Here is a 59,556-nt window from a genome sequence, read left to right on the forward strand (position 1 = left end):
CTTTGGATGAAATATTAATAGTTTATTGAAATACATAATAATTAACAATAATCTAACTCCTATAAGCCATTTAAATAAACGGACATTTTCCATAAATTATAAAACTATAAACAGATGTAATTTTTTTCAACCAATAAAATTTATGAACTAATAAAAGAAGAAAGCTCTTGATGAAAATGAAGAGCTCCCCCGTATGCTTCAAAAATATTCTGCAGTGTAAAGTGCAAAAATCTTTTTAGAAAGTTTCTTTAATCGAATGCCACGTGTGCACAATCACTTGTTCTTGAGTGTAGAATATCATAAGGAAAAAAGTATCTTGATAATCTTACTGTTAAGGCAATATAGTAAAATGTTGAACATAAATCGAATAATTGAAATTGAAACGTTGAATTGAAATTTGTTGAAATTCAATTCATTTGCAGAATGAGTAGATTATACGAGACTATGATTCCAACTGACGTAAGAAGGAAGCTTTTGTTAAAATTGAAAGCTCCCCAAGCACTTAAAATAATTCTTGTTTTCGAATGCAAAAATCTTGAAAGTTTATCACCCTGATGGAATGTTTCAGCTTTTGATATCAAGTAGAAAGCTAAGTCATTTGCTTTTTGTCTTAAATCTCGATCATTTTCTTCCACTCTTGAAGCAAAGTAGACGATTGCAAGAAACAGAACAGAGTGTAAGGCAGACTCATAAATGTTTTCTGCTGTGTAAATTAAGTCTTTATACAAATTATAACCGATCATTTCAGCAAAAAATGAAAAAGTACGAGAAAATAGGATCCAACAATCAAGAATACGGGGAATGCCATTGTCGATTCTATATCTAAAAATATTTGATGTGCTTGTCTATATTGGTGAATAAACAAAACTGCACTTCTTGAATTGCAGTTGAAAGGGAGATTAACTGTTTTTTCACAATCCTTAATAACTTGACTTAATAAAAAGCACCATGAAGCATACAAAATATTTAGCAATAATAGTACTAAGGTAGCAGCTGCTCTTGATGACAGAAAATACCATGTAGAACCTATTGCTTTGGTTGTGTTATCGAAAGTCGTATTAAAACCAAACGTTAGGGCTAAAAACCACGAATCTCTTAAATTTTGATGAATAAAAAATAAGCTGGAATTAATGGTACATGAAATCATAAAAATTATCAGAATAATTATTGTTGCGAAATTGCTCATCAGAACACACTTTTTCACAATATCTTCATGCGATTGTTTCAATGAGGAGATACTTTGTAAGAATCGATTAATCTTTGTCTTTTTCACGTAAAGAACTATGTAGTTTACAGCAGAAATTGTTCTGTACAATATTAAGCACATTATTGCTTTTCTTGATTGAAAATCAGTGGGGTAATATTTCAATTCAGTGATATATAAGATAATTGAATAAACCAACACGTAAGGTAAAAAGAAAAAGAATATCCAATGCAGAGAAATTTCTAATCTCGTTTTAGAGTTTACATCAGCGAATTTAATTCCTAAAAGAAATAAAAGATTTAGAAGGATATTGCGTTCGTGAAAGTAAGAAACAAAGTTTGTTTTTGCGTTTAAAATCCTAGACTTCATTTTGGTTTCAGAACACACAACTTAAAAAAATCGTTTGATATGAGATACTTTCAATAATGGGATACCTGTAAGTGACGTAATCTAGGTATCTCGATCCTGATTGGCTGTTGAAACGTAGTATGTAGAACAGAAACTAATTATGCAGCGAAGTTGCAAGGTACACAAAGATGTATTACAGTGGCAATAAATCTAAGTTACCTAAAAGAAATGGAAGGAATTATGTTTTAACAAATTTGATGTGCGATACGGTGTTGTATTTAATTAACTTCACATTATTTAACAATCTAACTTATGTGGAGAAACTTAGCTTGACTTTACCATTCTGTTTTTAAAATATCAGCTGGCACTGGTCATGAATCACGAGTCTGTGTGTCAGTGATCGTATTCTTCTCGAGTTGCAATTACATTATTATACTCAATTAACTTCAATTATTAGGAAATGTTGTTCTAAAGCATTCAACTTTGGATGAAATATTAATAGTTTTTTAACAGTCGCATAGAGAAGTTTTAAAAAACAAAATGTATTATTTCGAAGAGAAATGCATAATGAAAACTTATGCTTTAAACAAAAACATATTTTTTTTAATACACATATAAGTTCCTTTTTTGTGCAGCGAATATTCTTCAAACTCAAAAAACTGACCTCCTCTTAAACTTTTCAGTATTTAAGACATGTTTAGATTTTTTGACTTAAAAAGCTGTTGCAATATATAAAGAAAGTAATAAATGAAATTATTCACTTACTCTTATTAAAAATAGTTTTATTGAAATTTGATATTGATTTTGTTCTTAAAGATAGCATTGATAATTTTCTTTATCAAACATGTAAATTATAATTTTGTTAATGTGTATACGAAGGAAAACTTCTCAAATTTATTTTAACACAAAATCGATGAATTTCTCATAAGAATAATCTCAATTAAGCTAAAGTAACCGGATCAGATAATGAGAAAATAACAAACTGATGTCAATTTTTGAGTTCTTTGAAGTATTGCTCGAGTTTCTTTGACATAGCAATGATGACAAATATATTGCAACGATCAATAAGCATTTTATGCTAAAAATCGTTTTAACCTTTATAAAGAATCCATTTTCTATACTTTTTCTAAATGTTCTTATTTGTTAGAGATGTTCGTGTTTGTTACGGATCTTACTTTTTTTATTTGTTCAAGTACAATATAACTCAATATCATAAACTTCTAATATGTATTAATATTAAATGTAATATTAAAATTATTTTTTTTGAATAGATGAAATTGATTGAGTATAATTATTATTTGAATAGCCGTGTTTTGCTTTCACTTGCTATTTAATGAACTCTTTCGTTTTCGTTTAAAACAACATGGTAGAGTAACGTTAGTTTAAAAACAAATGTTCTCATAAAGTAATAAAATGATAATGATAAAGCTTGCCCTAGTCAAGTACAACATGGAGAAGGACAGCATAGAGAAAGACAGCATACGGTTTGGGACGAGGTGGGGTTCGAACCCGCTTCTTCCGTGTTACAATGAATGTAGCTTTGTAATATCTTTTACAAATTTGAGCAATTTGTTCCTCAATTTGACAAGAGCTTATAATAAATCGTACTTTGCAATGAGCACACAAGCCTGCATGTCTATGTGTAATAATGAAGAAATGTTTTTTTAAACAATTTTTTGCAGCAGTCTCGTCCTTCAGTCAAACGCTATTGAAAATGCAAGAAGCGGGTTGGAATCAAAACGTAACTATGGCAGTTGTTGTTGTTGATGTATATGCCTGTTTAGGCGGAGTGGGTGCGATTGTTCTTGTTTTCCAGTGGCGCCATCTATGGCCATTAATTCGACTTCTGCCACACCATACGTCACACCCGTTTATAAGGCGGACCCATTCATACATCCACAGATCGTAATTTTGACCTGAATCAGAGAACGATCGATCTCCAATCCAATACCCCCAGAATTGATTTGTTATGGGAAGATGGAGGACTTTTGCAACTCGACAGATTTAACGTGCATCAGTCACTTTACTACACCGGGAGTCTTACCTTACTTCCGGCCGGCCCAACTCCCTACCAACCAGACTATCCCGGCCCAACTATGGCAGTGTAACATTAAATAAATAAATTTGGTTTTGATGCATTATATACAGGCTCGCGAGCTTAATGCAAAGAATAGCTTTTCTCTTGTCAAATTACAACTGTACAAAAATAACAAAAACAACACAAATGTAAACCTGCAACCTTTAGAGCGTTTGACAAAAGTACAACACCCTGAGGCAATGGGGACCCCCAATAATATATGGTTATTTTAATTACGCCTTGCCATGCAGTATTGCCAGTGCACTATACTGCATGGCAAGGTGTCAACTATGATCCACTATATTGCATGGCAAGGTATGCGTGCAACCGTTCTGAAGCTTAAATGTAGGGGATTCAAATTCTTTTATAACACTAAACGCATATTATTGTTTGTCTTTCGTAAAATTGTGCAATCTGTTTTTCAAACAGAAAAGAGTTTTTAAACCATTCTTTGTAATTACAAGGAAATCCACAAATGTATGTAATTAAATAAATATGTCCCACTATCCCGATAAAATATATATAAAACAGTTAACATAGTTTGATACATCTTAGTTCATATTTAAATCACTTTGATTAAATAACCGAATTCATCATGAATGCTCTTTTACTCCATGTTTTAACTGCGATATTTTGGAATACGAAATTATTAACTTCCTTAAATTAGTTAAATTAATACTTAAATATATTTAAAATAAACAATAGAAATATCTTAAGATTATTATTTGATAAGAGGTATAGACATCAAAACGTTAAAATTACCAAATTAAGTTAAAGTTCTGAAGAACATTTCGGTATTTTCATCGTGATATTTTAGAGTTTGGCCAACAAAAAAACATTTGTTTGGTTATGTTTATTTCTCAGTTTTGTTTTTGTAACTAAATTTACAAAAATAAGAACTATATTTTTAAAGCCAAGAATCTCTGGAAGATCGTTACCACAACGTACGGTAATATTACAAAACGAATAGTTTAAATATCGTATATTTTGTTGTAATTACAAGAATTATCCTTTCTTTTATCAGAAATATCATCACCATACAAGTAAGATAATTTTGCCAGAATTTGCTTGTCCTTCATGGTTTTACTTGCAAAAAATTAATTCACAAATATTTTTGGTTTTTAGAGTGTTCTAGCTCTCAAAAGCAAAACATGAAAAGTTTCCAAAAGAAAAAAATACATTACAACTATTTTAGCTATTACAGCTCTTATATTTATTAATCACCATCCAGAAACAATGACTGCAATTAATATACAATATCCCAGAATTAAATTGCATTTCAAAGACTTAAAAAGGCGTGATTTTAATAGCAAAAGTGTTGTAATCCAGGATAGAATACATAGAGCGCAAAGAGTGTAAATATTACAGTGCAAATGCCTGTTCATGTGAAAATGTCACCAGCAACCTACTAGTTTAGGCAGCATTACCAATGTGCGCTTAGTGTGAAAGTTGTATTGGAAAAACCTACTTTCTAGTAGTGATAAAATAATTGTAAAATGGGTTGCAGTTTTTTCATTTAGCAAAATTTATGACCAGTTTTTCCAATCAATCACAGAAAAAGAGATATTGATGAAATTAAAAGCTCATTCGAATACTTCAAAATATTCCGCCGTTTTAAGAGCAAAAATCTTTTCAGAAATTTTCGTTAATTGAATGCCTCTACTGCAGAATGAATTGTATTTAAGAGTAAAAAGGCCTATGTGAAAATTTAATTATAATCTTACTATTTAGACAATAAAGTAAAATGCTAAATTGAAATCGAACTGTGGAATTGAATTGACGAAAATTCAATTAAATTGCAGGATGAGTAGATTATACGAGACAATGATTCCAACTGATGTAAGAAGGAAGCTTTTGTTAAAGCTCCCCAAGCACTTAAAATAATTCTTGTTTTCGAATGCAAAAATCTTGAAAGGATATATCCCTGATTGAATGTTTCAGCTTTCGATATTAAATAGAAAGAAAAGTCATTTGCTTTTTGCCTTATCTCTTGGTCGTTTTCTTCCACGCTTGTGGCAAAATAGACGATTGAAAGAAAGAGAACAGAGTGCAAGACAGTCACGGAAATGCTTTCTGCGGTGTAAATTAAGTCTTCATACAAATCATAACCAATCATTTCAGCGAAGAAGTGAAAAAGTATTAAAAAATATGATCCAACGATCCAGAATATAGGGAACGCCATAGCCGATTCCATATCAAAAAATATTTGATGTGCTTGACAATATTGGTTAATGAATGAAACTACACGTGTTGAGTTACAGTTAAAAGGGAGATTAACTGTTTTTCCACAATCCTGAATAACTTGACATAATACAAAGGACAATGAAGCATAAAAAATATTTAGCAGCATTGGTAAAAGGGAGCAAGCTATTCTTGATGAAAGAAAATACCATGTACAACTTATTGCTTTGGATGTGTTATCGAAAGTCGTATTAAAACCAAACGTTAGATCTAAAAACCACGAATCTCTTACATTTTGATCAATAAAAAATAAGCTGGAATTAATGATACATAAAGTCATAAAAATTATCAGAATCGTTATTGTTGCAAAATTACTCATCAGGACACACTTTTTCACAAGATCTTCATGTGATTGTTTTAATGATGTGATTCTTTGCAAGAGTCGATTAATCTTTGTTCTTTTCAAGTAAAGAATAATACAGTTTACAGCAGTAAGCGCTCTATAAAGTATGAAGCACATTATTGCTTTTCTTGATTGAAAATCTGTGTGCTTATACTTCAATTCAGCGATATGTAAAATAATTGAATAAATCAGCACGCAAGGTATAAAGAAAAAGAATGTCCAATGAAGATAAATTTCTAATTTCGATTTGAAATTCATATCAGCACATTTAATTCCCAAAAGAAACAACAGATTTAAAAGGATGTTATGTTCGTGAAAGTAAGAAACAAAGTATACTTTTGCGTTCGAGATTCTAAACTTCATTTTGGTCGCAGTATGCACAACACAAAAAAAAATCATTTGATATGAGAATTTTACAATAGTTAAATTATTGTACTTAATTGAGTATTTTAAAATCGAAAAGAAGTGAAGTTATTATGTGTTTTAAATCAGATTTAAGTGGATATCTGTAAGAGGCGCCGGCGTGTGTGTCGAACTGATCGGCTTCTGAATCGACAATTGCCACTATTCGCCTTCGATGATGTCACTTGCACGCATGCAATAAACTCCAATTGTTAAAGGTAATATTGTCCTGAAGGATTCAATTTTACACAAAATATAGAAACCGAATTTTTTTTATAGTCATATAGATAGAAGGCTTTTAATTAAAAACGAATTTTGCAATCAAAAAGAACAAAATGTATCATTTTGTGGGAAATACACAATTGAAAGCTAATATCTTAAACTGGAAGATTTTTTTTAAAAAATGACATTGATTTAAGGCATATATATTTTTATTCTGCAGCAAATATACATCTAACCTATCATACTGTCATCCTTTTCGAAGTTTTAGACACATATTGGTTCTTTTTAACTTTTCAAAGTTCTCGGAATATAAGAAAATTAAATTACATAGTTCACTTTAATCATATTGATATTGATTTCGTTCTTAAAGATCGCATCGATAATTTATTTTATCGAACATCTAATTATTAATTTCACTAGTGTGTATAAGAAAGAAAATGTTTTCAATTTCTTATAACAGAATATCGAAGAACTTCTGATAAGACAAACTTGGCTAAGCTAAAGTAACCTATGCTCAAATAATGAGAAAATAATAAATTAAAGTTGTTCTTTTTTTTCTTTTCTGAAGTACCATTTCAGTTTTGTTGACGTAGCAATCATGACAAATTTAATGCAACGCCTAATCATGATTTTATACAAAAAATCATTATTATCGTAGTAAAGAATCTGTTTTCTACACTTTTTCTACTTGTTCTTATTTGTTACAAATCAGTAATAACTCAAATTTATAAATTTCTAATGTAATAAGACTTATTAATATTAAATGCAATTTTATATTTACTATTTTTAATTTTTGTTGAGTACATAAAATGTATGATTATAATAATTACTTGAATTGACATATTTCGATTTCTCTTATTATTTAGTGAATTTTGTTTGTGTTGAAAATAACGTGGTGCAGTTAAATTAGTTTAAAAGCAAATGTTCTTATAAGGTAATGAATTTTTTAAGTTCAAATTGTTAAATAAACATTTAAAAAATTCATAAAAAACTGAGTAATAGCAATAAGGACAAATAATAGTAATTTTAATGAAACAATAAATGGAAATAATAATTAGAACATAAAGGCAATTTTTTTTTCTTCAAACAAAAAATCTACTTAAAAATGCTTATTTACAAATTCAACACAGAATATTCGATTTACATTTGTAAGACAAGAATTTTAATTCCTTTCTAGTTCTGGTTTGGCACTTGTTTCTTTGGAAAATATAAATTTTTTAAATCATTCAAAATAAATCTACTTTGCATAGTATTTTTTAAAACGACAAAAGTTCTGTTTTTTGTGAATAGATGAAAGAAATTCACAGTATGTTATCTAAAGTTAAGATTAAGTGAAGTGAAGTTAGACATTACCTTTTGCAAACATAGTTTAGTTATAAATTATAACCTATAGAATTAGTAATAAATTATAGACTATAACTGATCATGAAATGAGTAATTTGTTGAGTTTAATTTGATACTTGTACGGATAGAGGAAAAACAGAAAGAACCGATCATTAATGGATATGGTTTGACAGTCTATAGAGGAGATATTAGTATAGATTGTTGATGTTGATACTAAAAATAAAAGAGTAACTTATGACACTAGTTACGGCTAATAACATACACTGAGAAAAAAACATGTATCAAAACTACCACAATATGGTAAGATTTACAATGCTTTCTGATCTATGGAAATATCAAAAATCGATCTAATTTTTAACGAACTGTTGATTTTAGTTAAATAACAATAGCTTTATAATCCATGATAAAATTTATAAATGTAGTAAAATTTTGTAATTTTATTACTATACCTTAAAGCAGTGTTTCCCAAACTTATGACTTCTGTGTACCACTAATAAAAAAATTAATGCATTTTTTACTACAAAAAAATTGAACAAAAATCAAAAATCACAACTGACTGTTGACACCACTAATTATTAACTGTTAACTCTGCAAAAAAAATAGCCTATGGAAAAATATGTCATAGTGAATTTTCATGGCTAACTTTTTTTAAATATAATTTTTTGATAATTTCGTTTGTCACAAGATATTTCGCATAAGAACGCGTACCCCCTCTTAAATGTTCCCGTACCCCTGGGGGAACGCGTACCACACTTTGGGAAACACTGCCTTAGAGCAAGGTATAAAAATCACTTATTCGGTGAAATTTACTTTTCAGTTTTGTATTTTTTCTAAACATATAGCGATAAGAACTATAATGTTAAAAATCAAAATTTCCGATACCAAATGAAGATTTAAATACCGTAAACAGTAAAACCTCTCAGGAGCGACCACTCCACAGTAATAGAGGGTCGTTAATTGAGGTTGGTCGTTCTAAGGGGATACTTCCATTGATTTCAAAATGTTATCAAAGGTACATAATTTTTTGCAGGCGCTTTTAATTTAATTTTTCTCGGTGTCATTCTTTGGTGTGGAAACGCCACTTGTATTGGCTTCATGAAAAACAGATGGATGAGAAAAATGTAGCGTCAATAAAAATGATCCCTATGCGAAAAAAGAAATTTACCTCTTTTTTTAATTATAGAACTATTTTAAATAAAGAAACAATTATGTTTTGTTTGAGTTTGCATTTAATTTCATATCATTAAAATTAGTTTACTTCAAAAAAATGAGGGATTTGTTTCAGATGCTTAGTTTTTTGCATAGTAACTTTTTTTCTTTCTAATTTAACTTCTTACTCTAAAGTTAAATCATTGATAGCATCGTCTTTAGGGCACTCTGACTGTAACATGAGATTGATAATCTCTTTCAGCAATTGTCAAAAAGAGCTCTCTAAATAAGAGCCACTCACAAATATTTTGAATACAGTTGAATATACTTATTTGTTTTGTTAATATTTTCTTTATTTCGATACTTTTTCATGTTTCCTTATTTGCCAGGTGTCTGGGAGAGGTTTAGATGACCTCTCCTAAAGATTTTCTCGATAAGCATAAATTCTACGGGAAAAACTCCGTGCTACCCAAAAGTGGTTGTAAATTGAGGAGGTCGCTACACAGCGTGGTGTTTCTGGAGGTTTCACTGTATATTGGTTTTTATTGCCAGAATTATGTTTTATTTATTTATTTATTTATTTATTTACCAGAAATGTAATTACTATGCAGTACGTTAGTTTTATTCGTGTACATTGTAACTCATGTCGTTAAATTAAAAAAAGCTAATGTGAAGGAATTAAATTATTTCTTAAAAAGTAAGAATCAGAGTATTTGTTTAATTTATTTTTTTCTTAAATTATGTTTATTTTATATGTTTGGCTATTTTTATACATTTCTCCATAATATCGGCGCATTGTAAAAGGCTGACTTTTAAAAAATATGAAGTGTAATTTCGCTATTACTTTTTTTTTGAAAAAGAGACAGGTAATGTCAAAAATTTGCAAAAAGTAATGCCTGAACTGCTCAATCATAGTTATCTGCCTGACAGTAATATTCTGATCGAAACTGTGTTTGTTAATTTGCATATTTATAAGCGTTTCTTCTTTCGAAGGCAAAAATGTTAATATATTTTGTAAAATTAATCTTATATAATGCATTTTTTCTTAATTTTTATATTTCTTTTCAAAGATTATTTGGCGAAGAATATTTTTACGCTAATAGTAGTTTTTTCGTAACTTCTTCCTGTTTTCAATTTTCACTAATTAAAAAATATTAAACATAGCTTTCATATTTATATTCCAGATTTCCGTAAAAAAATAAAAAGATACTTTTGAGCATGGAGAAAAACCCATTTATTCTGTTAAGTTTACTTTTCAGTTTTAATTTATTACGAAATGAATGGTAATAAGAATTGTAATTTTGAAAAATGAATGTCCTGTAAACCGTTACAATAACGTACAATGAAAGTACCAAGCGAATGGTTTAAATACAACATATTTTGTTTTATTACCAGAATTATATATCAGAAATGTTTTTACTATACAAGTATTGCGATTTTGCCGGAATTTGTTTTTCCCTGTTATTTCTACATGCCAAACATTTACAAACATTGTTGATTTTCTGAGTGCTCTAATTTTCAAAAACAGGATATGAAAAAGTTTGCATTTAAAAAGAAATTCTTACAGCTATTTTAGAAAAATTTATCAATTACTATCGTAAAACAATGATAGCAATTTATAATTTATATCTCGGAATAAAATTGTAATTCAAAGACTTAAAATACTTCGTCGAAAGTGTTAATAGCGAAAGTGTTGCGATCAAAGATCGAATACATATCACATTGAGTGCAAAGAGTGTTAATATTGGAGCACAAATGCCTCTTCGTAAGTAAATATCATACATACACTAGTTACATAACCAGTTTGTACTTAATGTGAAAATTCTATGGGAAAAACCTTCCTTTAATTTGTGATAAAATAATTATTAGTTACAGTAAAAAATAATTGAATTTTTTCAACCAGTGAAATTTATGAACTAATCACAGAAGAAAGTTCTTTGTGTGAATCAGGGGTTTCCAACTGGCGGCCCGAGGGCCACATCCGGCCCTCGAAGCCTTTATTTGTGGCTGCGAAAATTGTCCGGAAAAAAAAGTTGTCATTTTTTTCCGGACAATTTTCGGAAAAAATCTATATTTGTTTAAAATACTTTTATTTCGTTAAAAAAAAACCTAATCTCTTCATTTCTGCGAAATTTAACATACCAGCGACGAAAAAAAAAATTATTTCTCAGGTTTTGCATTCAAGAAAATATTTATTCAAATACAAAAATAATCGTGTATGTTGCTCTTTTTTATTTCGTTTTTTAGTATTTTGTGAATATAATTTAGCATGTGCGTATCAGAAATTTTCTCGAAGAAATTCTCCTATTTAACTTTTTGACACCACTAATTATGGACGAAATTATTTACATTTGTATATTTTAAAACGCATAAAGGAGGTAAGGAATATCATATTTATTTAAATTCTTTGATACGAATAGGGCGTGAGCGAAACAAAATTAATTTCAGATGCTCGAGAAGTTTTTTTCATTTCTGCTTTAAACCCTAATAGGTCTGGAAAAAAATGATAATTATCACAGAATTAAAGAAAAACAGAAGAAAAAAATCTTGTCACAAAGTTTCTGATTAAGAGAAGATTCAAAATGATACGTAACAAAATTATTTGTAATGCTCGTTATTTTGCTTTTTAATATTAAAAAAAATTTATATTTAAAACCAAAATATAATCCTTATTTTATTAAGTCTCCATTCTAATGTAAGTACGGCAGACAAACCTCAATTCTCTCATTGAGCATTTTGTGTGCTACAATGTAAGTTTTAATACCAACCTTTATAAAGTTTTATATCTTAACAATTTGATATCTGTTGCACATTAATTGTTTAATTCATAGATGCACATTAAAATTATTGTATCCAGAATTTTTTAATATGCAATTAAATATTTTTAAAAATCTTTTCTTAAAAAATCTTCTTATTTTAATTTGTAATTCAATGCTTTTGTTTTGAACAACTTGATAGAAGTCTGACAGTAATATTTAATGTTCCTTCTAACATAAAAGAGTCCCATATAAAATTTTAATAAAGTTGCGGCCCGCCATTTGACTGGTGTTTCTAATTGTGGCCCCCGACCTCATGTAAGTTGGAAACCCCTGGTGTAAATGAAAGCTCCCCGAATGCTTCAAAATACTCTGCAGTTTAAAGTGCGAAAATCTTTTAAAAAAATTCTTTAATCGAATGCCATGAGTGCAAAGGGAATTGTATTTGAATGTAGAATATTATAATGAAAAAAAATATCATAATAATCTTACTGTTAGGGCAATATAGTAAAATATTGAATTGAAATCGAATCTTCGAAGTAAAATTGAATAGTTGAATTGAAATGAATTCAAATTGAATAGTTGATTTGAAATTTAATTCAATTGCAGAATGAGTAGATTATACGAGACAATGATTCCAACTGATGTAAGAAGGAAGCTTTTGTTAAAATTGAAAGCTCCCCACGCACTTAGAATAATTCTTGTTTTCGAAATCAAAAATCTTGAAAGTATATCACCCTGATGGAATGTTTCAGCTTTTGATATCAAGTAGAAAGCTAAGTCATTTGCTTTTTGTCTTAAATCACGGTCATTTTCTTCCACTCTTGAAGCAAAGTAGACGAGAGCAAGAAACAGAACAGAGTGTAGGGCAGACGCAGAGATGTTTTCTGCTGAGTAAATTAAATCTTTATACAAATTATAACCAATCATTTCAGCAAAAAAATGAAAAAGTACGAAAAAATAGGATCCAACAATCAAGAATACGGGAAATGCCATTGTCGATTCTATATCTAAAAATATTTGATGTGCTTGTCTATATTGGTGAATAAACGAAACTGCACTTCTTGAATTGCAGTTGAAGGGGAGATTAACTGTTTTTTCACAATTCTTAATAACTTGACTTAGCACAAAAGCACCATGAAGCATACAAAATATTTAGCAATAATAGTACTAAGGTAGCAGCTATTCTTGATGACAGAAAATACCATGTAGAACCTATTGCTTTGGTTGTGTTATCGAAAGTCGTATTAAAACCAAACGTTAGATCTAAAAACCACGAATCTCTTACATTTTGATCAGTAAAAAATAAGCTGGAATTAATGGTACATAAAGTCATAAAAATTATCAGAATCGTTATTGTTGCAAAATTACTCATCAGAACACACTTTTTCACAAGATCTTCATGTGATTGTTTTAATGATGTGATTCTTTGCAAGAGTCGATTAATCTTTGTTCTTTTCAAGTAAAGAATGATCCAGTTTACAGCAGTAAGCGCTCTATAAAGTACGAAGCACGCTATTGCTTTTCTTGACTGAAAATCTGTGTGCTTATACTTCAATTCAGCTATATGTAAAATAATTGAATAAATCAGCACGCAAGGTATAAAGAAAAGGAATGTCCAATGCAGAGAAATTTCTAATTTCGATTTGAAGTTCATATCAGCACATTTAATTCCCAAAAGAAACAACAGATTTAAAAGGATGTTATGTTCGTGAAAGTAAGAAACAAAGTCTACTTTTGCGTTCGAGATTCTAAACTTCATTTTGGTCGCAGTATGCACAACACAAAAAAAAATCATTTGATATGAGAATTTTACAATAGTTAAATTATTGTACTTAATTGAGTATTTTAAAATCGAAAAGAAGTGAAGTTATTATGTGTTTTAAATCAGATTTAAGTGGATATCTGTAAGAGGCGCCGGCGTGTGTGTCGAACTGATCGGCTTCTGAATCGACAATTGCCACTATTCGCCTTCGATGATGTCACTTGCACGCATGCAATAAACTCCAATTGTTAAAGGTAATATTGTCCTGAAGGATTCAATTTTACACAAAATATAGAAACCGAATTTTTTTTATAGTCATATAGATAGAAGGCTTTTAATTAAAAACGAATTTTGCAATCAAAAAGAACAAAATGTATCATTTTGTGGGAAATACACAATTGAAAGCTAATATCTTAAACTGGAAGATTTTTTTTAAAAAATGACATTGATTTAAGGCATATATATTTTTATTCTGCAGCAAATATACATCTAACCTATCATACTGTCATCCTTTTCGAAGTTTTAGACACATATTGGTTCTTTTTAACTTTTCAAAGTTCTCAGAATATAAGAAAATTAAATTACATAGTTCACTTTAATCATATTGATATTGATTTCGTTCTTAAAGATCGCATCGATAATTTATTTTATCGAACATATAAATATTAATTTCACTAGTGTGTATAAGAAAGAAAATGTTTTAAATTTCTTATAACAGAAAATCGAAGAACTTCTGATAAGAAAAACTTGGCTAAGCTAAAGTAACCTATGCTCAAATAATGAGAAAATAATAAATTAAAGTTGTTCTTTTTTTTCTTTTCTGAAGTACCATTTCAGTTTTGTTGACGTAGCAATCATGACAAATTTAATGCAACGCCTAATCATGATTTTATACAAAAAATCATTATTATCGTAGTAAAGAATCTGTTTTCTACACTTTTTCTACTTGTTCTTATTTGTTACAAATCAGTAATAACTCAAATTTATAAATTTCTAATGTAATAAGACTTATTAATATTAAATGCAATTTTATATTTACTATTTTTAATTTTTGTTGAGTACATAAAATGTATGATTATAATAATTACTTGAATTGACATATTTCGATTTCTCTTATTATTTAGTGAATTTTGTTTGTGTTGAAAATAACGTGGTGCAGTTAAATTAGTTTAAAAGCAAATGTTCTTATAAGGTAATGAATTTTTTAAGTTCAAATTGTTAAATAAACATTTAAAAAATTCATAAAAAACTGAGTAATAACAATTAGGACAAATAATAGTAATTTTAATGAAATTTAATTTTAATTTTAATGAATTAGAACAAAAAGACAATTTTCTTTTCTTTCAAGCAAAAAATTTACTTAAAAATGCTTATTTACAAATTCAACTCAGAATATTCGATTTACATTTGTAAGACAAGAATTTTAATTCCTTTCTAGTTCTGTTTTGGCACTTGTTTCCTTGGAAAATATATTTTTTTAAATCATTTAAGATAAATTTAATTTACATAGTATTTTTTAAAATGACAAAAGTTATTTTTTTTTTTTTGAATAGATGAAAGAAATTCACAATATATGTTATCTAAAGTTAAGATTAGATGAAATGAAGTTAGACATTACCTTTTGCAAAAACAGTTTAGCACTTGCAGAAATTATGGATTATAACTAATCATGAAATGAGTAATTAGTTGAGTTTAATTTGACACTTGTATGGATAGAGGAAAAACAGAAAGAACCGATCATTAATGGATATGGTTTGACAGTCTATAGAGGAGATATTAGTATAGATTGTTGATGTTTATAGTAAAAATAAAAGAGTAACTTATGACACTAGTTATGGCTAATAACTTACACTGAGAAAAAAAGCATGTATCAAAACTACCACAATATGGTAAGATTTACAATGCTTTTGGATCTATGGAAATATCAAAAATCAATCTAATTTTTACCGAAGTGCTTTGGCAATTATTTTAGCTAAATAACAATAGCTTTATAATCCATGATAAAATTTATAAAAGTGGTAAAATTTGGTAATTTTATTACTATACCTTAGAGCAGTGTTTCCCAAACTTATGACTTCTGTGTACCACTAATAAAACAAATTAATGCATTTTTTAATACAAAAAAAATTGTACAAAAATTAAAAATCACAATTGACTGTTGACACCAATAATTATTAACTGTTAATGTTGCAAAAAAAAAAATAGCCAATAGAAAAATACGTCATAGTAAATTTTCATGGCTAACTTTCCTTAAATAAAATTTTTTGATAATTTCGCTTGTCACAAGATATTTCGCATAAGAACGCGTACCCCCTCTTAAATGTTCTCGTACCCCTGGGGGAACGCGTACCACCCTTTGGGAAACACTGCCTTAGAGCATGATATAAAAATCACTTATTCGGTGAAATTTACTTTTCAGTTTTGTATTTTTTCTAAATATATAGCAATAAGAACTATAATGTTAAAAATCTGGATTTCCGATTCCACATGAATGTTTAAATACCGTAAACAGTAAAACCTCTCTGGATCTACCACTCCACAGTAATAGAGGGTCGTTAATGGAGGTTGGTCGTTCTAAGGGGATACTTCCATTGATTTCAAAATGTTATCAAAGGTACATAATTTTTTGCAGGGGCTTTTAATTTAATTATTCTCGGTGTCATTCTTTGGTGCGGAAACGCCACTTGTATTGGCTTCATGAAAAACGGATTGATGAAAAAAATGTAGTGTCAATAAAAATGATCCCTACTCGAAAAAAGAAATTTACCACTTTTAAATGAACAAACAATTATGTTTTGTTTGAGTTTGCATTTAATTTCATATAAAATTAGTTTACTTTAAAAAATGAGAGATTTGTTTCAGGTGCTTAGTTTTGTGCATAATAACTTTATTCTTTCTAATTTAATTTCTTACTCTAAAGCTAAATTATTGATAGCATCGTCTTTAGGGCACTCTGACTGTAACATGAGATAATCTCTTTCAGCAATTGTCAAAAAGAGCTCTCTAAATAAGAGCCACTTACAAATATTTTGAATACAGTTGAATATACTTATTTGTTTTGTTAATATTTTTTTTTAAAATTTTGTTACTTTTTCGAGTTTCCTTATTTGTCAGGAGGCTGGGAGAGGTTTAGATGGTCTCCCCTAAATCTATTCTTCAATATAAATTCCATGGAAAAAATTTCTTGCCACCCAAAAGTGGTCTTAAATAGAGGAGGTCTCTACACAGAGTGGTCTTTCTGGAGGGTTCACTTTATTTTGGTTTTTATTGCCAGAATTATGTTTATTTATTTGTTTATTTCTTACCAGAAATGTTATTACTATGCAGTACGTTAGTTTTACCACAATCTTTTTTATCCGTGTACACTGTTACTCATGTTGTTAAATTTAAAAAAATGCCAATCTGAAGGAATTAATTTACTTTTTAAAACAGAAGAATCAGAATATTTGTTTAATTTATTACTTTAAAAAAAAAATTATGTTCAAATAATGAGTTTGGCAATTTTTTATACATTTCTCAATAATATTAGCGCATTGTAAAAGGCATACTTTAAAAAAATATTAAGTGTAATTTCGCTATTACTTTTTTTAAAATTTTTTGAAAAAAAGACAGGTAATGTCAAAAATTTGCAAAAAGTAATGCCTAAACTGCTCAATCATGGTTATCTGCCTTACAGTAGTAGTAATGACCTGGCAGTAATATTCTGTTAAAAACAGTGTATGTTAATTTGCATATTTATTAGCGTTTCATCTTTCGAAGGCAAAAATGTGAATATATTTTGTAAAAATAATCTTATAGAATGCCTAATCTCTTGAAGATTTGACATAATATAGTTACTTGATAATTTTTCTTTTACCAACTTATTAGTAAAGATACTATACCGCATTCTTGAAATCATATTATCATAAATATCGATGATTATCTTAAATATTGTAAGTGTAAAGTAACATCACTTAAATTAAACTATAGATAAAAAAAACTTAAAATAATGACACAGTAATAAAATTAAGGAAAAGGAAAATGTACAGACTAAAATTCAATACTTTAAATCACAAATATGTATAGCATATTAGCACATAGTTGTATGTTAACATTTTAATTTCGAAACTTATTAAAGTTTTAAAAAATGGAATGCATGATTTTATATCTTCCACTATTTCTCATACATAACAGGTGATGAAAAATTTATTGTCTAAATAATTCATAGAAAAAAATTCACATTTGCACTGAAAAATATTATTATTCTAACAGATCTGTTCAATGATGGTTTGTAATATTATTTGTACTTTTCGTAAGGCTATTTGAATAAATCAGCTCTTTGTTTGGAAGTAGCATCATTTCGCAATGCGCTGGGTCAATTAAAAAACTACAATATTTTCCAATCAGTCTGGCACCTTTTAGGCTTAAATCAGCAAGCCTGAATACCTTTAGGGTTATAAGAAAACATATCCTTCATAGCTCGATAACATTCTCAGTCTTATTTATTTTCAGTCAGTTTGCAATAAGCCTAGAGAAGTGAAGGCTTATTGTAAATGGCCTTTTTTAAGTTTCATTGCAATAAACCTGGGCAAATTCAGTTCAATTGATTCAGTTTAATTTTTCCCACATTTTCTAATTAGCCTTAAGGCATACAAGCAATTGTAATAAGCTTTAAAAAATATGAGATAGTAAATTAATGCCGATGACTTTTCCAATTACCCTGGCTTATAGCAAAATACTAGTAAACATTGAAGAGTGCTGGATTTTTTAAATAAACCTACAACATACTATACATATACATTTATGACAATTAGTAAAAAAATAATAATGACAATTGGTGATAGAGGCATACTCATATTAACAACAAGGATAGGCCAAACAATTAAAAATGCTGTTTGCTGGACCTTAGTTAAAATCTTCGTATTTACATATTTATTTTTTCAAACACTAATTTCTGACACTGGATGGTAAAGGTGGCATCTCTTCCTTGCTGTTTTTAATACCGTAGAAGAAGTAAAGTACCAAACCTAGAAGGAAAAAAATATTTCGAATATTGAATTTACAATATATTAGATATTAATTCGTAAATAAAACATTTTAATGTCTTAGTATCTAAGAAAGTTCAAAATTGAAGACTGCGGAGTTGAACACTGGTAGTTGTGAACTCAAAAATTTGGACAGCTGCTCAACTACGATTATGAAATATACATAAAAAAAATATTCATAATTAACTTTGGCAATGGCATTATCTATGAGTATCTTCACACAATCAATTCCTAAATTATACGAAAACGCACAATTTGATTTCTGAATTCGTTAAAAATTTATGGTAATACAAGTCGTTTAAATCAAAAGTCTGATTAATAAGAGCTGAATAATAATTAGAGCTAGATGTATATTTTTCGAGATCTATCGACTTTCGCCTACATTTATTTCATAAGTAAATTCTATATTAAAATACCTTGATTTTTGTATATTTTGTTCTTTATAATAACACGCAAGGCTGAGTTAGCTTGGTTGATAGGGCATTAGGCCCATGTCCAGGTAATGCGTTCGATCCCAGCCGGTCGAAGAATCCCCGTGTGGTAAATGGTGACTGGTGCACGTTTAATATGTAAGGTTACAAAGTCCTCCAAGTTCACATAACGAATCAATACACCTGGGGAATACTGAGTTGGTGATTGATCGTTCTCTGGTTTAGGCTAAAATTACGATATGTGGGTGAATGGATGCATGACTAGATCTGTCCTTTAAAATGGGGTGTGACGCGTGTGTGCGGCTGAAGTTATATTCTTGGCCAGAAATGGCGCCACTGAAAAACTCGAAACGCACCCTCTGCCTTAAATTCGCTTGGTTTCACAAAGCAGGTTTGCTGTTATTGGAAAGTGGCATTAGAAATAACAATAATAACACATACCATATCTTAATAAAGTTTTGTGGAAATTCATGAAAATGACTGTATTACGCATTGTGTAAAGCGAGATCCTCATTTTAACGTTTTTTTAATCATAACTTTGGCAAAAAATGAATTCCGAACCACAAATTATCTACATATTTTTTTGCATTGGTTTATCTTGAAAAATCCTAATGTAAATAATCTAAAAAAATAATGAAACTAATATTAAAAAATTATAAATAATAAAATCTTTCTAGTTGAAATTTCTCCAAAATGTGACTGGTTATATTTAAGGTTTCGCATTAGTCTGGAACACTTATAACGTAAAATATTAATTCACGCTATTAAGCTTCATTTTTGCTACTCGCTAAATAAAAGGCTAATAATATTTAGCCTTTTATTAAGCGAAACAACTGCTGTGAGTTTTGTATGCGAGTTTTATGCATCGGAAATTTTAAAGAAATGATCAGCATTTTCTGTATCAGATGTTCTGTGTCTGCTACATAAATGTATCTGCTACAAAAGTACTTTTTTTCCTTCAAAGGTCTGTTTTAATAAAATAAAAGGTAAAAATTGAGACATATAATTGAGAATGTCTGAACTTTATATTTTTGATTTGTTTTTTTTTTTACTGTGCTGAAAATGTCTTTTACTAACTCAAAACAGAAAGAAGTGAAATTAAATGACTTCACATTTCGCCAATGTATTGAAAATGACTGTAAAGGACTTTGAGATTCAGCCTGGTAGTAAATGTTGCAAGGCTGATGATGCAGTTTTAAAAAAAATCATACAGTTTCACAAGTTTCCGAGAAATGAAATACGTTTTTTTTCCAATGGGAAATGCTAATAATAATCGCTATGTTAAACCTGTTACATTTGAACCTAGAATAGTATCTGTTATGAATAGTTTCCTTCTATTATGAAATATTCTATGGCAAACGTCTGTTATTCCGCTATTTAATAACAGATATGGGTTTTTATATTAGGTATGGACAGATACGTTTTTTTAACATATAGAGTTTTTTAATGGTTAACATATTACATAAAGATGCTGTTACAAACCTAGTACGGATTTTTCAACTTCATGTGATAATGATATGGATTTTTAGGTTCAAATTTTTATACTAGGTGGATTCTCTAACTTTAAATAATACTCCTATAACGATTTTTTAACTTAAAATAATAATCTTATGAGGGTTTATCAGCTTGCAAGAACAGTCACAGAATTGAGAAAAGAATAATTTTTTTTCAGTATTTCAACAAAGCTTTAGGAGAAAATATTATTTATCAATTAAATGGGAGAGTTTGATATTTGTTTTCAAGTAAGCTTAATGCGAATGTTATTTTAAGGACTACTAAATTGATAAAGGGAAAGTGCTACCTTCCTCATCCTTAAGAAAGGAGACATCCCAGAGTGCTCAAACTATAGCTTACTTTACACTTTCTGTAAAATTTTCTCATAAACACTCTACCAAAAATTAATAAAGTGCAGACAGCATAGAATAATTCTACCGATCCGGCTTGTCTAAAGGTAGATCTACTGCCGTGAAAATAATTAACAAAAGACAAATAATGGAGAAAAAAACAATAACATTAGAATTCGGAATTTATATCCGTCTTCCATTGACAGATTTCAAAATAGTATATGATTCAATGAATCTAAAACGATTTATCGAATTCAATGAGGGAATTTGAAATTCCTCAAAAACTTATTAAATTAACTTCCATAACCTAACCAAAGAATTAAATTAGAGGGAAAAACCAGAATAACTTATCAGAGCTTATCAATATAATGAATGGATTGAAACAAGATAATACATTGGCTTGAATTCCGTTTAATTTAAATCTTGAAAAAATATATCAGAGGCTCCAAAGTAAACATAAGAGGGAATATATTCACCAAATCTGTACAAATGCTTGCTTTTGCGGACGCAGTCGATAATATAGCGAGAACACCAACAGCCCTCAAACAGCATTCATTTCTTTGGAAGCTGAGCCAATTAAAAGGTAGCGTTTACTAAAACCAAATATTGGCCATGCACCAAATTAGAATTTATCAGCATTCCTTTGGAAAGTGCAAAGATAAATTTGATGCAGTTAAATATTTTACGTACGCTGAAATAAAACCAGAAAATATTATAAAAGCAGAAATCCACAACAGAAGAACACTTTTTAACCAATGCTCCTTTAGAATAAGGAAATTTTTGAAGACAGGTTTCATAAAAATATCAACTAAACCGACTATTTATAAATAATTAATCATCTATTTTAAAATATGCAACTGAAACATGGACAATGGCTGACGAAGAAAAAGAACAACTTGCATTTTTTGAGAGGAAATGCTTAAGACGTATTTTTGCTGGAATTCAAAGAGGATAAACATCGAGAAAAAAGGAACAAATATTGAACTGTGCAAAATCTACAAAGGATCGGATAAAGTTCTTCAACATCCAAGAAATAAAATGGGCTGGTCACATTATCAGAATGCACGATACCAGCACCACGGAAAAAGTTTTCATTGCCACACCAGCAGATACTCGAAAAAGAGGTTGTCCAAGAATCAGATGAGTCGATTGTCTGTAAAGAGATTTGAGCATCCTCAAAGTAACCGGATGGGAAGTTCATGGTTAAAGATAGGGCAGTTTGGAATATAATTCTAAGAAGGACCAAGGCCCACATACTGCTGTAGTGCAATTGAAGAAGGAATGAAATTGATAAATGATACAGATTATAAGTGACGTGATTGATAAGTGAGAAAAGTGAATTCAAAAGCATTGGTGTATTAACTTATTTCACAAGCAAATTAATCCATAAACAAGTCAGCATTTTGCAAACAATATATCTATTTTGAAAGAAAATGACCTATGTCATAAATTAAAAGAAATATGAAGAAAAATGATAAATAAGGTACTTCTTTATCACTTACCGACGGCTATCCATATAAATAATCTGACCCATGTCGCAGGTTGCAAATTCACAATTAATATAATATTTACAAGAATGCTCATTGCTGGTACTAATGGAACGATGGGAACCTGAAATAATTTATTGCATTCAGTAAAACATATTCATTAGATTTGATTAAATAAAATGAATTTAATAGTTATAGAATAGTAATGAATTTAATAGTTAAGTTCCAATTTCTGGTATAAAATTTTTTCGCTTAAATATTTTTTATAATTTAATTCAGGGCTCAAAAACTTCCATTCACTAGCTCACCATTGACGATCAAATATTTTAGATTGGCGAGTAAATTTTATTTACCAAATTATTGAGTTTGAAATTAAACTACATATGCTTACTACATAATACATGCATTAAACTACATAGCTACATAGATTATCATCCCTCAATCCAGAGGCAACTCGAAGTGTTTTGAAAACAAGTGGTGGCATTTTTCTTCCATTTAGAACAACAAAAAAAGGACCAGGTTACCCACTTTGCAGCATTCATGAAACTATTGTTTTTGAGACGTTGAAATTTTATGACAACCTTATTTTTTTTAATTTATTATTACTATTCCAATAAATACTTGTCACCAGAATGTTCTTCATACCGCATCTGCTAGCATTTTAAAAACTATTCATATTGTAAATAACAGGAAAGAAAAATTTTAGTCTGGCCTTTTCTTTTTGCCTGGAAATTGTTTAGAACAGAAATTTCATGTCCTGGTTTTATTAAAAGTAAATTAAAATGTTTTAAAATATTTAATAGGGTTAACAAAGTTCTTTTTAATGTATACACAGTATTAAGAAAAATTAATAAACATACCTTATAACAAAGAGGACTTATGGACTGTTTGTGAATTGAGATAGTGAAGAATGATAGAATGAATCCTACAAGAAGGATAACTACAATAATTATGGCCCACCAACAGTCCAAATAACTGGAAAATATCCGTATAAAACCACATAGTAAAAAAGTTGTTACACAGTAGTATACCACAGAGTGGGTAACTAATTTTCCAGGACTCCAATCAATAAAGCGCTTCATCCACTCAAAATTGTCTCTCAATTCACCACCGGTATCAGTTAACGGAATGGAATTACTTTTGAGGGGATCGTCATTCTGCGTGAGTTCTAGAACGTCTTTTTCCGTCAAATCAGAAGGCTTGTATCTCAAGATAATCACGGAGGCACTTACCACAATGTATGCAAAGAGTGTCCCGATAGATATTACTTCCACTAAAGCATTGATGTCCAGTAGTAATGTTGTAATGAAGGATAAGAAAGAGAATACATACATAGCCCTCAGTGGAATTTGAGTCTTTTTGTTGACTTTCGAACAAAAGTTCAACAGAAGACCATCGTCTGCCATGACGTAGATTACGCGAGTCAAAGCGAAAAGACTGCCAATAATGCCTGTCGATGTGCCACAAACTGCTCCGACAATAACTGCTATTTTTGCCCATTCTGCCCCGTGAGAGCCTAATGCTTCTGGTATTCCGGACTCGTCTTGAATATCCTTATAATTTACCATAAGTGTAAGAACTGTAGCTGTTCCTATATAGCCAATAGCAGCTATACCCATTGCTGCCATGGTTGCCCTTGGGATAGACTTTTTGGGATCTTTTGCTTCTTCGCTACATGCAGCAATAGCCTCGAACCCAATGTAAGCATAAAAGCAAGAAGCGGATGCTTCGAAAACGCCAGACCATCCGTATGGCATGAAACCTCCTGTTTCTGGGTTGGTCCAATTCTTTATATCAGCAAAGTAGGCGCCTACTCCAATAATCAAAATGATAACTCCTATGTTGATAACGGTAAACAAGTTGTTTAAATAGGAAGTCATTTTGACTCCAAATGAAAGGTATATCACAAATATGAAAAGAATGAAAACGGCGAAAAAATCCAAGTAATCTGCAATCATAGGTGCTTCTATAGGTCCTGTAAAAGACATTGTACCATTTTTGATGTGGTATCCTGCTAAGGAGTCTATGTAGGCACTGGCAGCTCTCGCAGTTGCTGCTGCACCTATAGTGTGCTCCAATGCCATGTTCCATCCTACTAAAAATGCCCACAGTTCACCTACAGCCATATAGGTATAAGAATAAGCTGAGCCTGATTTCGGATATCTCACTCCCAGTTCAGCGTAGCACAGAGCAGCTAGGAAAGATGCAAAACCACTGAACAAGAAAGCTAGTACTATGGCTGGGCCAGCCATACTTTTTGCTACTGTTGCTGTAAGTACATAGACACCAGCTTCAACCATATGACCCACAGCCATCAGAGTTATGTCTAAGGTACTGAGACATCGCCTCAGATTTGTGTCTAGAGCTTTACCAATATTGGTTTTTTTCCTAGTCAAACGGGAGGAAAATTCGAAACATTTTGTCGACCAACTTTTTCTTCCCAGTGAAGTACCTAAAAAGAAAAAAAATCGATAAACTTAATTACTTAAATAAACATGTTTAACCACAGATATTGTGAATAGAATCGAAAAATTCTAATTGATGTTACTATTAATTTGTATGAAAAGAATATTTTTATTATATCTGCTACCACAATACTAAATAAATAATTGTTTTACATGGTTAATAAAATAATATTTTTACTATAAATTCTCGCAATGGTTTTTTTATTACAGAAAATTTCATCTTTGCGACGATTTGGAGGAATAAATATATTTACTGTGTTCGATTCAAGAATATGTGAAACAGGGTGTCCCAAATAAGGTGATATAGGGGTGATTCAGAAAGCATAAGGTGATTCAGAATAACATAGCAACACATGGTCGGAAACATCTTCGTTCGCCCTAAGTGGTGTTGTTAAACAAGAGCATTGGAGGAGACAGACATGCATTGCCGCAGTCATTTGAACTGTCATAAATCTGCCAAGCAGATGGACAATTTTTCTGCTGCTAGTGCATTTTTCTCAGTCAATCGGGTCAAACGGATCATGGGTTAGAGTCCCCTTGCCGTCAGGCTAAGCCAGGGAGACTTTCGAAGTTTTCCTCTCCATGTAACGCAAATGCGGTTTAGTTCCATCAGAAAGTCTTCCACGAAGGCAAATTTCTCCATTACTCGATCCAGGAGTTCCCTTGTCTTCTGGTTTGGGTTCAAAATTACAGGGTTTACGGAGTTGAACATTAGAAGTCGTAAACCCAAAAAATTGGGTCGGCTGTTCAACTGTTATAAAATTATAAAACGTTAGATTAGGGAATTCCTGGACTAAGCATTGGGAAAAACTAGTCTTCGTGGAGGATTTTTGCGATGGAACTAACATGCATATGCGTTACAAGGGTGGGAAAATCATGAAAACCTAACACAGCTAGAAGGTAAGGGTACTCGAACTCATGATCCGTCTACCACCGAAGATATTTTACTTCAGCACTGTGGTCGGTGTGGGATTCGGATTGACCTGCCATCGATGGGATTCGAACCTGAGTCACCTCAATGAGAGCCGAGCGCTCTATCTCCTGAGCCATCACGACTCTCTTACATAAAGTTATAATAATTGCATATTTTATAACGAAATTAGCTTTTATTGAAAAGTATCCACATTTAAGATGAAAAAAAAGAAAAGAAAATGAGATGAAACCAGGGGGCAGAATGCGGAACTTCCCAGTAATTTAAATAATAGACCATTTAAATTTATTTACCTAGAATCAGACAGTTTTCATAATGTTTACTTCACAATCACGCATTTTGTAACCAATGTAACTAGAAAAGGAAAAAGAAAAATTTTTGCTATTTATGGTCGAACAACTTTGAAATTAAAAACTAATTTTCAAGCTATCATAGCGCCTCATCAGAAAGAATATCATTCATCATTTATGTTGCAATTAATTAAAACAGTGTAGGGAATTATCTGTTTTGGCTGTCACTACAATTTGAAGCTGTGTCTGGTATAGTTAATGATTTAATTAAATACTGGCCAATTGTCAGTGCTAAACCGAAAAATCAAAGCTGCTCGCTCAAATTAAGTTAAATGATCAACCTCATGTTTCGAAATTTCAACTACTTGAGTATATTGCATTAAATACCACGTAAATTTATTTTAGACAAAGAAAAAGGCATTTAAACAAGAAAAATAATTGAACATTTTCTTGGAAATCTTTTTCTTTTCTTAAAAATCTTCACGATTTAAAAAAAATATCGTTAATTGAATAAAATAATACAATAATTTAAAATTAATTTAATTTTAAAGAAATGAATTAGTTTAATTTTAAGGAAAAAATCATAATCATAATTTAATGTATTTAAAAAAGAATTAAGAAGTTATATTTGCCATGATTTTTTTGATTTTTATTTACTAGATTTTTAGTTGCATAAATATATTTCAGACAACGAGAAACAAGATTTCAAAAGGAAAATAAAAAATTGAAACTTTCTTTGGGAATATGTTTTTTTTTAATCATGAATTTAAATAATCATCAATTGAATAAAAATAATTAACGAATTTAAAATTAATTTTAAATTAAAAAAGTAAATCAATTTAAAATCTAAATTTTAAAAAAAGAATTAAAAAGATACATTTGCCATGATTTTTTTAAAATCTTTATTTATTAGATTTTATATTTATTTTCCTATTTTTATTTAAATTTGTTGAGATTAGTATTGATTTTTAATTGTTATTGGTTATTATTATTTTATTTTAATTTTATAATGTTACGATCTGGTGTTCATTATATTCATAATCTTTCTTTACTATTTTTATTCACTACTTTATTATTATTTTTCACAAAAATACAAATATACAGACAATAGACAATTCGTTATTTGACAGTTTCGTTTTGCTTACTTCGTAGCTCTTGTTTAGCTACTACTAGAGCTGCACTATACTAAAAACAATTCCGGATCAAATTACGGTATAAAGTACTGGCACTTTGAATGCATTATCCGTAAAATCCATTTTGCCGTAAAATCCCTTTTTTTTAAAAAAAAAATAATATACAGTAATTTGACAGTTTAATTACCGTAAAATCACTGAATTACTTTCATTAAATATATGTCAAAACAGATTTTTTGTTCCGTAACATAATCCGGAAAACAAAAAAAAGGATTTTACGATAAAAAGTACCAATACCCTGAGGTCCGGTACTTTTTACCGTAATTTGACCCGCAAATGTTTTACATTGTAATGAGCTTTTGGAGATAGTTAACTATGTATTTCCGAAACAAGCAAAGGAGACAGAGGGTATTTAAAATGATTTTCCTTATTTTTGATACTAGAAACATCATTTTGGCGTATCAGTTATTCTTATGCAACATAACTAACGTACCAAGTTTCAAATGAAAACATTAAAAAATATTTAAGATGTTAATTAAAATATACTTTTTAAAATATACTTTTAATTAGATATAAATAAAAGAGTCCCTTAAACTACAAATCTCTTAAAATAATGTTAGTTTTTTTTTTAAAAAAGTTGGTCACGAATGAGGTTTAGAACAATTGTTGCTTGAAATAATTTCGAAAATATGTGTTTATATACATTTACTTAAATAAACNACAATAAAATACAAAAATTGAAATGTTTTGAAAAAAAACTGTTGCACAGGAGATATTTTTATTGTAATTGAATTAATAAATCTCTTTCTAAATTAATCGAAAAAGCTTATACATTCCAGTTCCTTTAAACAAATAAACAGGTTTTCTACAATTTGCTCACCGATTTTGAATTTAATCCCATCCAAGCCCGAGATCGACAAAATTTTTTGAGCTCGAGTCCCACATTAAATTGGCCATGGTCAGGCTAAAGTTTTTAAAAGACATCATCTGAGATTTCCAAAAGAAGAAATTTTTTGCTATTAAATTAGCTATACTTAATAATTAAACCATCGGTAATAGAATAATATAATTTGGGTCAAAGCTCTCGGGCTCAATCTGATTTTCTGTCATCTTCAATCATTATAGAGGACACTAGGGACAAATAAAGGTTTTAAATCATTTAAGAGACTTAAGGCGTTTAAAAAAAGGTGAATGCAATCCATTTCCGGCGGGTAAATAGGCTCCTCCCAAGTGACGTTGCAAGTACGAGGAGTAGGATTGAGAGATCATAGAATCCTATTCATTATTGAGATTATGTCATTGTTCCTCCAATAATTCAATCGGTAATGCGCTTTAAATTATTTTTTATTTTTCAATAATTTTAAATTCTTAAATTTTTGAAATAACGTAAATGAATTTTCGATTTTTTTTAAAAATTTATCTATATAAATATATACATGATAAACACATTAATGAATATTTTTTTAAATTATTATCTGTCGCATTTCAACGATTTTGATGTTCAAATGAGAAATATTTGACTTTTCTTTTTAAAGGTTGAAATTGGATAATGGTCGTAGAATTTAAAATAAAAATATCTAAGTTCAACGATTCAAGTATTTTTTCGATTAGATAACAAATATTTACTAAAAGTTATTTTGTGAATGGAACTATCTTTGGGTAAACATATTTTACATTTGATTGCAAAAATTTTTCAATTTGCTTAAAAAGTTCACAAGATATGACGAAATACCCAAAAAATAAACTTAACATAAAGAGGTCCAGACTTTGGATTGCCCTCCTGTCCGAACTATTAGACCATACTCCCCAAATGTATTTGCTCCCCCCCCCCATATATCGGGATTCAAAAATCCGAATTCTTCGAAAAAAATTTTATTTTATTCATAGAAAGTACGTTTTTGCGTTTGATTTCGTAACTTAAAATATCGTACTGCACCAATTAAGTACTATATATGAGTTAACCCTCTCAAACCATTAAGATTGAGTAAAAGAACGTGAAGATCCGATCATTAGATAAAAAGTTATTCAGGGTGGTCTACTTTTTAAATTTGAACACTGTGCATCGTTGTATTCTTGTATTATTTACACCCACCATTAAGGAAAAATTATTAAATCAATAATTAAATAACTTAGCTCTTATCTTTCAATTCAATAAAAAAAACAATACTTTCAACTCAGCTTTAGATTAAATTATATAATTCTTAAGCAAATTAATTAAAAATAATAATTTTAAAAGCATATCAGTATATCAAATTGTGAGTAATTACAGAAAAAAATTAGAATAAGGATAAAGAATCTCAATTTCCACTCAAAAATGTCTTCATTTTTTCTCTGATTGTATCATGTTTTAAAAAAATAATTTATAGAAAAAAGTATTAAGTAGTTAGTTAAAAATTATGGTAGGAAAAAAGACATACAAATCAAAATACTTAGCAACATGAGAGTAAATGTATCCCTACGAAATGGGATAATCCTTAATCTTATTGCACACCGCGTGATCAAGCTGTTGACCTTGGGAAAAGCCGTAAATAGGTTTTTGTTTATTTTTTTACTCTCTTTCCTGCCTTAATGAATGGTCAAAAAGAAAATGCTTTTCAATTTTTTTCACTCAAATATTACAACTTGGTAATTCGCCAAGTTACTAAAAAAATATTAACTTGGCGAACATCTATTATTAACTATCAAATTCTATGTCGGATTGTTAACAATTATTATACGTAAATCAAAAACTGATATCCATTTGTTAAGTACATCGAGTTTGGAAATTCTGGAAAGATTTTCAAAATCTTGGATGATTAAAAAGCGTACAAAAACTGTATAACATTTCAAATATTCACAATTTATAAAACAATTTGTAAGTTGTTCAATTGTTTTAACTTTTTAAAATTAGTATTACACTCTATGTTTCACGAAGTTCCCTTCATAACAAATTTTGAGTAGACATTCTTATTCTAATTTGAGTAGACATTCTTATTACATCACACTTTTACAAGACCTACATTCATTTGCATTCTTACATAACTTCCTCATCAGTGAGATATACGTCTTACGTAACGTCAGTGAGATAGACACATTTAACACTGTTTATAAAAAATAATTACTCCTACAATTTAAATTTATTACCAATGGGGTAATATTTAACGTCAATTAACTTATAATTTATTAAGGGAAAATAAATTGTAAGTGATCTATCTATCCCTTGTCTATTTCTATTCCATCTTCGATTCTTTGGGGAATTCTTTTGAATACATCAAATTAGGTTAATTTCTTTTTTATATTTATCATACCCTCATATCTTTCTTTAAAAGAAAAAGAAAATAAAGAATCATACATAAAAAGTCTATCACTATAAGATGTTTTTCATCTGAATATATTTGGATATGATTGATTTCATAACTCAATTAAGCTTATAAATTTTTTTTAATTTTAATGAAATTGTCATTCTTTAACTCATGCATAAAATGAGAGTAAGACGCTTAAGTGGGGAGAGGGGGAATAATTCTAGAGCAGGAGTTTCCAACTTACATGAGGCCGGGGGCCCCAATTAAAAACACAAATCAAATGACGGGCCGCAACTTTATCAAAATTTTATCTAGGACTCCTTTATGTTTGAAGGAAAATTAAATATGACTGTCAGATTTTTATCAAGTTGTACAAAACAAGCGTATTGAATTACAAATTAAAATTAGAAGTAGATTTTTGAGCAACATACACGATTATGTTTGTATTTGAATAAATATTTTCTTGGATGCAAAACCTGAGAAATAATTTTTTTTTTGCGCCGTTGGTATGTTAAATTTCGCAGAAACGAAGAAATTAGGGTTTTTTTTTTAACGGAAGAAAAGTATTTTAAACCCATATAGATTTTTTACGAAAATTCTCCGCAAAAAATGACAACTAATATACTTTAGTTCATGGGCCACAAAAAAAGCCTTCGAGGGCCAGATGCGGCCCGTGAGCCGCCAGTTGGTAACCTCTGTTCTAGAGCATTAACTTCAAAAAATAAATCGATATTGATTAAAATATATTTTCTTCTTGTCTTAATATAATTAGAAATAACATTAATATAAGAAATAAGGGCTTTGCTTTTGAAATATATTTACAATAATTACAATTCGTTTTATTTATTTTTACACAAATTTAGCTTAAAATGACAATTTTCATGAGAATGAGTCTTTTATTGATGCATTTTTTTTTTTTTTCGTTTTTCATATGAGTTTTATGTTTTCAATAACTTTAATAACATTTTTATTAATTTCAAAATTGCATTCAACTTATTTTACATAAGTAGTATAGCACTGACTGAATTCTAGTTATCTATATTCTTGATTAGTATAATTTTTGTGATAAAATTTGTATTCTGTCTTCCTTTTAAAATTTTATTGGGGTTACAAATTAGTTCGGTCCGTTTTCAAAAGATAGCTCAGACTGTAAAGAATGTTTCATAGTGACAGATGGTTTCGGTGGTTTCAGAGAGGTTATACATCTGTCAATAATATTCAGTTTACATCACTTTGAGTTTCATACAAAAACCCTGTTTTGTACTTTGTTGAATAAGTCAAATTTTGTGGTAAATAAGCACCATTTGCGGGAGGTTTTAATGTTTCTGCTTTAACTGCAAGAAAAGTGCAGCTGAAGCGCATCGAATGCTTGTAGAAGTTAATGGTGACAATGCTCCAGCTGATAAATCATGTAGGGAATGGTTTCAACGTTTCAAGAATTTTGAATAAAGAATGGTGAATGGCGAAAGAAGAATGGTGAATGGTGTTGTATACTATGAGCTGTTACAACCTGCTGATTCCAGTACGGGCGATCGGTATAGGCTACAATTGATTCGTTTGAGTCGTGCATTAAGAGAAAAACGGCCCGAATACGAGCACGGACATGACGTAGTTATTCTTCTGCATGATAACGGTCGGCCTCATGTCGCAAAAAATTATTTGGAAATGCGCAAGTGGGATATTTTACCGCACCCACTGTATTCACCAGACATTTCTCCTTTTGATTGCTGGTTGTTCTGACGGATGCAAAACGATTTGGCAGGTCACCGGTTTATTTCTTTCGTGGAAATCGAAAATTGGCCCCTAACTTGGATCGCCTCAAAGGACGAGACATTTTTTCGAGATGGAATTTGAAAATTGCCTGAGAGGTGGGAAAAATAAGTAGCCAGCGATGGACAATACTTTGATTAATCTGTTCATTCATTCTGTTCAAAAATAAATGCATTTTTGACCACAAAAAAACGGGCCGAACTAATTTCTATACTCAATATGTATTTAAAACTTTTTTTTATTCAAAATTAAATTTCCTTCCAATAAATTTTTATGTTTAACATTTTAAGTGAAAATTTTCTAATCTCAAGAATATTTTTAACTTTACCTTAGCAAAAATCATTTGAAAAATTCATGTAAATTACGTAGATAGAGAAGAATCAAATGATTTGTAAAAATATTTCAAATATAACTTTTTTAATAAATTGAATAAGCTATCCATACTTTCAATACGTTTCTAAGAGAATACATAATGTAATTAATTATACGAAAGAAATAATTTACTACTTACCTATTTCATTTGTATCGTCCATAATTGTATCATAAAATAAGTTTCTAAAAAATGTCTTTTTTTAATTTTCGAACTATTTTATTCTTTTTGAAATTCATCATTTGTAATTTTTATTTAATATAGCAATATATTTCTTTTACCACATGCTATAATATTTGAGATTTTCAGAGAACTCGTAAAGCCAGACCCATAATTACCCTTTATGGCTATGATAGAATGACGTATAATATTACTACAAATTTTATCGCCAAATAAATTCGCCAACTGCGCCTTATCTATAGTTAGATATTTAGAATGTTAGGGATGCTAATAAAACTTTTATTTGCAAATTAAAGATTTACGCAACCTAAGACATCGTTTTCGTTGTTGATAATATAATCACCTCCGAGATAATATTAGTTCAAAATGTATTGAAATGAATTATAAATTTTGTGTAATCTTTAGTTTTAAACAAAAATGAACTTATATTTTCCCAGAACATTTTTTCTCTCCAGATTTTCTTGTAAAAAACAAACGACTGTAAAAAAAGAAAGAAAGAAAACGTTCATCTTAAACTGTAAACATATGGTGTCTATATTTAGATATGGGAATATAAGAAATGTTTGTTTTTAGTTTAAGATGGACTTTTTCTTTCTTAAATCACAAATATTTGTTTGAATTTTACTCTAAAAGATAAATAACTTTTAAATGTATCTGAAATTTTCTCTATATCGTCTCGATAATTTCTAAAATTGTTTTCGTATTCAAAGAAAATACTTGTCACTTAGCAGTATGTTGACCCGAATTTTTTTACTTTTTAAAACGTTTAGCTTCTCCTAATTTATATCTCGTTTTAGAAAAAAACGATTTATTTAAAATTTTAAGTCAATTGGGTATAATATAGCCTACGTCACAGGTTGTGTTGTTCCTACTAAATTTGACCCATGTACGCCATTTTCAGCGAGCCTAACTTCGAGCCACAAATAAACAAACGAAGTGTTCGATCGTTTAAAGAGCTACTCGTCAGATTTTATTGCATTATAAAGAAAAGTTATTGAAACTAAATACAACTAAATAAACAACAACAGCTGAAATACATAACAACAACTACTAATAACAATAACTAAATAAACAACAACTAAATTCCATTCGTTTAGCATTGCGTCATATGTTGCTCCTACTAAATCGAAGTAGTTGTGTTTTTTTCATATTATACCCAATTGAACTACTGAAAAACTGCCCTTATCAACTGTGAAATAATGTTATTTTCGCCCCAAAAAATGCTTTTCAGATAAATGAGAAGATGGATTTCTTTCCAGGTTTATCGCATTAGATATCAGTGAGTTAAAAACTTAGACATCATGATTTATAAGTCTATTTGGTTGTACTGAAATTGCATTTTAGGATTCCATGCCAGAAAAGATTGGAAACTGCTGCCTTAGACAACCAAAAATTTAGAGTTGTGGAGAAAACAATGCAAAGATTACGATGAAATAAGGGTTCATCTAAAAATTAGTTCAAAAGATATTAATTAAATTTGCATTAAAATTTATAAAATTTGTCATTATTAAACGTTTTTTTGAAGGGCATGACATGAAGCTCCTTGTAAAAAGAAATTTCTCAATTATTGTACGAGATACTAACATTTTTCGTAAACATGTGTTCGTTTTAGGATTTAAACAGTGATTTTTTTTTCATACAGGTCGTTGAACAGCCGACGCAATTTTGAGTTTACGGCTACCAATGTTCAACCGCGTAACCTTGCAGTTTTAAACCCAATCCGGAAGACAAGCGTACTCCAGGATCAAGTATTGGGAGACATTTTACCTTCACGGAGGACTTTTTGAGGGAACTAGCTCGCATTTACATTGCATGGCGAGGAAAACCACGGAAACCTCCCACCGTTAGTTTGACGGCATGGGGACTGTAATCCATGATCCGTCTACCACTGAGGATATTTTACGCTAGCACTGTGTTCGGTGCGAGCCGGGTGCGGAGTTTGTATCGACCAGATACCGAACAATTCTAAATATGCTAAAAAAATTAATGAATAAATAAAAATAGTGAAAAAAAACTATTCAATGTGAAGAATGAAATTTTTTTATTGTTTTATCATTGATAGTCTAGGTTTTGTCTTAGACAGTTGAAATCACAGGTATACAGTGCCAACTAGTCTAGTAGTTTTTTGCGTATGCATACATTGAAATTGAATAAAATAAACTGAACAAGCTTTTGATGAATAACCGTATAAACAGCGTAAATGGATATCCAAGAAAAATTATTCTTTATTCTAGAATTTGATATTTTATTTTCAATTTCTAGGGTTAGTTATAAATACCGATGTAATTATTTCTGAATGCATGTTATTTTAGTGATTTATTTAATGCGTTGTTATTAAAAAAGCTTATATTTCTTTTTTAATTTTACTATAGTTTTTCTCATTGCAATTTCACTGAAAGAATTTCATGAAAACAGCCAAGATATTAAATAAATAATAGGTTGGATATTACAAATATCAAAAATTATTACTGGTACTAACTTACAAGATTGTTCCTGTGATCGTTTCACGAAACACTTTTTGGGAACCCCTGGTCTAGTATTCTTGTTTAAGAAATATATGATCGCACGGATGAAAACTGTTTGGAATTTTGTCAATATTCGAACTGAAAACTTTTACGCCCTAAATTATTGAAAGGAATAATACACACAATAAAAATTTAGTGATTAAAAAACTTTATTTACTTCAAAATATTGAAAATGGTTATAAAAGCTGATATATTTTGTGAGCTCAAAAAATAATCACTCTTTCTGAAGACTAGTCAGACGAGAACGAGAAAAAAAAAATGATTTGTAAAAGAAAACATAAAGGGGAAAATTCGAAACACCGTTTCCCCCAGCTATTTTCTCCATTTAAATAAATTTTTATAAGTTTTAAAAAATTAAAAAAATTATAAATCAGCAGTGTTTCCCTGAATACGGACTTGTCTGAAATGAAGCATTTCAAAGGATGCAAGAAAAATTCGATTATAAATTTATATAGACTGATTTAAGAATATTTTAGAAGGCACAAAACAAAATACAACCAAAGAATTTCTGTGATAAAATACAAAAATGAAGCAGAATTATATAGGGGAGAGTCGGGTAGTCCCGCTCGCTTAAGGAGTATTGCTTATATTTCTGTATAATAATGAGTAATAATAAATATTTTGTGTGTTTCTATTGTTTTATCATCTAATTAAATAATGCAAAAAGAATAAACCAAAAAATGAATAGTTTAACTTAAAAAAATAGAAATTTAAAAAAACATGTTTTTCAGCTCTTTTCAAAATGTGTCGGGTAGCCCCGCCCAGATACAAAGTTATGTTTTTTGACTGTTTTTTCAGGTGTAAATGAAAGTGACCAATGTATTGACAATAGGTAAACCACGTTTATCATTTGTATCACAAAATTATTTTATTTATTACATATTTATATACTTTTTCAGTGAATTCTATCATTTAGTAACAATCATTTAATAACAACATTATTTGTTGTTAAAAAGGCATATAACATTCAAATTTGAAGCAATAAAATAATAATTTTTGCAACCGCACATTTATTGACGAAATAAAATTGGTCGTTGATACCAGACATTCATGTGAGCGGGGCTACCCGAAATCCAATTTTTTTGTAAATTTGTAATTACTCGAACAATTTTTTACATACAAACTTCTTTCTTTGTGCAAATTAAACTTAAGACTACATACTTTAATGCTGTATGTATAGAAAAAATTATTTTTTTAGTATTAAAATGAAGTTTAATCGAAACATTCAACCAATTTTTCTTAATTTCATGACTACTGTATTCAACATATTTTCAAAACTATTGTTTACCATGTTACCAGCTGCATAAATACTTGAAACTTTGAAAATAATCTTTTTTTAATATAACAATTAATGTCCGATGGCCCATTGACTTGAAAAAATATTCTATACATATGAAATTGACAGAGGGCGGGGGTACCCGCTGGGCGGGGCTACCCGACTCACCCCTATTATATGAAAAGTAAGGAGTTTCTTTTATAGTAAGAAATATTAATTCACTTTTTAAATTGGTTCACATCGGTTTTGAAAATTAGCATCTCTGCTTCTCTTTCGGTTGCTCTTCAAGAGATAGAAGATAGTAATTGTAAATTGCATATAAGGTAATCTTACTCATAACTTATACAAAAAATAATTTATTATCGCCAAAAAATATGCTTAGAAATTACAAATGGTAATCATTTGCAAAGGGAATGGAAATAGTAACACATGTTTCATGCGCCATAAAAAGCATCATTCCTTGTTATGTAAACCAGACAATTTAGAGTTGCTTGGCGCCACTTATTTTAAGCCATCTTTCCCAAATCGGAACTAAATCGAAATATGTATTCAAGAAACTTAGAGTCATCGACACAGAGAAGGAAATGATTTATCTTATCTGCTGCCTGCTTGGCATCTGTTAAGTGAAAGTGCAGTCTAGTTCTTATTCTCATCTAATTATTTCAGTTTGTAGATTTTTTCATTGAGGATCGTGCTTTGATTGACAAAAAGTGCTTTACGAAGGCAAATTTTCTCCGATATTTGATCCAGGAGTTCTTTTGTCTTCTGGGTTGGGTTCAAAATTACAAGGCGGCGGATTTGAACATTAGTAGTCTTAAACCCAAACAATTGGGTCGGCTGTTCAACGACGGTTAAAATATAAAATAATTGAACTGAATAAAAGATTAAATACACTTTTATTTACAATTGATAAAGAACAAAGAAACACGCAATTTTTAAGTAAACTAAGTACGTGGAATACTCACCAAATATTTTGTCACAGTACTCAGTACGGCAGAAAACTATACAGGATAAAATTTAAAAAAAGTGACGTTTTTAGAGAACAAACTGTAATAGACTAATTTTCATTTTGTGATCATTACACAGTTAGGTATAAATAGTTAATGGTTGAGTATTTATTTCTTCCAATATTTTTATCCATTTTCATCCAAATGAAAATTAAAACTTGAATTCACCATTTCATCGAATTTATTTTTTTTTAAATTTATTTATTAGACATTTTAATAGTTAACCTTGTTGAATTTCGCATCATCACCATTTAGTTTTAGATACTGTGGCATTGTTTTTCTTAATTATAACGGATGAAAATAGATTTTTTAAAAAAAAGTAAGTTTCCAAACTAAAATCATATTAAATTTTTATAGGTCATCCCATGTTGCAGTTTCTCGACTTTGTTTCAACGGAAACCTGAGTACATTTTATCTGATGATCTAATTTTCACGTAGTAGTATGCAATTTAAAAGGCTTAAGGAGTAGAGTTTGGAAGAACCCGGGTTTTTTTCAAACTCGCAGCCTTATCAAAACCCGGGTTTTATCAAGTTTTTGATGAAAAAATTGGGCTTTTTCGTTTTTTTAAGGAAGTTAAAAATTGCTATGTTATTATATTTATTTCTTCTCAATAAACAGATTGTTACATAAGAATTTAAAATTATTCCATTAAAATATTCCAAATTTTTTTTATTGCATTTACACAGAGCTAGTTCCGAAGTCTGTTGGGATAAAATTCAACTTTTTCCTCTGGTACCATTACAAATGAATCTGCACTTTTTTAAAATTCCTATTCAACTTTTGATTATCATAAAATTATTTAACTGTTTATCGCCAAATAGTTTGTTGAGTAATGTTGCGTTAATTCTTAACAACAGTTTTAAAATCATAATTTTAATTGCAAATTTTTCTTGGAAACTGTTTTATATAAAACTTATAGTACAGGCAAATGTAACTTATTTACTATTTATTAAGCTACATAAAGTTTTCAATGAGTTTTTATAAAATGTTACGTAATAATGTAATATTACATGATAGCTTTATATAATAAAAGAAATAAACTTTTCCTTTAACTAAAAATAATAAAAATAATAAATAATTAACTAAAAATAATAAAAATAATTTAACTAAAAATAAAAATAACAAGTCATAACAATAGTAGAGAATAATATTAACAAAGGATAATGAATAACTATATCAAGCAAATTTCTTCAAAAAAATCAATAAATAATTTGTTAATCGAATAAATTTTTTACTGTTTTTTTCAAACATTTTTGCATGTTTTTATTTTTTACATGTTTTTTTACGCGTTCTACATTTTTTTAAATGGGAAAAAAAAAATGTTAATCTTAATTTCTGAAATTAATTATACAGCTCAGAAAAAAAATTCTCAAACCTAATTAAATTTTATGAAATTATAAAAAATTGAATAGTTACTAGTTTCTTAAACATTATTAAATTTTAAAAAAAAAAACAGTTTTTATGTTTTATTTAATTTTCGATTATAACCGTTGTAGAACAGCTGACCCAATTTAGGGCTTACGACTACCAATGTTCAACTCCGTAGCCTTGTAGTTTTGAACCCAATCCAGAAGGCGAGGGAACTCTTGAATCAAGTTTTGGGAGTCATTTTGCCTTCGTGGAGGACTTTTTTGAGGGAACTAACCCGCACTTCCTACGAAAACCTCCTACGGTTAGCGTGATGGCAAGGAGACTCTAATCCATTAGCCATCTACCACTGAGCTTTTCTTTTTTATAATAATGAATTAACTTAATTTATAATTTATATCTTAACAGTTTGCTTCAAAGAAAGATTTATAACACCCACGCATGATCTTCAAAAGGATCATGAGTAAGTGGAGGTGGCGTTCATTAAGCGCCACGGGGAATTACCAATTTCATTCTGCTTCTCTCACTGGCTGGACAGAGCGGATCGATCACGTGATGTGTTCAAATTAAATTAGTGAAATTTTTTTTCAGGTTCAAGACTGGCAATGCCGTCCAAGTACAAAAAATTGCCAGGAAATGGGAAGTACAAATCTTTTTTCACTGAATAACTGTATGCATAAATTTCATCAGGTCTGATGAAAAGTACGAGAACAAGGGCGCCGGCAGCGGGGTGCAAGGGGGTTCAGTTGCAACCCCCTGGCTTTTTTTATAAGCAATTATAGAGTATAATAATTCTTTTATTACAAATATTTTTATTCAAAAACAAATAATTAAGTAATTATTGATACGTAACATTTAAAAAATTGCATATTATTCGTCATGCATATTATTCGTCATGCATGTTATTCGTCATGCATATTATTCGTCATGCATATTATTCGTTATGCATATATTATAACAGCATATTTATTCATCATAAATTTTTGTACAATAACATATGAATATAAATCAGGGGTTCAACTAACCTAACTTAATGATTGCTTGAAACTATGCACCATTAAATAGAAAACTATTTCCTTATTTTTTTATAGAATAGCCATCGTAAAATAACAGAAGAACTTAAGTAAATTAAGAACTTTTATATTAGCTCAAGTATATATTTATAAAAATTTATAGAGGAAATGCATCCGAAATCTTGAAAAAGTGGGTTTAAGTAGCTCGGACTTATGGTATTTTATCAAAGTAAGATTATGGTAATTTATCGAAGTAAGTGTCTTACGTTTTTGTATATAAAAGGAGAGCAAACTTGTTTTCATTCAAATACATTACATTTTAACTAAATTTAATATTAAAGTTTTAAAACTAAATGAAAGTAAAAAGTTATTTTATAAATTTAGTGGGTTTCATGCTTAAGAAATTCAGGTATTAAAAGTTTATAAGTGGAACTTCCTTTTCAAATCTCATTTTATTTCTATATGTTTAAAAGAGAAAATTATGTAAGCATTACTTCCAATTGAAATCGTTTAAGATATCCATACATTTTAGAAAATTGCACGTTTATAAGAGAAATTGAAATTGCATAGTGGATCTATGCAATTCAAATTCATTTCTATTCTATTTCCAAGGAAAAAGAGTAAAATACAAAAGTATATTATATTCATCGCTACATAACTGTTTAAGCGTCATTAGCCTTTCTCTTTTATGAACATAATAACTTAAGAAAAAAACCTATTTATCCTGTATAAAATCAAACAGATTTAAATTTCTAAAATTAAAAATTAATACTGATATTGTTAAATTAAAATTTTTCTAGAATTTAATATAAAACTACGACTACACATTTTTATTGTTTTAAGGACACGTTACGAAAGATATAGAAAGTACATTATTTACTTAAAGAACTACAAGAAAGTTTTCAGACAGATCTGTTATTATTGTTCCTTGTAATCGTAAAAAGGTGATAATCCTTCGCTTCAAAAACATGGGCTAATTATATTTAATATAATAAATGTGATGTTTATTATCTTGGCAACCCCACTACACCATCTGAACACTATAAACGTAACTTCGCTTGCTTATCAAGAAATACCTTAAATTCTCCATCTGACTTATCATCAAATAGTTTTATGGTATTATCATTGGTACTTATCATTAAGGCCGCTCATTTCACGACAATGCAACTTTTTGAAACCAGATGTTTTCAAGGTATAAAACGCTGTTTAATCAGCCAATCGTAATCCATCTAAAACAAGACATTTGTTTGTATAGAAGAAATATACATTTAATATGGTTGTTGATTTTAATTACCATCTCAAAGGGCAAGTTAAACAAGTGAGTACCGCTTTGTTCTAATTTATAGTTTGTTTTCAACTAGCTCGTTCATACCCCATTGAGTAATTTCATATAAAAATGATGTAAGTTTGTTTCATAACATGTTTGAGAGCTTTAGAATTATGAGACATTTAATCATTTATCTAATATCGGAATATCTTATGTATTGCCTGTTTTATTTTAAAATTAAGATTAAGGTGTATTGACTGAAAAAAAAGTAACTTGATTTTTTAGTACCGGCACTTTAGATGCATCATCCGTAAAATCCATTTAACCGTAGAATACATTTTGACCATAAAATATTATACCATAATATTTATTCAATTAGAATGGTTCAGTAATTGCACGATAATACTATATATAATAAACTACAACATGGTAATTGTACTCTAGTAAAACATTGGTAAGAGTTGAACTGTATTTTTGCGAATTTGTTGCGAACTTAAGAAACTCTGTCCCATATTATGGTAAAAGTTAAAGAGAACACTTGAGTATGCTATATTAGAGTGTAGTTAAACATAGTTCGAACTTGAATGGAAATATGTTAACTTAGATGGAAATATTGTTCAAACTAACACTTTATAAAAGTTACAAAAAGTTTGCACTTTATTATACACATAGTACCTATAATTATGAACCATATTATAGGCTCACAGTACCTATAATATGGTTCGGCAATGAACCGAAGTTTTTTAGTAAAGTGGAACTTAAGTTGCTTCGTATTTGTCCTTCGTAACTTATATAAAGAAATCTCCAAAATCAGAATATAATTCACATTTTGATAAATTGGCTCCCTCTACAAGACGAGTTAAATCTGTTCGTAAGGTAATTGGAAATCCCGGCTGATTGCAAATGTTACAGTTATTTTACGATGTGCCAGACTAGTTGAAAAAATCTCTTTGTTTATTGAAGATTACGATATGTGAGGCTAATCTAATAAGATTTCTTGAAAGTTTTAATGTTATTGCTGCATGGTATTACCAGATGCTAACCTTCTTTGTCGTTTAGATATATTTGTAATAGGCTAATTGTAAAATATGAGTTTTGCAGACAGCCGAAATTCCAATGCCAATGAGCATAGAAAGCCCACAGCAATAAGCCTAACAAATGACGTTCACTTAATGCAGTGTTTCCCAAAGTGTGGTACGCGTACCCCCAGGGGTACGGGAACAGTNGCTATATGTTAAATATGAGTTTTTGCAAACTGCCGAAATTCCTGTACCAATGCGCATAGAAAGCTCACAGCAATAAGCCTAACAAATGAAGTTCACTTTATGCAAAAGCCGGGTTGTTTTTCACTTAACCAACGGCATATACACCTCTCAGAAATAAAACACTCTTTTTAGACGATTTGCACTCTTTTTATCTGTATATACTGTTATACTGTATTATTTATTTATGACAACAATTTCATCACGAAATCTCGTGATAATTAATGAAACTCAAAGCTGGGAAATGCTTGACGAAACAGCTCTCTCACTCGTGTATCAGCTAAGTTCACTCAGCGAGTTCTACATCATTTTTTTTTATCTGATTTGTATACCATTTCCTTTATTTGACTAGATGCTACAAGAGCCAAGGGTTCACTTGTTCGCTAGTTAAGTTGAATGTTTTGGTTCGACTTCTGGAAAGGTTTGCGAACTCATTAAATTACACTTTTTTTCATTCTATGTTGTGCTTCCTAATCAATCATATTAACCGATATGTTCAAATAAGCCAATTTTTTTGACGAAATTCGTATCCTCCCAACAAGAGAAATAGTAGATTTCTTCGATTTGTTGAGATGATGGCTCAGAGCATTTCCGACGAAGCAACCCGTCAAAGAAGATGTTCTACAATTTAAAAGTTCATTATTTAAGGGGCAAATGCTCCAAATTGTTCTAGTATGTGGAAAAACCAGTCCTTATAGGAGACACTCCACAGTCCAAGGATGAGAACTGAGACCACGTCTATCAACTTCGTTGCGATGGTACATAACTTTGCTTAACGATTGCTTCTTCAGAATTCAACATAACCTGTACAGATTACCCATGTTTATGGATTAATGAAGTTAGGATAAGTGGAACTTTATTGCACATTCATAAAATGCTTTTGCTATGTAAAATACCGTATTTTATAAGCTCTAATTGTTTCATTTAACAATTGTTAAAACTTTATTCATTTCTGACACATACTTTAGCAGAGACAAGCTTAACAGCTAAAAATAAAACTCGCCATAATAAATAAAATTTATACTTGTCAGCTTCACGGAGAGAAATAAATACAATTGATATATTCATCACTGTGGAATGAAAACGAGACAGAAACACTACACGTCATAAACCGGAAGAGGAAGTCAAAGACGAAATGGACGCTGAATTAAATTATTCGAAAGAGAATTATGAACTCATTTTGCTTTCGGCAGTCACGTATTCGGAAGCTACTCGGTTAATTAATTAAATCTTTATGAAAAAGGATCTTGATTGTTTTACTTAATATTAAGTGCATTCTTCAATTCCCCTTCTGATAGATATCATTTTTAAAATTGGAAATGATTCATAATTTTCAACTTAAAGGTATTCCGAATCTACTCAGCTAATTAAGTATTAATAAAATGAATCTAGTTTGTCTTACAGGAAACTTTAGAAAAAGTGCTTTCTTCAATGCATTCTCTCATATATATAATTTCGAAAAAATGGAAATGACCTCAACTAAGTTTCAACTTTTAGGTTTTCGGAATCTACTCTGATAATTAAATGGTCATAAAATAAATCTAGATTATTCTACTTAAAACCTTATAAAAAAGAATTTTTTTTAATACATTCTTTCGTGGATAGAATTTTTTAAAAATTGAAATAACTTACAGCTTTCAACTTTTTGTTATTTAGAACAATTCGATATTTAAAATTTAATGAAGTTTTTATATAAAGAATCTAGATCATGAAGAAATCTAGATAACTTTAGAAAAAGTTCCTTTTTAAATGCCCCTTTAATAGGAATGAATATGACTTATATTTTTAACTTTTAAGTATACCCAGATAATTAAGTAACACTTTTGAAAATTTTAATTGTTTCGTTTAAAAATCATAAAATAAGTGGTCTTATTTATAAAATTTTTCATGGATGTCATTTTCAATAAGAAACAGTAGATCATTTTTCAATTTTAAGGAAACCACTTTGATCCTTATCTATAATGCTTTAACATAATATTTTCTTTACTAATGAAGTAGATTATACACTAACATAACATTTAAACTAAGCAATAGAGCAGACTTTTCGTTAACATAATATTTGAATAATCAATTTAACAGACTATTCTGAAACAAAACAATTTTATTAATCAATGCAACCGATTTCGCTCTAACATATTATTTAACCAATATGGTGTGGCAGGGTTTGAACTTAACATTTATGTTAATCTATACAGCGGATTCATGTTTTCCGCACTGCAGATTAAGAAAAAACCAATAGATTTAAAAATCAGAAAACGTAAATGTGGATGGATTGGACACATTTTTGAAAACCCAGCAAATTCAAAGTAAAACAGGCTCTATAGACTGGACAACAAAGGGTAAACGAAAGAGGGATAGAGCTAAAGTGACAAGGCGCAGAACTATTAAGAACGGGTTAAAGACAATAAACAAAACATGGAGGTAGGTACTTTATTTACATTGCACTACAGCTGCACAATGGGCTATTGGCGACGGTCTGGGAAACATCATTGAAGAGGATCAGAAGACATGCCATCGCAATTTTGATCCACTACAGGAAGAATAACTTAATACTTATGCTATTCATAAATCTAAACAACAGGAATTAAACCCAAATAATGGCACAAAAACTGAATTTAATTTACGTTATTTAGCATTATCCATATGCAGTACAAATTACATTTAATCTTCATTTGGATGTTTGGCAAATTATACTACAAATAAAAATGGAATTTTCGGTGCATAAAAACATAAAAACAATTAACAAAAAGAATTATTAATTTAAAAAAAGTTAATTTATAGATCTTGAAAAAAAATCAATATTAAAAATTTTATGAAATTTAAAAAAAAAAAGTATTTTCAAAAACTTTTTCCAATCATTCCAAAACTCTTCAAACGAAAGTAATCTCTTCAAAATGGCTAAGGACTTGCAATGACTTTCTTTCAGGAAAACTGCGTTTCTTTCACAACAAATCGAATATTTAATTGCCGTATTGATAACTCGAACAAGTTTTCGTTTCAGCAACTGACCCAAACGATTTTTTATTTAACAATTCTTGTTCGAAAGTGAATTGTAGATAGCTGAGGGTAATTGTGGGGACTTCACTTTCGATTTCTTCAGCAGTAATGAACGAGGACATGAACACGCTATTCCTCAGGGCACAAAAATTAACAAGGTCAGATGACAAAGAAAAATCCCTTTACGATTCGGTTACTGATTATGTGTTTACCTTTGGTTCAGCTCAACACCGAAAATGCGTACAACTTACGTAGTACTGATTCTTAATTTACAAGCGTTCTTGGTCCTACATGTAACAGGTAAGTGTATTGGAATAAAATCTATATTAATTGCGTAATTTGTAACTGTTCATGTTTCGTGAAGGTCTTTATAATTGCGGAGTTGGAAAATTATTTGAATTACAAATTAGATTCCATGTTTCCTCGTCAAGGTTAAGATTTGGCCTTAAAATTAATTGTTTATCTTTTTTCTAACTTGTAATATATTTAAGTAACAGGTTTTACCTAGTTAATATTTTCGAAACTGTGCCAACATAAAAAAAATTTAAACTGTAGAATATATTCAGATCACTACAGTTTTATTTGAAATCAACTTCACATTTCTGCTGCTCAAAATGAATTGATATGCTATTTTAAAAAACCTAACATAAAAAGAAAGCTGATTAAAATCTGATAACAAAAACTGTTTTAAAGGATTTATAGGTTTTATAAAGAAATTTGAGTTTTTTATATTCACTTATCTTCAGAAAATAAATAAATTAAGATTAGCAGTTATTTTTCATTTCATAAGCAAATAGTATTTAACTTAATTATATAAAATCTCTTACTATATTTATTTTAATGAAAATGGCCTTATTATTTATTTTGATGAAATATTTATTTTAATGAAATTGCCTTATATTTATTTTAATGAAAATCCTTTAAAACAAAAAACTGTTTTAAAGGATTTATATGTTTAATAAAGAAATTTGAGTTTTTTATATTCACTTATCTTCAAAAAATAACTTAATTAATTAAGATTAGCAGTTATTTTTCATTTCATAATCAAATAGCATTTAACTGATTTATATAAAATCTCTTACTATATTACTTTTAATGAAAATGACTTTTTTAGAAAATGCTGAGGTGTAATGTGTCGACTCAAAATAATTACTATTTTAGCGCAAACGTTAAGATATTAAATTACTTTTTTTAAAAAATGTATTTTAAACACTAATGTATAAATTATATTATATCTAGTGTTCGAAACAAATATGCATGAATTAGAGACAATTAACATCTTCTCATCGATTTTAAAAATAGTGCTCAAATTTTAAATGAATTTTTGTGCCTCGTAAAAATACTAATTTCTGTCGTTTCCCGAACTAATTAATATTTAGAGCCAATTTGAATTTGGCAGAAGTCTAAACATCGATGACTTTCTACGAAGCTAGTGTTACGATATCTTTAATTGTATCAAAACGTAATTTATATTTTAATTTAATTTATTTAATTTCATATTTATTTCGATTTACTACTTATTTAATTGCCTTTTATTTACTCAAAGTAGAGATTAAAGATAAAAATGCATTTCCGGTCCTACCTTATTTTTTGAACACAAGTTTGCGATGACGATATTTATGTATACGGTCTATTCTTTTCTAGTTCACTTTGTAAGCATGGTTTTTAAAAATATTTGTCTTATTTCATTTTTAGATATTTTTCATTAGTCATTATATAAAAGTATTTTCCATTAAAAAATGCTGTAATTTGCTTGGAAATATATAAGTTTTAGCAGATCACTCAACTTTTACTTGTTTATAGATTTTTTTTTGTTTCATTTTATTCCTCAAAATATTATTTTAAATGGTTTTTCATATGGTATAAACAGTTTTTTTTTAATTAAAAGATTAAAAAAGAACTTTCCTCACAAGCACCTTACCAAGTCTTTCAGGGCTGTATTTTTTAACTGCCATGGTGAGAGTGCCACGCGGTCAGACGACGTGGATAGCTCCTGATCTGGTGTCCCCCTTTCCGAAGAAATTTGCCAAAATGTATTGTAACATTACTACTTTCTCTCCTTTCCCCCCATTTTTGCCAAATTTTTTCAATTACTTCTATTTTAAAAATTATAAGTGTCAACCTTTAAAATGCTCAACAATATCTTTTTTTTTTTTTAAGAAAAAAGAAAAGACTGACTTATTAGGTGTGCGTTAAAAATTAAAAAAAAAACTTATTACGTATTTTTTCATACTGACCAGCTTTAAATTGAAAATATTTTCTTCGTCAAACACAAAATTTAATATCTCAATGTTTCTTACAAACTAAGTTTTTTTTAAACAATTTTCACACCAAGGAATTTTTTAAAAAAATATCTTATGTGTTGTTTTAAAATTAGATCTTAGAAACATGAGTAAAATTTAAAGTCAAACTGTCAAAATAGTTCTCGGAAAAAATGCTAAACGAAGGCAACATTGGCGAATTTCAAAATCCGATGTAAAAGAGGTGCCCGGTGTCGAGTGTATTTTATGAAGCAAAATATAGAGCAAAAATTACTTAAATATTTAATTTAGGAGCGTGATATTCGCCTTCATTTATTTCTCATTATGTCATGGAAATAAAAATATAAAACTTGAGTATTTAATACATTTTTATATTAATTTTTATATTTTCATAAAATTTACATACTTCCTATGTTTATATTACGTATTAATTGCTAAATCATGTCAAAATATGTATTTCATTATGCATTATTAGTTAAACATATTCTGAAATACTGAAACAGTACGCATGGTTACATTCGATACAACTACTATGTTCAGTATCTGAGTAAAAAAAAATGCTTCACGTTTTATTCAGACGGAAAAAAGTAATAAACTTTATTAGCACAATTTATCCATTATAGGAAAATTACACTCAGGAAAAAAATATAGTAAAAACTACCAGAATATGGTAAAATTACTATATTTTTGGCTCTATGTAAACAGCAAAATGCAGAGCAATTTTCACCGAATCACTTTGGTAATGATTTAGGTCAAATTATCAATTAAATACGGTTTTGTAACATGTAATAAAATTTGGTAATTGTGGAAAAATTTGGTAATTTTTTTCCGATACCCTAGAGCATATTATGAAACTATTTATTCAGTTTAATTTATCTTTCAATTTTGTATTTTTTTTTTACTGAATGTATAGTAATAAAAAGTATTATTTTCAAACCAGAATTGCCGGTAAATTGTAACCGGGAAAAATTACTAAATGAAGGATTTAAATACCCTATATTTTGGTTTAATGGTTGTTGTTTTTCAGAATTATGGTTGTTGTTTTTTTTCAAGAAGTATCGTCACCATAAAGTATGGTAATTTTGCCAAATTTTAAAAGGAATTTTGTTATTTTAATTTCAAACTTTAAGAGCATTTTTAATACCTGGTAATATTAAAACATATTTATTTAGTAAAAAGTATATTTTTTTATCCAATAGTTTATGAAAGTAAGAAAAGTTACAGTACCGTAGCGTCCCATTTTATTTCATTCCAAGCTCCCCGTGAGAAAATATATGCAGCTATTCAGTCTGATAACGTAATACTCTTTAAGAACATGAACTATGTTGGCCATCTGTAGAAATTATCACGCAATATTTTGACGGTCAACCAGTAGACTGGTAAATGGGTCAGAAATTATTTCATTATTTTATCAAGTAGGAAGTTTTTAATTTCCATCTCAGAGTGGGGAGGGCGTAAGGGGCGTGTCCCAAATGCCTATAAGGTATGAAAATTACGATCAGAATGGTTGGCAACACGTCGGAACAAAATGACGGAATCAATTATCGTTCTTCTGCGGATATGAGTGATTAGCCTATTCTTTTAAATTTTATTTTCAAAATTCTTGTGATCTTTTTTTTAAAAAAAAATACCCCGAAGAGAACCGCGGTGACTCTGAGGATAGAGCGTTCGCTTTCCAATGATGTAAACCGGGTTCGAATACCAGAGATGTCTGGTTGATACAAATTCAACACCCTGCTCACGCCCGCTATAGTACTGACGTTAAATATCCTCAGTGGTAGACGAATCATGGGTTACAGTCCTCTTGCCGTCAGGTTAATCGTGGGAGATTTTTGTGGTTTTTCTCTCAACCGTTTTTTTTTTTATCTCAACCGTTGTAAGCATTTCTAGAATATACGCAGAGGGTATTATTTACAAAAACTTTTTTTAAATGATTTTTTCTGTTAATAATTTGTTTGTCACATGAAAATCTGTCATTTTCCTGGTTACTTTTATTTAGTAATTTATAACCAAAATAGATAGCGCCAGCATTTAATATCTTATGTTAATAGATTGATTAGATTCTGGAATGGGTTCATGTAACGCAAATGCGGGTTAGTTCCATCAAAAATCCCTCAACGAAGGCAAAATTTCTCCCGGTACTTAATCCAGGAGTTCCCTTGTCTTCTGAATTGGGTTCAAAATTACAAAGCTACGGAGTTGAACATTATTTGTCGTAAACCCAAATATTAGGTCGCCTGTTCAATGACGGTTATAAAATAAAGGGTTAAGGATGATGAATTTGTTTAATTAAAGTGTCTTAAAGATACTAAAACCTGATATATCAAATAATAGCGAATGTTTTACTCTCTATTGTCTTCTGGAATGGGTTCAAAATTGCAAGGTTACGGAGTTAAACATTGGTAATCGTAAACCCAAAATTGGGTCTACTGTTGAACGACGGTTATAAAATATAATAAAATAGAGAGAAGAAAAATGTTTTGAATATTTATCGGGACAAATTTTTAAGTAGGAACTATTTAACTCACTCTCAAGAGTGATTTGAATAATTCCAAAAACATCAAGCATTTTTTCAAAATTAAAAATAAGGTTCTTTAAAATAATTTCATGTAAAAATAGTTGCTGTTCTGAAACGGGTCTAAATGTAATAAATTACAGAAAATTATTTTTTAGATAAAGTTTGTAAGATCTTGTCATTGTGATTAAAAGTAATCATTCTCTGCAACATATCCCAACAAAAAATNCCCCCCCATTTTCTTTGTAATAATTTTGAAATTTGTACTTCAAAATAAATACATATACCGATTTTTAAAACCATCTATAGAAACTCTTTTATGTGCTCGAATGGCAGGTTAGACAGGCTTAAAAAGCGGAATAACAGAAATAGAGTCGGGAAGTGTTTCCATATCTGATGTAGAGGATTGCTCATCAGCTAAAGATAGCAAATTTTTATTTGTACGCAAGACGAAGAGTGATGAAAATAGAACATTTTTTGCTACTATATAATATTTTTCAGTCATTTATATGAATATAATGTAATAAAAGGGAGGAGTTTGGGAACCATTAGTGAAATTGCCTGCGTAGCGGAAATAGTGAACTCCCGGTTATAGTGAACCGAAATTTCGGTCCTTTGAAGGTTCACTATAGCGGGGTTTGACTGTAATAGTAAAATATCATTAACTTCTATATTTAATATTAATTTTAATTAAAAATATTCTTTTAATTTAAAAGTAAGTTTTCTTGCTTAAAAATAGTAATATGTAACTTGAAAATAGTAATTTAAACTCTAATAAAAATTTTAAAGTATAAGCTTTATTTTTAAAACATAGTAAATTTAGTTTATATATAGAGTTAACTATAGAGAATTGATAATATATTTGATTAAACAGTAAAAGCTAATTCAACGTGCATATTTAAATGATAAAGCTTCCATGTTAATTAATTCAAATGTTTAAGCTTTTATATTTATTGAAATAATTATAAGAAATTATTAGCTTCAATGTAATTATTAATTTTAATTAAAATTATTCATTTAATTTGAAAACAGTTATCTTGAGATAAAATGCTAGTAGTAATCTAACTTAAAAATAGTAATTTAAATTCGAATTAAAGTTTTAAAATTCAACCAATATTTTGTATTTTGATTTTTTTTAAAAATAAAACTATAGTAGATACTTTAAAATTCATTTGATTCCACATTTAAAAATAATTCAACTAGCATTTTTTAAATGATTATGCTTTCTAATTAATTAGGTCAAATGTTTAAGTTTTTGTATTAATTAAGTAATTATAAAGTCAAAGAAGTTTTTTTAGCATAATTAAATGGCTTAGATCTATTTTTTTACAAAAGCGAAAAAATTAAAAAAAGGTAGAACGAACCTGTTTGTAATTTATGTAGAGTAGAGTGTGCAGTATATAAAATAGAGCATCTTACATTCTTTTCGTTTAATAATTGGAATTTCAGTCACTGATATACAATTTTAATGGTTCGAGAAATTAACTTTAAATATGCTAGTCAGTTAGCAGACGATATTTTTAAGTTAGAAAATCAGCCATAAAAGGCGTTTTTTCTCTGAATCTCTGGGCTGGTTCATCTAGTTTCATTTTTTGTTTTTGTTTTTTTCTTTCGTTAATATTTAAACATTTGAAAAGAATTTAGTTCTCAGTTTTAAGGCTAGTTAATCCAAAGATAATTTGATGCAAATAAAGTTTTTATAAAATTTCCTTTTTAAATTTTTTTTTTTATTTTTCAAAAAAATGGTTAGAAAATTCTGAAGTTAAAAGCAACAAATTTTGGCTTAATTTCATTTAATGTAATTTTAAATGGCAAAACACTGCATTCAAACGAAATCAGCCTAATAGTTTCTTTGTAATAAAGTTTCAGAATAGTTTTATTTTTCAATTTTCATTTTTCGAGAACCATTTAAACGATTCCGTTCAAATTTTGGATTTCGTCAGTTGAAATTACTATTCCCAATATTATGCAGATATTTGATTAACTTATAAGACTTTTTCTACCATTTTAATATTCATCAATTGTAAATAATAAATAAATGTTAAATGAAATCTTTATTTTTATTCAGTTAGATTTCGATGAAAGAGTTTCATGCGCTCAGAAATTTTTAGATTCTCACAAAGAGTTCGAGAAGCATGATATAATACAAAAAAATTGAAATTAATCTAAACTATTGAAAAACAATTTTCCAGAATAGGCTTACCCTCACCCTCTATATTTTGAGAATGTGAAATTCAAATATCGTCTGCGTAAGAAAAATAGTATGCTTAAAGTTCCAAAATGCCATCGTACCAGTAAGATTTTAACTCAGTACATAAAAATACGATAATTGGATAATAGAAAAGTTATCAAGATGTTTCATTTTCTATTATGCCCACTGTACTTCGCGTCAGGTTTACATGTCATTGAAAAAAATGTCAAGTGTTTAGTTTCACCTCCCTTGAATAAAAATACTATAAAAAAAATTTAAATACACAATTTTTTTTTCTTTCATGTTTCAGAAAAAGATACGAAAAGAATTTAAATGCACTGAAAAATATCCTTCTCGTCATAAATTTTAAATTGGTTATTAAGAAAATTCTGATTGACTCCGTTTTAATGCAGTTAAAAAAAATTCCATTGGGTACTTGCCCTTCGAGGAGAAGATCAAATATACCCACTCATGTGACGTATGACGTCAGCGCCAGCTGATCGTCAAAAAACAAAATGGCGTGTCAAAGTTGAGATGTTAATTAACGTGAAATTAATTAGCTACAGCGCCAAATTCAATTTGTTGAAATATAATTCTTTCTTAGATTTATTAATAGTTTATATATTTTATTGTAAAAAGTGAGATATTTTTGTTTTGTGTTCCCAGAAGCTTTGATGCATAATTAGTTTGCTCATGTTCTATATGGCTTCGTGCCTGTTTTTGTTTTAAGTAAGAAATATATGGTGAAAGAATTGAAATCATTGTGAAAAAATCTTTGTGAAGGATTATAGAATGTATCACTAAAGAAAATTGATACTTGACGGGGTAAGTCAACTCGAAATTAAATGGAAAGAACAGTTGCTAACGTAAACAAAGCCACGTTTTAACAACCAATCAGGTTCGAGATACCCACAGTATGTCACTTGCATGTATCCCATTATCAGACAGTGAAGAAAACATAAGGGAGCAGTATGAAAAGCAGTACAAGTTGACAAATGGATTACTGATTGAGGAATTTTTGTTTTTTGTTTAATAAAAATAGTTAATTTTAGCCATCAAACTTCATACGAGGGTACTTAAGCTATTTTTTAAACACGAAGTCATCTTATTCGCTTGTGTCAAATCTACCAGGTGCATCGCATAGCTCATTGTAATTTTTTAAACATCATTTAAAAATTTTAGCATCTGACAATGTTTTACTTCTTATAATCACGTGCTAAAATAAATTCTGCGAAAAAAGAAATAATAAGGAAAACACGGAAATTTTATATCAATTCAGTTACTGGAATTTTTCTCTTTCTTCACTAGTTATTGTTTCGAATTTTTTTTTTCTAACTTGAAATTTAAAGACTCTTTTTTTTCATAGAAAATCTATTTTTCTAAAAATAAAAATTATACAATTGAATAAAATAAATTAAAAGTAATAAAATAAAATTGTTATATCACTAGAACACTTCGCCCCCAGCTCACTCTGTTCAACAAACCCCGTAATTGCCTGCTCATAATTTTTTTTTTTTTTTTAAATGTTGGCATTATATTTTTATAAAATGTCATTTCGTTTTCAAAGTATGTAATTACTTTAATTTCGTGATAGAATATTTTACTACTATGCATATCTTAATGAAAAATGAGCAATTACTTGGATTTGGAAAGGGAAAAAAACACTGTTGAATTTTTTCTGTTGCATGAAAACTTTAGTTGATCGGAACGCAAGATATTTTCGCGTTGCTAATTTCAAACCAACAATCGGTTTTTCTACGAGCTACAGTTTTTATGCAATTTAATAACATATTCCAAACCAGGAATTTTTTATAATGCACTCGAGGGTACTAGGGATACTCCATACGAGGCGTCCCCACTTCTCTGCTACATAGGAAGTAGTAAGAAAAAGCAAAAATATATTTTAGATTACGTTAAGATCATTTCGTTTGCCTTAAAAGTTTTTTTCAAAGGAACAGACAAGTATATATGCACAAGTATATTCAAGTATGCATGATAAATGACAAGTATGCATAGATACAAGTATACATGCATCTTTACGTTCCTTATAAATTTGCACACTCATTCAAAAACTAAAGTAAACTAAAAACATCATTTTGGAAAAAATATGTAGCCATCCGGACAAAACTAATTTTAGATCAGAAACTTCCACTCCCGAATTAGGTAAGATCAAGTACTTGTATAAATGCAACAAAAAGTATAATAAAACCCCTGTATAACTGTATCTATTTTGGAAAAAAAATTGAACTTAGAAATGCAAAATGTGCGATACAATAAGAAGTAATAAATGAGTAGTAATTTTACTTGCTAAAAATATATAACGTTAACCTAATATTTTATGATAGTTTAAGTTCGAAACGGTATTTTATATCTTTCGAATCTTTTACAATTTTAAAAATTTCGATATGAGTGTTAAGATTTATATCTGGCAACATGTAATCTCCCCCTTCCTCTCTTTTTTTTTTGTTTTAGTTATTTCTTTTTTGCTGTTACATATGATATCAACTCAAGAGCTAGCTAGGAAAATAAATATCTCGATGGAGAATAAAAAATACTTCTACATCAATGAATAAATGATAATCACTTTAAGGAAAAAAAAGTGGGAAAAAAATACGAAACAATGAAGTTCATTGTTCATTGCAATGTTTGAAATTGAAATCACGAAAACAATGAAAATTGTAGTAACTTTCGAACAAATTAAAACTTTAAAAAAATAATAAAAAATAAATAAATAAATAAAAACGTAACGAAAAGTTTTTAAGTGAAAATAGCCCAAGACAAATTTCAAATCTTTTATTGCATAGCATCTTGCAGCAAGCAATGGTTAATGATCAACCAGCGCGGTATTTTTTAATACGAGTTTAACAGTTGTTTGGCTGCGCTCTGGACCAGCCAGCCGAAGACTTGCCGCCGAATAAATGGTGAATGGTGCGTGTTAAATCTGTCGGGTCACAAAGTCCTCCATAATCCCATAACAAATTATACCTCTGTGAGTACTGAATCGGAGATTGATCGTTCTCTGGTGCAGGTCGAAATTACGATCTGTGGATGAATGAATGGATGTATAAGTGGGTCCATCCTATAAAACGGATGTGACATATGGGTGTGGCAGCATTCGAATTCTTGACCATAGATGGCGCCACTGGAAAACAATTATATTCGCACCCCCTCTGCCTTAATAGTCGACGACAGCAACAGTAATAGAATGCTACATTTTTTATTGCATCGTACATTTTTCTACACACCCTCTAAAACTTCAAGTTTTGTAACGTAAATTTGAACAACCAAAACAGCGATGACGTCAACTCATTTTTTTTCCAACTTGGAAACATTTTTTATTAAACACCACACGATCATTTAAATAGGTTACTTACTCTGTTGAAAATTTTACTGCACCAATTTACCATAGTATTATTCAGATTTGCTGTTTCATTAATATGAAGCTCAATTGCGCAATAACATGTCGCAAATTAGATCTCTTTGAAGTTCATTACATAGTTCCAGGGTTAAATTTATATTTTGACACCGTAATAAGGCTGCCGTATTAAACTTGCATTTTTATAGTGATTCCGTGTACCAATAATATGGTTCAACTTTAACGGATATATGCTTTATTTTAACACCTTAATTAGGTTAATACTAATTTATACGGTATTATGAATAGTTTTAGGTGATTACTGATCACGAGACACTGAGCGAATTGTGGGTAAAAATTTTAATTTTTTAAATTTGGTAATAAATTTACTTTTATCGGGGGTAAGATCTTACTTTAGTTTTATTTAATCATGCAACATTAATTTTGATAAGTGTTCAAATTCAGAACATCTCAGTGGATGAAGAATCCAAGTTGCAGTCTCTGGGTGTTTCTGAAGCGGAAAAATGATCTAAGTGCATTTGACAATAAACAGTAGACGAGTAATAAACAGTAACAGAACCTGTCTTTTGGCAACAAGGGACTTATAAATTTCGCCAACTGGAAGCTTGAGAATAAGAAATAGTATAGATTTCATTTTGGCATAGTATTCATTATCAACTGTAAATATATAAATCTTGTCAAATTCACTAAAATATTATTCAGAGCCTTCATCCACTAATCTCATCATGTGTGAAGTGTTCAGACTATTATGAAGTGCTGGTCTAGAGAAAATTGTCCAAATGAAGCATGTTTCTTCGGGCAATATTTTCCAAACTAATATTCTTTTTTCGCAAAGTTTGTTTATTTTTTGTAGAAAGCACTGTAAATGTTTTGTATTGATTTCATGTAAATAAATATTTTAGGCATAACGATTTGGGAAAATGAACTCATAAAGAAAATATTCCAACAAGACCCCGCTTTCTGTTTCCAACCTTTTAAAGCCTCAGACTGTGCTGGCTCACATTGGATTTCTTCTCCCAACAACTCGAGAAATGCTCACGAATCCTTTCTTAAACCAAAAACTTTGTTCTTTCTTTTCACGCCAAAAAACCCATCCAATCCAGAGTTTCTACATTTATGTGGTGGGAAGCTTCCCAGCAACTCCAATTTCGACCCCCTGCACCAAACAGAAGTCTTCATTCATGGATATTTGGACGGAGTTTGCAGATCAGCATGGATGAGGGTAAGTGAAAAAGTATTTGTGATCTCATTACCAGAAGTATCCTTAAACCATGCGAAGAAAAACCATGAATTCACAAGCTCAGATAACAGAGTAAGGTTGATTTTAATGTCAGCAATAACATTTATCACAAAGCCCAACAAGGCTTATAAATTATTAGCAAATAAACCATGCAAACTTGAAACAATGTTAAACTTAAGTATGTAACTCTACGCGCTATGATATTAGGCTTGCATTGATTTGTCGATTGCGAGATTGTATCTGTATTTACAAAACAAGTCTAGAAAAACCTTCTGCAAATGAGGATGAATCGCAAATCTAGTGTAGAAAGAGTTCTCAAACTGCGGATAAATTCACTTCCTCAATGTTAATTTTAGATTTTATGATGATCACTGAAACAAGATTTTCGCTCATGCTTTCATGTACTTTCATTAACACTTTAAAAGTGAAGGTTAAATTATAAACATTGTTCTTGTTAATTTATAAATCTTAATGATAATTTAACTCTTGAACTTATCATTAAGTTTTCAACACAAATAAAATTTTTCATTTGAGAACCTGAACAAAGCTAGAATGAAAAAAGGGCAAAAAAAAAAAAAAAAAAAAAAAAAAAAAAAAAAAAAAAAAAAAAAAAAAGGTTTACAGTACCCGTAAGTTAAGGTTAAAAGACGAGATTTTTTTTTTTTTGCACACCTTTATTTAATCTTCAAGGAATCCAACTTTGCTTACTAATGTTTCTAATAAGTTTAAAAAATGACTAAATTAGTCAACCTTTCTGTGCCAACCAATTAAAAATGAAAATTCAATATAATGTGGTCTGTTATCTGGGAAGTGCGTCGTTTCTGAAAGGTTCAGAAAATCATAGTAATAGTGCTTTTTAGTTTTACTTTAATTCATGTAAATAAAGTTCATTGTAAGCATGATAACAATTTGCTTATAGATTGTATAGATTTTGTCAGTTTTCTTCGATAAATATCGATGTATATTATGAAAAACAGAGAACCCTTATTCAAAACATAAATTGGAGATCAGGCATTCATGCACTTAATTACTTATAACCCTCAACAATAATCGATGGTAGTAGGACTAGATTTTCTTTTTTATTACTAACGTTGAACATGCGTTGAACACACATGGTGTTATATACTTTCAATACTGCCAAAAACTTCAAATCATAAATTGGGGATCACGCGTTCGTGCATTTAATTACTTCCAACTAATTGACTCTAATGACTTTCTGTATGACTAAATGCTTTTTTTATCTCCTTTCATTTTATTTATTTTTGTTTGTCACTAATGTCAAGCAATTTTGAGTAGCTAAGGCTAAACTCATTATTCAATGCTACATTCAAAAGGCTATGCAATTTGAAAACCTTCAATTAAATCTTAAATCATGGTTTGCGCTTTTAATTACTTACAGTCATAGACAATAGTGGTCGAAATATATCTAAGTTTTTTTTACCGATGTCAAGCAACTGATCTCCATAGCCGATGCTATAGTCTTGAGTGTTCAGCACTATCACCCAAAACTACGAATAGGGAACTTTAAATCAAACCGCAAGTTTAGGATCATTCAATACTTTTACGAATTGGCAATAATAACTTGTTAGAAAGCTAGACCAATCATTGAAAAAATTTTATTCTCAAGTTAAATATTTTCAAAATAGTCAGTTGGTTAATATGTTCAGTATAGCTTATGAACTTCACTTCGGGATTACGTCAAAAGAAGGTCAATCATTCAGGGTTACCGCAGTTGAAAAGATTTGGGAACCGTTTAGCTAGACAATTCTTTTTTCATCATAGATGTTGAACAATCTATCTGCCTAGCTGATGCAGTACTCTTACGTGTTTCAATGCTGGTATTAAAAACAATCTACGTTTTACGTCAAATCGCAAATCAGAATTCAATTACTTGTAAAATCGACAATCGAAAATAATAATGATATAATTTGATAATTTTGTTTTATTTCTGGCAATGAAAAGCATATCCGCATGCAGAACGTACAATCATTAGGTATTAACTCTCTAACATTGCAGTTTGAAACTTGAAAGACAAAAGGGATTCACTACAAAAAAAGAAAATGTAAAATTAATGCAATTTTGAATGTATTGACAACTTTTGGAGCGAAACTACCTAGCATTTGCTTTAGATGATATGAAAAGTTAACAAATATTAATGTTACGGTGGTTTGCAGACACAAAACTACTACTTATCAATTTA

The 59,556-nt window shown here is 29.4% G+C and overlaps 1 protein-coding gene across 3 annotated transcripts; it reads right to left on the reverse strand.

Moving 5' to 3' along the window:
• Positions 1-18,615: 18,615 nt before the first annotated feature.
• Positions 18,616-49,438, reverse strand: LOC107445983 (cationic amino acid transporter 4). Of its 3 annotated transcripts, none has more exons than XM_043054577.2 (4): positions 49,262-49,438; positions 23,498-25,089; positions 22,653-22,761; positions 18,616-18,857 (listed from the first exon to the last, which is right to left on the reverse strand). In XM_043054577.2, the coding sequence occupies exons 1-4, from the start codon at positions 49,272-49,274 to the stop codon at positions 18,778-18,780; spliced, it is 1,794 nt and encodes a 597-aa protein (XP_042910511.1). In that variant the 5' UTR covers positions 49,275-49,438; the 3' UTR covers positions 18,616-18,777. The 3 variants fall into 3 exon arrangements, with proteins under 3 accessions (XP_042910511.1, XP_015915989.2, XP_071037328.1); XM_016060503.4 differs by lacking the exon at positions 49,262-49,438 and adding an exon at positions 33,019-33,231; XM_071181227.1 differs by lacking the exon at positions 49,262-49,438 and adding an exon at positions 26,327-26,382.
• Between the last annotated feature and the right edge of the window lie 10,118 nt (positions 49,439-59,556).

The sequence above is a fragment of the Parasteatoda tepidariorum genome, chromosome 5 (genome assembly GCF_043381705.1).
Source record: "Parasteatoda tepidariorum isolate YZ-2023 chromosome 5, CAS_Ptep_4.0, whole genome shotgun sequence".
In the NCBI taxonomy this organism is placed as follows: Eukaryota; Metazoa; Arthropoda; class Arachnida; order Araneae; family Theridiidae; genus Parasteatoda; species Parasteatoda tepidariorum.

Coding starts and splice junctions, on each gene's coding strand:
- LOC107445983 (XM_016060503.4), bottom strand. CDS start 33,040: ATGGACGATACAAATGAAATAG. Junction 22,762..23,497: donor TAAGTCCTCTTTGTTATAAG/GTATGTTTATTA, acceptor AAATTATTTCAG/GTTCCCATCGTTCCATTAGT. Junction 18,858..22,652: donor ATTTATATGGATAGCCGTCG/GTAAGTGATAAA, acceptor TTTTCCTTCTAG/GTTTGGTACTTTACTTCTTC.